The following is a 72089-nucleotide window of genomic DNA, read 5'->3' as shown; positions in this document are numbered from 1 at the left end:
TTAATCACTTGGCTAATTTACTAGGTTAATCCAATTGTTTTTAAGGGGTCTAAAACTAACAGTAATATTTATCACTATTCATTTATTTGGTGACAATACAATAATAGAACCCTGAAGAAAATGGAATGAAAGTATTTTAAATCAAACTTAAGATATATTTTATTCCAATTTAAAAAAAAAAAAATTTTGAAGGAGAGATTAATTATTTTTTTATGAATTTTCATTTTCATAATTGTTATGTCTAAAATAAACAAGAAAAATTTGCACAATGACAATAAAAGTGCTCTTAGATTGATTATTTGAGGGGTCTAACTTAGGTGAGAGAGGTGTTATTTATTTGTTTATTTTTGAAATAAAGGGAGGGGTTATTAAAAAAATAAAAAATAAAGGGCCTTGTAAATGGTAATCATGGTTTTATAATCGAATTGGACTAATTGAATCAATCGGGAAAACACCAATAAAAATTAGGAGCCAGACATATTTTCCGTTCTTTAACCGTTTAGGTTTTTAAAATCATGCTTGTAATTTACCTTTATTTAAAAGAATAAAATTATTTTTATCAAAAAAATTATATTTCTAAAAAAAAAAAGAAGTAAAAAGAATAAAATTATATTTCTAATAAACCTCTACCAGTTCAAAACTATGTGTTTTGTTGAAGAAAAAAGAAGAAGAAGAGAAGCAACAGAGAACAACGACAAAGAACAAACACAGATCGGCGAAACCACAGCGATTGTAATAGTGTAAGCTTTCTTCAGTTCTTTTATTTTTCTTTTACTTTTTGTTCATATATTATTGGTCGAAAATTATTATTATTTTTATTATCTTAGTCTTAGGGTTCTATTTGAAACAAAATTTGTTCGTTTGTTGCCATAAATTGTGTTCTTTGTTACTATATGCTTGAATTTATCAAGAAAGGAAAATAATGCTTTGTGAATGTGGTTTTGGACTTGTGAAAACCAAACACGGCCTTATCAGATTGATTGATTGATTGTTAATTGTTAAACTGGAGGTAAATAACTATAATTTTTTATAGTTATTTGGTGATAACACAATAATAGAACCTTGAAGACAATGGAATGAAAGTATTTTAAATCAAACTTAAGATATATTTTAGGAAATATCTTACTCATATAATCATATTTCCATTTTTTTTTTAATTTGAAGGAGAGATTAGTTATTTTTTTATGGTTTTTCATTTTTATAATTGTTTTGTGCATATGGAAAATTTGTTTATTTAGAAATATATTAATTATAGAAATTAATACATCCATTAAGGAATAGCTATTACATTACTTTTAAAAATGAATAGTTATTTCTCATTTTAAAGAATAGCTATTCATAAGGAATGACCATTCCCTATAATAAAAACGTAATCAAACTACTAAATAATTAAACCATAAGAATAACTATTACATTACAGTTCCTATTATAGTCTATCAAACATACTTTAAGTTCTTATAAAGTGTGAGGGGTAAGACTTGGGGTCAAGTCTCCCGAAAGGAGCTTCACACACATGCATATAGATTATGCTAAAGTAGAATTCTATTTCTGATCCAAAAAAATAAAAAATAAAAAATAACTTGGTCAGTTGTTACCTTCTTACATTTTGTTAGGATATATGTGTTTCACTTGTTAAGAACATATGTCATGATTTTATGTAATTGACTTATCTTTTGACAAAACGCACTTTACTTGTATTTGGGTAAATTTAGGATGTTTTAAATACTTCAAGAAACTTTGTTTCAAGATCAAGTATTGAAACTTTCAAGTCTGTTCAAGAAAACAAGTTCAGAGTGCAAAATCATTAAAGCTCGACAGCTAGTCGACAGCTGCATCTATCGAGCTTAAGGAAGCTATTCTTCATTCAATGTGCTCGACACCTGCTATCTGTCAAGGTCTAAGATTTTCAGAATTTCAATATGATTTTCTTGGGATCTGTGAATGCGTCTTTGGGCTTTCTTTTCTCCTAACCCTAGACATATAAAAGGATTAGTTTAAGGGCCGTCAAAGTGTTCACAAGTTGCACAAGCATCGAGTAAACTCTGTTGAAGCAAATTATGACCGGAGACAAAGTTCTTGCCCTAGTTCATCTCTTTCTTTGAAGAAGTTGCTGTGTATGTGCACCGTAGGGTTTTGTGACCAAGCATCTTCTTGATCTTTATCGTTTGGATGAACTGAAGAACTTTACAACCAACAACCTTCTTAGTTGGTGATTGAAGTCGCGTAGTAGGATCCGCGCAATTGGTTAGTCACGTACTGGGAGTCGTGCATCAGAAAGGGGAACTGTCATATAGAACAAGTCCAATTAGGTATTGGGGTAAGGGTTCAACTGTAGGTTGGTAAGGTACTTGGATTCCTATACTTGTAACTGCTTGTTGTGATAATAGTGGAGTTTCAGAAGTGGTGACCTGAAAATCACCCGATGCGTTTTTTGCCGTTAGGTTTTCCCTATTCGTAAACAAATCACTGTGTCTTTTATTTTTCGCTGCATATTTAGTTTATAAGTAATTTGTTTGTGCTATCACGCGTTTGCATGATAAATTGATTAATTAAGAACTTGGCTAATTAATTAATTAATTTCTATCACAAGGGGTCATTCAATTTGTGGCCTATCAAGTGGTATCAGAGTAGGCACACTCTGATTAGGGTTTAATCTTTGCTATATTGATCCATTGACCCCTGTTTGTCATGGATAGAGGACAGTCGTTAATCATACCTCCTTTATTTGATGGCACTAACTATGCATACTGGAAAGTACGCATGAGAGCTTTCTTGCAGTCTTTAGATGAGAAAGTGTGGCAAGCTATGGAGTTAGGCTGGACTAAGCCTACAGAAGCGCCAGCTGACTGGGATGATGCCAAGATTAAGGCGGCAAACTTCAATAGCAGAGCTTTGAATGCATTGTTCAGTGCTGTCACCAATGAGGAGTTCAAGAAGATATCCTCCACTGAAACTGCCAAGGAGGCTTGGACCATTCTCTAAACAACCTATAAGGGTACTAAGGCTGTCAAAGACTCAAAGTTTCAGAGGCTCACTACAAGCTTTGAAGAAATAAAGATGGAGGAGGATGAGTCTTTCGATGAGTTCTATGCCAAGCTAAAGGACATAATGAACTCAGCTTTCAATTTTGGGGAAACCATTCCTAAACCCAAGATTGTGAGGAAAGTGCTTAGATCTTTGCCCGAGAGATTTCATGCCAAGATTACGGCAATAGAGGAGTCAAAAGACATTGACAAGATTCCTCTGACTGAGTTGGTTGGAAACTTGCAGACCTATGAGCTAGGGTTGACTAGAATAGGCAAGTCGGGTAAAAGCAAGAGTATGGCACAGAAGGCCAAGAGTAGTGAAACAGATGAATCTTCTGATGATGAAGATTCCAAGATGAAGTCCTACATCACCAGGCAATTCAAGAAGTTTATAAAGAACGCCAATGGAAAGGGTTTCGACAAGGACCGCAGGCAATCTAGTTCTTCTCAATTTAAAGGCCAAGATAAAGGGAAGAAGGATGCTAAGGAAGGTGGTCAGTACACTGTTCCCTCAGGACCTAAGTGCTTTGGGTGTCAAGGCTTCGATCACATGAAGCATGAGTGTCCCATATACCTTAAGAGCATTGGGAAGAGCAAGGCACTTGCTGTTACCTTGAGCGACACTAAGCCTGAGGATGATTCCAACAATGAGGATGATGGAATCTTAAATGCCTTCACGACCACGGTCAATCCTACTGATGGGATTGTTGAAGATATAATTGAAGAAGAGGAACTGGTGGAATCTAAGTTTGAGAAGATGGATGACCAAGATGACATCCATACAGCCTATAAAAAGCTGTATAAGCTCTCTGAAAAGTATGAGAAATTATATAGGCTAACCACCAAGAAGCTCAGTGATGTGGAACTTAACTGTGAGGAGCTTTCCACAAAGTTTGATGAGGCTAATCAGACTATTGGAGCACTAAGATTTGAGAACAATTTCTTGACTGAAAAGACCAAGAAGCTTGAAGAGGAGCTGTTTCAAGTTAGAGCTCAATTGGAGAGGACTTCAAGCGCAAAGCTGGATGAGATGCTCAACCTTCAGAAATCTGCTTCAGATTGAACAGGCTTAAGGTATGGTCTTTCTTCCTCTAATACTACTTCTTCTAGTACTACTGTTTTTGTTCCTCCTGCTAATAATGTTAAAACTGAGAACAATGAGATTAAAACTGAATTAGCTAGTGAGAACTTAGACAAGGGTAAATCTATCTTAGGAGCACCCCCTAAGCTTGAGAAGAAAGATGTTAAAAATCCTAGGGCTAAGAAGGCTAACTCTCAAAAGCCTAAACAAAAGAAGCAGCATCTCTGTCATCATTATGGAGCTGCCGGTAATACTCAATCAAATTGCTATAAGTGGCTTGCCACTCAACAGAGCAATGGTTTGATAGCATCCGGGAACCAGAATCAGCTTCAATCCTTTCTCGCTCCCCTTGGTGATCTTCTTAAAGCCCTCATGTTCCTTTCGAACTTGAATGGTTTTAATTCTTCCCCTTCACCACCGGTTCAAGGGATTGCTAGATGGAAAGGTTCTTCCAAGGTGTGGAAGGAAAAGGGCTCCAAGTGATTCTATCACTTTTCTCTCTCTCTTCTTGTTTTTGTGTGTGCATTACTTATGTGTTTTGCTTTCATGTTTTGAGTCAGTCTAGTTTTATGCTTTGTTTGTTTAACATGTTTTTGTTTGGTTATTTTTCAGTTTTTTCTTTGTTTTTGTTTTCTTTATAAAAATAAAAAAAAAATTGAAAAATTAGAAAAATACGAAAACAGTGTGTGTTTTTTTGTACATTAGTACTTGTGTACCTTAGATGGCCATTGAAACAAAGTCTTCTAAACTTTGTATCATTTGTAACTTAGATGAGCATCTCTATGCACAACTAAGCAAGTGAGTTTTGTGGCTCGTGTTTGTGATGAGTACGATTAAATTGTCTCTTAAACTTAACATGCATTTCACTCTTTTTGACGGAAATGACTAAAAAATCATAAGAAAAAAGTATAAATAACCATCTTACCACTGTTACCCGCCAATCATAATAAGACACTTGTATGCTTCGACATAGTAAAAGTGCATTGTCAATGACATTTGTGTGCCTAGGCATGGAAAAATTTGAATGTCAATTATCATTGGGTATTTATTTTCTCTCTATAATAAGCCCATGCGTGATATGTTTAAAAGAAAATATGCAAAGAAAATTAAAAGCAAAAAGATCAAAAATACTTTAAATATGATTGCAAGCGTGTATTCTAGGAGATATGGGAGTTACAGGATGTACCTCAAAGGTGATAGTCCTCATCAAGCAGTTATGATTGTGTGTGAGTTAAAGTGATTTTCTCATATCTCAAATCATCATAACATGTGTACACTTATGCAATCTTGCGATGTTTTTCACACACAATACGCAATATTCTATGCTATTCTTGATACATGTGCAGGTACAATGTGATTTTGCCATCACGAGGTTTTACATGTATTAATGTATGCTCACTAAACTGTCTAGACTTGTTTTTGAAATATAAAATTGGTTAAACTTGTATAGTGTGTGTGTGTGTGTTTGTGGAGATCCATGTGCTTAAATTTTCATTTGAGAGATGATTTTAAGAGCTTAATATGTTAATTGGATCGTTGGTTGAGTTGCATGTTGGATTGCATTCATGTTTGTGTTTTTCACATCTTGAAAAACTGCTTTTAAAAGCTGGCTCGACACCTCCTTAATACCTCCTCGATAGCTGGCTATTTGTTGAGCTTCCTTATGCTTTTTCTTATCACAATCTTGCTTGCACCTTGATACCTAGTGGATCTATCGAGGTTGGATTTGTATGATCGAAAGCTTCTCGATACTTGGTGGATCGATCGAGCTTCTGTTCTATAAAAGTGGTGTGTTGATCCTCGATACCTCCTCGACACCTCGGTTGTCGACATGTATTTTCTCGACACCTCCTCGACAGATCCCTTGATACCTGTCGATACCTGCATCTGTCGAGAATTACTGTCTTTTCTATATAAAGCCCTTGTGCGATCCGATCCTCATTTCATTCGATCTCTCTCGACACTTCTCTGTTTCTCTCCCTAAAACTCTCCAATCTCACTCCTATCTTGGTTTTCAAGGATTTTCCAAGGTTTTTCAAGTTATTCTTCCCTTGGTAAGCTTCTAATCCTTTCTCATTCATACATTTCATGTTTTGAAACCTAGGATTTGGGGTTTTTGGAAATTTTTGGGGTTTTTCAAAATTGATGAGATTTCCTTAAAATTTTGGGTTGGGTTTTCACTTAAATGTGTTTAAAACCTCATACACTGCATCACATTAGCATTATAATGGTCTTGCCATGCATTTAGATGTGTGCTATATGATTGTGTGCTAGTAGGTTTGGATTGGGCTGAGCCCATGATGCAATTACCTTTGCATGTCACATGTTCATGCATTTCCCATCCATACGTACTTCTTTTCAATATATTTGAAAATGGTTGAGACTTTTCTAATTGTCTTTCTTTTTCTCCCTCTCTGTTGTTTATGTTAGTCGTGTCTATGGCACATATGCGTAAATCCACTCCAGCCCGGAACCCTCTTCGTTCTGGTGTTTCTTCTTCGTCTGATCCCACCTTATCTCATATCCGATTCCGTGGTGATGATGCCTTTAAGGCATTTTCGGAGAACTTTTCTAGACGAGGCATTCATTCGGAACGCCGAGTCATCTTGTCAGATTTTGCTGACACTGACCTTCCCTCTGTCATTCACAATAGGGGATGGGAGTCACTGTGTGATGCCCCGGTCACCTGTCCTCTCGTGCTGATCTAGGAGTTCTACTCCAACATGCATGGGATTGATTGGTTAGTACCTCTTTTCTTCACTCGCGTTTGAGGTACGCACATTCCTGTCACACCGCAGTTAGTTGCGGATGTGCTTCAGTTTCCTAGGATAGAGTTTCCTGACTATCTTGGTTGTGAGCGTTTGAGGACTGTGTCTAGGGATGAGCTCATGTCTGCTTTCTGTGAGCGCCCTACTTCTTGGAGTGAGCGTCTTTTTACACCATGTCGACCTTTTGCTAAAGGTCCTAGATTTATGAACATGGTGATGACTTTTTTTTTGCATCCCCTCTCTCACTATAACTCTATCACAGAGCCTCATGCTCGGTTTTTGTTGTCTCTTCTTGAGCATCTTACCATAGACTTCCCTTCTCATTTCATTCTGTCTATTATAGATGTTCATCTAGATTCGGCGACCCGTGATAAGCTCATCTTTCCTTCTACTATCACGAGGTTTCTACACCATTTTTCTGTTCTTTTTCCCCTCATCCGACCATTTTACTGTCATATGTGCCATAGATTACGCTACCGTTAAACGTAGCGAGGCCCAACTTCGGTCGCGGCAGTCGGATTCAGTAGCTCCTTCCTCTCGTTCCGCTTCATCCTGTTCAGCTCCATCCACATCGACTCCTCCTTCCTCTTCGAGAGATGTGTCTCTAGGAGATATTATGGCGCAGTTGTAGCGCATGGATGCTCACCTCGATACACTCTCTACAGAGTTGTATCAGGTGAACGTTTGTGTCGGTCATATTGCACGACGACAGGTGTCTATGGGTGGCTTTGCTCTTGAGGCTACTTCTTCACCACTTTCTCCTATGGCTTCTGCTTCTGAGGATGGGGATGATGATGATGGTGATGACAATGATGCTTAAGATGATGATGATGGAGATGCTAGCTCTGCCGATGAGATGTCTACTTGACACTCTTACCTTTTGTCATTCGTGACAAAAATGGTGAGTAGTTTTGGTATGAGAGTAGTCTATCTTAGGGGGAGAGTTAATATAGGATCATTTTGTTAGGGGGAGTGTTGATACATTTTTTGAGGTATGTAGTGGGGATAGTATGTATCTTTTCTTTTCTTTCTTTTTAGATACATTACTCTTGTACATGAGGTCTTGTGAACATTTATAGACATACTTTGTACTTATCTCTTTCTTTATATTGATGTATGTTTTTTTTTTTTCACCTACCCCTTCATGTGTTGTTTCTTTTCTTCCTTTATACACATGTTTCTTATACTTGTATGCAATCTATTTATTTCTGTTTCACACAAAGATGTCTTGATGTGTTTTGTTTAAAGTGTTTCAGAAATACAGGTTGTCAAAGTCTACTTGCCATAAACTCTCTTCTTGCAAGTTTTTCAAGAGTTTGTGTTAGGATAGATTTTATTGTATTCAACAAGTGAATATGAGTTGAGTGATTTATGACTTTTCTCATATGTTCATTTGTTTGTTGTAGTTTTGTCACGGATTGCCAGAGGGGGAGATTGTTAGGACATATGTGTTTCACTTGTTAAGAACATATGTCATGATTTTATGTAATCGGCTTATCCTTTGACAAAACACACTTTACTTGTATTTGGGTAGATTTAGGATGTTTTAAATACTTCAAGAAACTTTGTTTCAAGATCAAGTATTGAAACTTTCAAGTCTGTTCAAAAAAACAAGTTCAGAGTGCAAAATCATTAAAGCTCGACAGTTGGTCGACAGCTGCATCTATCGAGCTTAAGGAAGTTGTTCTTCATTTGGTGTGCTCGACACCTGCTCGACAGCTACTCAACATCTGCTATCTATCTAGGTTTAAGATTTTTAGAATTTCAATATGATTTTCTTGGGATCAGTGAATGTGTCTTTGGGCTTTCTTTTCTCCTAACCCTAGACATATAAAAGGATCAGTTTAAGGGCCGTCAAAATATTCACAAGTTGCACAAGCATTGAACAAACTCTGTTCAAACAAATTGTGACCGGAGACGAAGTTCTTGCCCTAGTTCATCTCTTTCTCTTGAAGAAGTTGCTGTGTATGTGCACTGTAGGGTTTTGTGACCAAGCATCTTCTTGATCTTTATCGTTTGGATGAACTGAAGAACTTTGCAACCAACAACCTTCTTTGTTGGTGATTGAAGTCGCGTACTAGGATCCGCGCAATTGGTTAGTCACGTATTGGGAGTCGTGCATCAGAAAGGGAAACTGTCACTACAGAACAAGTCCAATTGGGTATTGGGTATTGGGGTAAGGGTTCAACTGTAGGTTAGTAAGGTACTTGAATTCCTTTACTTGTAACTGCTTGTTGTGATAATAGTAGAGTTTCGGGAGTGGTGACCTGAAAATCACCTGGTGGGATTTTTGCCATTAGGTTTTCCCCATTCGTAAACAAATCACCGTGTCTTTTATTTTCTGCTGCATATTTAGTTTATAGGTGATTTGTTTGTGCTACCACGCGTTTGCATGATAAATTGATTAATTAAGAACTTGGCTAATTAATTAATTAATTTCTATCACAAGGGGTCATTCAATTTGTGGCCTATCACATTTTACCTTATGAATTTAACATACAAATAATGCTACAGTCACAAATTATTTTTCAACATTTTTACAAACTATATGGAGATAGTCCACACTCCACAGAGCCAGGAGTCCTTTTCAATCTTTCAAATATCATCAATTTTCTTTGATTATGGTGGGTGAGTTTGAAAAAATAAAATAAAAGAAATCTATTTCATATTTTTTATTAAATATCACAAATTAAAAAGTAAGTTCAGTATTATGTTATTTAAAATTTTAATAACGTGACATTATATAACCTAATATATATAAAAAGTTAAAATATATACTGGGATATAGACTCTAATCGAATATCTTAATTTGTGTCCACACTTATATATCATCTTAATAATTTGTGCACGTAATGTCTCCTCTCACACATTTTGCTATCAAGTATCAACTCTAACACAATATAAATATTCCATCGCCACCGCTTTGTTCTTTAATGCACTCTCACCAATCCATCACTAGGAGTGTCATAAGGCTAACTTAAAAAAAAATGAAAAAATTAAGATGAGAGAAATTTGTAATATGAGAGATTTAAAGATAAAATCTCCACTTTTACGAATGTAGTGGAGCAATTAGAGAAAGAGAAACATAGAGAAAGACAAATGGAAAGAGAAAGCAATATAATAAAATTTATTAAAAAATAAATGGTATGTTCATACTTTCTTAATTGAGTTTTGAGTGATTGTTTTCATTTGAAATTAGTGGGAACATGGGAATAGATGTGCAGGATTGAATTTAGTTTTTAGATTTTGAAGAAGAAAGAGAAAAGATGATAAAGATAGAGAAACATGTAAAATGAAGTAACTGCTTGTTATGGGGAGTATAAAATTGGTGGGAGTGTGGGAGTAGATATGTTCAACAATTCAAGACTCAAGAGAACAAAGGGGAAAAAATTGTATGTAAATTTTTATTTTTTAAAAAAGAAAAAACGTTTGATGGTAAATTGCATTTTTAAATTTATCTAAAATTTAGAAGTTTTAGAATTAGTAATTTTACATGTTTAACCCTATTATTGAAACTTTCTAAATAGGTCAATTTGAGAATATTTTGGATATCAAAAAGTAAGAATCCAAACAAGAGAAGCCTGTTAAATAATAGTATATAAAAGCATACTTGTTGCTTAATAATTGAATGGATGCTTCATCATCATGTTTTCTTCTAAGCGTTTCTCAAAAAAAAAAAAAAAAAAAAAACAGTATTCTTCTAAGCTAAGAAATACATATAGTCCAAAATTCCTGATCATGTCTATGTTAGACTAATAATTCTTTTATGCATAAGATAAATCTTCCATCTCACCCTACATGGTGAGATCTACTTGTGACTTGTGAGAGTGTAGAAATATATATATATATATATTCGATTAATAAGATACCTTTTTGTGTTGCACACATGTCAAACACAGACATGTCAAGAAAACTCCAACATTCATGTTAGGAGGAAAAAATATATATATAATTTCGTAATAAAAAAAAATTGTTTTGATTTTAGATATTTTTTGAAAGTTTTGAAATATTATATTTAATAGTTCCCCTTTTCTTTACAAGTACGAGGATATAATACAGGAATAGATCCATATAGTCTCTATTCCACCATTATCCAAATTCAATGTGCTGAACCCAAAGAAATTGTCCCTTGGGCCTACCAAAAATGGAAGTTGTTTCGGGTCATTGATCATTGCACTTTTATTTATTTATTTATTTATTTTTTTACACTCTCAAAAAAAAAGAAAAAAGAAAAAGAAAAAAAAAAAGCCCCTCCTAAATATACAGGCTAAGTTCTACTACAATAATATATAATAATATATATCTAATATATATCACAATTGGATTTTAACTAAGAGATTCCTATGCTCTTAAAATCTTTATATTAGTTATAATATCATATGTTGGAGATCTCCTTTGAGCTTACACTGACATGTTAGTCCTGGCTGTACTGCATGGGGTCTAAGTGTGGTTGCAATATTGTAGAGTAGTGATTTTTAACCATTTCAAAAATAAATAAAATTATGGACCCCGTGCGTTTGAAATAGTTTTCTTTTTAATTATCTTTTTTAGCTAATATATATATATATATATATATATATTTATATATATATATATATATATTTAAACTATAATTTATCTAGATATAATTGTATTGTTTCTTACTTTTAATAAATGAAGAAATTTATAAAAAAATTAATCCAACCACACACAAACAGATATTCCTTCATAACTTTTCCCTTAATTATTTTTATATTTATTATAATAGAAAATTATAAATGAAGATTCCATCATGTTAATTGCCCTTTTACAGAAGGAAAGGGTCTTTTTATTTATCAATCTGTTGGAACAGAATGAAATGTTTTGAAAAGTAATAATTAATTCATGAGATGGAGTGTGGTTGAAAGAAAAGTGGGGAAGATGATCCTTCATTTTTTTTTGGATTTGATTTAGTCCATTTTATGATATAAAATAATGTTAATTAACAAATCTAAAATAAACGTAGTGTTATTTTTTGATAATAGAACAAATTTTATATCTCTTCCTTCTCCAAGAATGGTTTATAGAAGAGACGAAATGGTGAATGAGAGTTTTTCCATTCATTAATTCCATAATTTTGAGAGGTTCTGTGTCTGAATTTTGAGTCAAATATTCCTTGCATTCTAACAAAATATTCTCTTATTTCATTTTTAAGGAAAAAAAAAAGATGTTTTATAATACTTAAAGATGAATCCTAACTTATTCTACTAGTTTTCGAATAATAGAAATCTATTCTAGTCACTATGGGCGCATTTGCCCAATTGACACGTCTGAAGGAATCAATGCTACACTTATTGGATCCTTAGCAATTCATGAGAGAATTCGTCATTGGGAGTTCCTAGAAAGTTGTCTTTCTATTGGATTGTGAGTCTCTTTATTATCTCTTTTTTTGTGGCGTACAATTTCATATTTATGCTCGTCATGTCCTTTATATGGAAATCAGAGGCCATGACACTATTCTTTTGACTCCTACTGAGGAGAATTTGACTCCACAAGAAATTGAGCAAAAAGCTGCTAAATTGGCTTATTTCTTGCGTGTACCAATTGAAAATATGTAACAACCAACCATTCTTATTGGATTAGTGAATCTTTTTTTAGTGAATGATAAATCACTACAAGTGAGGGAGATACAGGACTTAAATAATAGAAACAAGACTAAATATAATTTGATCATTATGAGCTAATGGGGGTGTTTATTTCTTTGTCTTCATATACTTGCTATAGTGCGGAATTAAGACAAATGTACCATTAATGAATTTTCAACTATTAAACAAAGACATTTAAGGTTTAAATTTCCCCTCTCTTAACTATTAAATTATTTTTTAAAAAAGTAAATTAGATAACAATGCGCACTTAAATTCATAAAGCTAAATTTGTACCATAAAATATATCATCTCAAGGGGAAGGAGAGAATTGAATGAGATTGATCATTTTAACTTTTCAAGTTGTTGGGGTAGGAATGGAACAGAAAAATTCAAGAAAACAATAATAAGAGCATTAGCATTGGAGGGGTGTAAAAACCCCCCTAGTTGTTATTTTACCTTCCAAACCCTTAAAACCATCCTCCATCCGAGTTTGTAAACCCAAAATTTTTTACCTCACTGTTCACAGGATGTAAACTTAAAATTAATATTTTATTCTCCCACCTCTCTCTCTCTCTCTCATATGACTCTCCCTATTTGTCTCTCTCTTCAATCACGCATGCCACAAACTCTTTCTCCCTTTCTCTTTCCCAATTGCAGAAATGCTACCATACTTCTCTCTCTTCTCCTTTATTGCCAATCTCTCTCGATGGTGGCGGTGCGGTGGTGGTGTGGTTGTGGCATTGGTGGCATGAGGGTTGTGGGTTGTGGATTAGGTGGGTTGTGGGTTTTGTGGCATGGGTTTTTGCTGGGTTCTAGGACATCTTCTTTTGATCCTACTCCTCTTCACATCCGGTTCCATGATGAGAAGGCTTGTAAGGACTTCTTGGAGAACTTCTCCAACCGTGGTATTCATTCGGAACGCCACGTGGTTCTATTGAACTTTTCCAATACTACTCTACCCACTGTCATTCACAGTCGGGGATGGGAATCTCTATATGAGATACCCGTGAGATGTCCTACCGTGATCATTCAGGAGTTCTACTCCAACATGCACGATTTCGATACCTCTATACCTCAGTTTGTTACGTAGATTCGAGGTACACGTATCGTAGTCACTCCAATGGAATACAGGAATAGACCCATATAGTCTCTATTCCACCATTATCCAAATTCAATGTGCTGAACCCAAAGAAATTGTCCCTTGGACCTACCAAAAATGGATGTTGTTTCGGGTCATTGATCATTGCACTTTTATTTATTTATTTATCTTAACAACTTCCTAAATAACTTTAACAGCTATTTGTTTGTCCCATGTTGTCTACTTTCTCTTCAACTTATTGAGTACTCTTCCTTTCTTCATCATTTTCCACTTTTCATCACAAATGATTCGATATTGCTTTTTTCTTCTTCTTTTTTTCCCCAGGGGGTGGGGGTGTAGAGACAACAAGGATGATTTTTTTTTTTTAATCGAAATATATGAATCTAAAATTTTATAATCTTACATGACTTATTTATTTCTCTTTGTTTTTAAAAATATTTTATGATATTTTATTATTATTTAAGGTTGTAGTATGTTTTTGTGTTAAAATCGCATTTTTATATATATAAACTATGACTGTAACTCACTGGTTAAACCAAAAAAGAGAAAAGAAAACAATGACTTGTATACGGGCCTATTTGATTCAAAATCACCAAACACATACGACACAGAACACATGGAATTTAATGATCGGATAAAGCTTACACGACAAACTAGGGGAGCTGAATCATGAATAGGTCATGGCCCCATTATTAATAATTTAACTGAATAGTTCCTCCTTTTCTTTACAAGTATGAGGATGGAACTTTCCAAATTTCAATGTAATGTATAGGCTGAATCCCAAAAGAAATTGTACCTCAAACCTACCAAATATGGAAGAATTGGTATAAGCCATATGGGGTCATTGCACTGTTAATAAAAGAAAAGAAAAATGGGTCCTTACTTTTTAGGTACATGCTGAGTCCTACGTGCTACGATAATGTATAATATGACCATTGGATTTTGACTAAGAGAATCGCATGCACTTATACAAATTTGATTGTAGGCGCCAATGCCTATAATTCTACTAAAAATATTTTTATTGGATATAAATTTTAATAAATTTATAATTAGATAATATTTACTTTTATATTAATCATGGTTGCAAGATTTCTAGAAAATCAAAGATCAATAACTATGTTATCAATCAAATATTTAAATTTCAAATTTTTGTAGTTTAAATTTATGCTTAATTAATAACTTTATTGATCGAATAATAAATAACATCTAATTGGCATGAAATTTGACATGTGTGTTAAGAATACATATACAATCCAAATGTTAGATTTTTAAAACATATAGTCATATTTATATTTTTAGTGGGGGTTGTAGTCTATAACTAAAATTGTATTATAATATTATATGTTGCAGCTGTCCTTTGAGCTTACACTAGGGTCATGGAAGCGTGATTGCATGCTTTGTTTTTTGGATTATTATTTGCATGCTTTGTTTTTTGGATTATTATTTAAAAAAATTTATAGACAAAGTTTGGATACAAACTTGATTATAGCCAATAACTATAATTTTACTAAAAATATTTTTATTGGATATGAATTTTGGCAAATTCATAATTAGATAACATTTTCTTCTTATATTAATCATGGTTGCAAAATTTCTAAAAGATCAAAGATTAATAACTATGTTATCAATCAAATGTTTAAATTTCAAATTTTTGTAGTCTAAATTTATGCTTAAAAAATGATTTTATGGATCGAATAGTAACTAACATCTAATTGACATAAAATTTGACATGTGTATTAAGAATATATATACAATCCAAATGTTAAAATTTTAAAATATATAGTCATGTTAATATTTTTAGTGGGGGTTGTAGTCACTGGCTACAATTAAGTTTGTATCTAAACTTTGTTTAAAATTATTTTCTTAATTATTTATATACAATTTTTTAAACCTCATTTTCTCCTAGTTATAATTATATTCTTACCCATTTTTAATAAATTAAACAAATTAAGAACAAAATCAATCCAAACAGACACGTAGAGATCTCCCTTCATATATTGGCCCTTAATTGTTTATATTTTTATTATAATAAAACATTATACACGAGGATTCCATCGTGGTATTTGTCCTTGTACAAAAGGTTAGGGGATAAATGTTGTCATGTAGTGATTAGTGAAGTTGAGCCATGAATGCAGCAAGCAAAACAGGTATTTTTAATTATCTACTTGTTGAAGCAATAATTAAATGTTTTGAGAAGAAATTGAAGGGGGAAAATTTAGCGCAATGGACCTTCACGACTTTGGGCTTGACGAGATCACTTATTTCGCCAACACCACACCGGCGCCCTCGGCGAGATCACTTATTTCTTCTTGCAGGTTGTTAGCTTGAGCGAGCATGAATCGTGGAGCTCACTAGTGAATTTACGACATCATCAGTTGGCGCCATCTGTGGGGAAGCGAAGAATTTGAGCCAGATTATCGCCTCCTGGACATAAGAGTCGCATGGTACTCATTCGCTCGATGGAAACCACCAACAACACTCAGGAAGACGAGCCACCGAGATCTACTGCATTAGAAAGGCAGGTCTAGACTCTCATGACAACAATAGAACGACTCACAAAGCAGAACCACGACCTAGAGGAGCAGCTACGCCAAAGGGATGTAGGACCTAACCTTCAGGAGCAAAACCAGGAAGGTAACAGTGCCGAGCGAAGGGAGCAGAAGAGGCTCGAGGGCAGCAATGCCCCAAGCCGACCAGAGCGGCAAAACGTAAGCCTTCCGTCTCTCATGGATTTTGCCCCACCGCCTATCATTACAGAGATGCAGGCGATGAAGGAGCAAATGAAGGTCATGATGAATGCCCTCAAGGGACGAGTATCTTTTGATCTCGACGATTTAGTGAACAGAACCGACTCACCATTCACCACATCCGTCAATTCATTCCCCCTGCCACCAAAGTTCCGAATGCCCCAGATCGAAAGCTACGACGGGGTCAAGGACCCCCTCGATCATCTAGAGACCTTCAAGACCCTGATGCAACTTCAAGGGGTACCAGACGAGATCATGTGTAGGGCGTTCCCGACCACGTTGAAGGGGCCTGCGAGGGTTTGGTTCAGTAGGTTGACACCAAACTCCATCAATACTTTCAAGGAGTTGAGCGCCCAGTTCACCTCGCACTTCATAGGTGGACATCGGTACAAAAAGTCCACCGCATGCTTAATGAGCATCAAGCAACGAGAAGACGAGACGCTGTGTGCCTACATAACTCATTTCAACAAAGAAGCCCTGTCGATTAATGAAGCAGACGATAAGATACTCGTAGCTGCATTTACTAGCGGGCTGCAGAAGGGTAAGTTCTTATTTTCCTTATACAAGAATGATCCAAAGACCATGACGGACGTTCTCTACAGGGCTACCAAGTACATGAATGCAGAGGATGTATTGCTGGCCCGCGAGGAAAAGCCTAAGAAGAGAGAGAGGCAGGAGGACACGTGACAGGATAGGGGGCAAAAGGTCACTAAAACCGGGGATAAACGTGATGAAAAGCGCTCCAGACCCACCACTGGAAGATTCACCAATTTCACCCCGTTAACCGCCCCGATCGACCAAGTATTGATGCAAATCAAAGATGAAGAAGCATTGACTTTCCCTGGAAAGTTGAAGGGAGACCCTAACAAAAGACCGAGAGACAAGTATTGTCACTTTCACCGAGACCACAGGCACGACACAGACAACTGCTACAACCTAAAGCAGCAGATTGAAGCCCTAATCAGGCAGGGGAAGTTACAGAGGTTCATCAGCAGGGAATGAACTGATACACCGGAGGAACAGGCCCCACGACGGGAGAACGAGCGCCCTAGACCATCCATAGGGGACATAAGAATGATCGTAGGGGGCACAGCTACATCTAGACCTTCTAAGAAAGCCCGCAAAACCTACCTCAGGATGGTCCATAGCGTCCAGCTCACAGGATCCGTACCAAATATGCCGCGAATAGATAACCCCGTCATAAAATTTTCAGAGGATGACGCTCGGAGACTTCACCATCCTCATGATGACGTGCTAGTGGTCAGTCTGCAGATAGGGGATTATAACATGCACCGAGTCCTCATCGACAACGGTAGCTCAGTAGACATCCTGTATTATCCAGCATTCCAACAAATGAGGATTGACAGGGAACGATTGTCCCCAACGAACGCCCCACTCATGGGATTTGGGGGTACGAAGATGTTCCCTTTGGGCACAATAACACTAGCTATGACGGCGGGTGACTATCCTCAGTAGATCACTAAGGAGATAATGTTTCTCGTAGTCGACTGCTCGTCCGCCTACAATGCCATCCTCGGGGGGCCCACTCTCAATTCCTGGAAGGCGGCAACTTCAACATACCACCTGATGATCAAATTCCCGACGGAACATGGGGTAAGAGAACTGCGAGGAAATCAAGTAGCAACACGAGAATGCTATATTGTCATGTTAGAGATGGATGATCAGCAGCAGACGATGTGTATCGGGAAGCAGTGAGCATTAGCAGAGCCAGTTTAAGAGCTGGAAGAAGTAAGACTTGACGACACGCGGCCTGAACGAACGACTAAAATTGGCACACTAGCTAGTTGGCGGGTACGCCAGACGATCACGACTTTCCTAAGAAATAACCAAGACATCTTCGCCTGGAGTCATGAAGACATGCCAGGAATTGACCCCTCGGTCATGGTCCACCGGCTGAATGTGTCGCCCTCCTTCCTTCCAATCCAGAAAAAGAAACGAGTCTTCACCCAAGAGCGGGATAAGGCCATAGCCGAGGAGGTTTGGAAGTTATTGGGGGCAGGTTTCATCCGGGAAGTATACTATCCCGACTGGTTGGCGAACGTCGTTATGGTTAAAAAGGCCAACGGAAACTGGAGAATGTGTGTAGATTTCACCGACCTCAACAAGGCTGGCCCCAAAGACAGCTACCCGCTCCCACGGATAGATACCCTGGTGGATTCGACTGCAAGACACCAGCTCCTAAGCTTCATGGACGCTTTCTCTGGCTATAACCAGATTAGGATGGAAGAATTTAATCAGGAGAAGACCTCTTTCGTCACAAGCCAAGGATTATTATGCTACAAAGTGATGCCTTTTGGACTCAAAAATGCTGGGGCAACGTACCAAAGGCTAATGAACAAGATGTTTGCACATCAGATCGGCAAGAACGTTCAGGTTTATGTTAAAGACATGTTGGTTAAAAGCATGAACGAAGAAGATCACTTAGACGACCTCAGAGAAACATTCGACACACTCTGATCGTTCAACATGAAGCTGAATCTGAACAAGTGCGCATTCGAAGTGACGGCGGGAAAATTCTTGGGTTTCATGGTATCCCAAAGAGGAATATAGGTCAACCCGGAGAAGTGCGGGCCATAATGGAGTTGGAACCACCAAGGACGGTTAAGGAGGTCCAAAGTCTAAATGGAAAGATCGCAGCTCTGAACAGGTTCGTCTCAAGGGCGATGGATAGGTGTTTGTCATTCTTCTGCACTCTAAGAAAATCATTTGAGTGGACGGATGAATGCCAAACAGCCTTCAACGACTTAAAGACGTATCTCTCATTTCCACCGCTGCTCAATCCGTCCGTGCAAGGTGAGGAACTCTACCTTTATTTGGCAGTCTCACATGCTGCAGTAAGCGCAACTTTGGTGAGGAAGGAGGACAGAATACAGAAACCTGTCTACTTTACCAGCCGTGCACTCCATGGAGCAGAAGAGAGGTACCCTCAGATGGAGAAGTTGGCTTTCGCGTTAGTAATTGCTGCGCGAAGACTTAAGCCATACTTCCAGGCACATATAATCATTTTCTTAACGGACAAGCCACTGAGAAAAGCCATGAATAGCCCAGAAGCAGCAGGAAGAATGGCTTTGTGGGCAATAGAGCTAAGCGAATTCGACATCCAATACCGCCCGCAAACGGCCGTAAAAGGGCAAGCAGTAGCTGACTTCATCGCTGAGTTCACACTCGGGGAAGACCAGTTGGTTGAAGAGAAGGAACAGTGGAATATCTATACAGACGGATCCTCAAACAGACGAGTCGGAGGAGCCGGAGTAGTGATCTAAACTCCGCAGGGTGACAAGATACAATTCATGATCCGACTGGATTTCCCAACAACCAACAACAAAGTAGAGTATGAAGTCTTGGTCACAGGGCTAGACCTTGCAAAGGTCACGGGAGCAGAAAACATAATTGTCCACTGCGATTCACAAGTGGTAACGAGTCAGATCAATGGCGACTACGAGTGCAAGAACGATAGAATGAAGAGGTATTTAGAAGAAGTGAAGTACCGAATCAGCAACCTCGAAGTCGAATTCATTCAGATCCCAAGAGAAGAGAACGAATGGGCTGACCACCTAGCAAAAGCTACATTTGCCGAATTCATGCTGGTTCCCGAACAGGTATTATCATTCGTCCAAATATCCTCACTTATCGATGACGAAGCAAATATACAGGTGGTGAACTCTGAATATAACTGGACCACACCCTTGATCTCCTACCTAAAGGCTGGGGTGTTACCAGAGGAGAAGGGCGCCGCGAGAAAGTTGAAAGTTCAGGCATCATAGTTCGTGCTGATAAAGGACGTCCTATATAAAAGGGGTTTCTCTCGACCGTACCTGAGGTGTTTGTGCCAAGAGGAAGCAGATTACATGATGAGAGAAGTATACGAAGGTATCTACGGGAATCACTCAGGCGCACGATCACTTGTACACAAGTTGATCCGAACAGGATACTACTGGCCTACAATGATGAAGGACGTGCAAGCCTATGTCTAGTTTTGCGACAAATGCCAGAGGTTCAGCAATCTCATCAGGCAGCCGTCCGAAGAACTGACACCTATGACAGCCCCCTGGCCGTTTGCACAATGGGGACTCGATATCATGGGACCATTCCCAACGGCGATCCGACAGCTGAAATTCTTGGTCGTCGGCATAGACTACTTCACTAAATGGGTCGAGGCAGAAACCTTAGCCACCATTACGGAGAAAAACATCCGGAGTTTTGTCTGGAGAAATATCGTATGCAGGTACGGTATACCCAGGGTACTGGTCTTTGACAACGGTAAGCAATTCGACAACAGCGCATTCAGAGACTTCTGCTCGGAGCTAGGGATCAAGAATCACTACTCGTCACCCGCACACCCACAGGCGAACGGGAAAGTTGAAGTCACGAACCGGTCCATGCTCAAAATAATCAAGACCCATCTGGAGGGGGCAAAGGGTATCTGGACAAACGAACTACCTAGCGTCCTATGGGCATACCGGACCACGGCAAGAACACCCACTGGAGAAATACCATTCCGACTTGCATATGGAACCGAAACTGTCATTCCCGCAGAAGTGGGGCTCACGAGTTACCGGATGGAGAGCTACGACGAAGATATGAACAAAGAGGCTATGCGCCTCCAACTTGATCTAGTGGACGAAGTCAGAACGACAGCAGAGCAGAGGTTGGCACGCTATCAGAATCTCATGGCGAAACACTACAACAACAAAGTGAGGCGTAGGGACTTCCAGGTCGGGGACCTTGTACTACGGAAAGTAATGGGTACCGCTAGAGACCCTTCACAAGGAAAACTCAGCCCCAACTAGGAAGGACCCTACAGGATCGGGTCATGGCAAAGGAAGGGCACTTACCACCTCGAGACAATGGAAGGACAAAATCTACAGCACCCTTAGAACACGGAGCATCTTCGGAAATACTACCCGTAGAGAGAAGAATATGAGGAACCAGCGATTTCCTAGTTTATTTTATTCTATTAGCTACAATTTACTAGTTTTTCTTAGACTTTTGCTACAATCTTTTTGTACCTTTTTAAGCCCAAGGGGGCAGGTACTTTTTCTACAAACACATTTTCTTTAAAGAAGAATATTCATAGACGACTTAATTTTCCACATGGGTGTGTATTACGAATGGATATGCTACAGACAACAAAGTCCACAAAGCGGACGGATCACCAAAACGATGTAATAATTTACAAGTCCATAGAATGGACGAATCACCCAAAGGGTGAAATAACTGTCCACAAAGTGGACGGATCACCATGATGGTGGAAAAATTATCCACAAAGTGTATGGATCACCAAAACGTTGTAATAATTTACAAGCCCACAGAATGGACGAATCACCCAAAGGGTGAAATAACTGTCCACAAAGTGGACGGATCACCATGATGGTGAAAAAACTGTCCACAAAGTGGACGGATCACCAAAACGGTGTAATAATTTACAAGTCCACAGAATGGACGGATCACCCAAAGGGTGAAATAACTGTCCACAAAGTGGACGGATCACCATGATGGTGGAAAAAACTATCCACAAAGTGGACAGATCACCAAAACGGTGTAATAATTTACAAGTCTACAAAATGGATGGATCACCCAAAGGGTGAAATAACTATCCACAAAGTGAACGGATCACCAAAACGGTGAACTAATTTACAAGTCCAAAAAACGGACAGATCACCTAAAGGGTGAAATAATCGCCCCCAAAGCGAACGGATCAGCATAATGGTAAAATAACTATCCACAAAGTGGACAGATCACACGAAGGATGGAATAATCCACAAAGTGGACGAACGACCCAAAGGATGACATACTTGTCCTCAAGGAGGACGGATCACCCAAGGGTGAAGACTTTTTACAGTCCACAGAGTGGACGGATCAATCAATATTGAAATTTAATCAAACTCCACGAAGTGGACGGATTAAGCGTTGGCTAGAAATACTCTCGGATAGACGAGTATTTTCTTAATCTCCCCTTCATGAGGAGGACGGATATTCAAGAAAGTTCCAAACAGTATTATAAAGCATAAAAATAAAATAAAGCATTAATAACGGATAAAAAGCCCAGGGGGTAACTGTTTAATACAAAAATAAAGGACAGATTGTTCTCAAAATAAAATACAAAAGAGATAGGTAATATCAATCTACTTTTTTGGGTCGGCATCTTGGACATCCTTCGATGGAACTGATTCTCCGTCACCCTGAATTGCATCATCACCAAAGAGGTCATTTGTATTCTCTGAAGCGATGGGCAAAGCAGACGTCTGATCTTGATCATTGATGTTTATCATTGATACATCCAGTTCAGGGTTGGCTTTCTTAAGTTGACGGAGTGCATCATCGAAGCCTTGAAGGAACGATCCCCCCAGCTCTCTCAACAAAGCGTTAGTGTCAAGGTATTCACGGACCGCATCCTCCTTGGCTTGACGAAGCTTTTCCTTCAAGTCCTGGACTTCCTTGTCTTTGGCTTCCAAGGCCTTCCCAGCTTCTTCCATCCTCTACTCAAGCTCTTTTCTCACCTGCTCTGACAGGTCAAACTTCTTCTCCATTATAGACTTCCACTTATGAAGTTGACCGACTTCACCCTCCGCCTGCTCTGCCTTTGCCTGTACACGTTCCAGAGCTGCCTCATGGTTTAGGCACCGGTCCATTAGGCCCTTCATCATAACCAAGGACTGAAGTAAACAAGTTAAAAGGTGTTAAATAGAAAGCTAAGCAAAATAGACGAACTCAAAATTGACGGATAAAGTTACCTGTGCAACGGCGAATAGATCCATCTCCCCCATTGCCTCCGTCGAATGGTTGCCCAGGTTCGATGAAATTATTGAAAAAAGTTTCTCCAAGGCAAATTTGGAGTCATCACGGAGAAGAGGAGAAGGCTTCTCCTGGCTGGTGGACGGGGCCTTCATTAAGCCCTTACCAGACCCTTGTTTTGCTGGGGTGATGGTCTTCGCACCCCAGCCATCAACCCTACAACGGGTTCCAAAGGGACCTTCTGCTGCTTATGTGGACGGTCAGACTTGGACGGCTACTTCCTCTTTGCCAACGACACCGTCCCTTTAGGAACCACAACCTCGCCCGTTTCCTTTTGCTTGGCGGCCTGTGATTTTATCAGTGCCCTCCTCTTTGCATCGTCCATCTGTAATACAGGACGGATGAAGTTATCTACATATATTAAAACTATTTACGCAAAGTAAAAAATGACGGACTTACGTCTATGCACTCTTTCGTCGTATCTGATGGCTTCACGGGTAGGTTCAGGACCGTCACAATACCAATGGATCGTTCTCGGATTTACTAACTTCGCCCAAGTCTGTTCCTCCGGCTTCGTCTTCTGGAAAATCCTTTCTAGGAAGCCAAACTCTTCAATGCTAACTTGAGGGCGCCGTCAACTTGCAGAGGAAATAGACGGTTAAAGAAAATGACTAAAGCTGACGAATGTAAGATATCAAGCAAAATGTGACGGATTCATACGAAATGAATGTAAAACCCCCCAAGTTGTGTCGACGGGCATAAACTCCATCTCTCCTGGACGGCTCATCCATCCGTCACCCTCTAGGAAGAAATAACGACTCTTCCAGTCTCTATTTGAGTCTGGCATTTCAAAAATGACCTTCAGCAACGGGCTCCTACTGGCAAAACTATAAATTCCCCTTGACCTATCAATCTCATCTGGACGGTAGCAATGAAGGAATTCATATATTGTCAGCCTCCGTGCACCGTCTGTCATTGCACTATAGAGTATCTCCATGGCTGTGAAGACTCTCCAAGCATTTGGGGATATCTAGTTGACGGACAGACCCAGGTATTTTAACAGCCCTCTATGCAATGTACTTAGCGGAAATCTAAGTCCTGCCTTCAGCATCTATTCATACACTCCGACACCTTCCACCCCGTTGTAATAGCACTTCTCTGATACGTAGGGTAGATGGATTGGAATGTAGTCGGGAATTTGAAAGTTGACCCTAAATGTGTTGAAGTGTTTCTCCTTAATGATGGAATTGAATTTATGCACCATCCACTCTGGTAGCATGATGAACTCCCTAAGTCCATCAGAACAGACGACGGGTCCCGACAGTAGATCCTCACCGTCATCAGACGATTCTTCTACTTCGACCATCTCCATATCCTCATTTATTGAGGACGAGGAAGAGGCGGACGGACTCCTCTCTTCGCCAGGACTCTCTTGGTCTTTATGACCGGACGGGTATACTTCCTCGTATTCTGTCCCGTCACGAACCATTGACTGATTACTTGGCGCACTAGACATTTCCTACAATGACGGCAAAACCTAAGACATACGGATCTAAGAGTATTGACGGTTGTATAGATCTAGCTAAATATAATTGCCAAATACAAAGACTTGTACATAAGAATAGCAATACTCACCGTTCTTTGAAGCAACTAGAAGACGACGGTTGTATGATCGACGGGTTTGTATGGGCGACGGATTGTTCTGACAAAGATGACGGTTGCGCTCTGACAATATGTTTTGGCTGTAAAATGAAGAAATGAGGATTGAGGAGTGCTATATATATACCCGAAGTGCACGGAAGATGAAGCGGCACTTCAATCTGATAGAAAAACCAATCAAAATGTGACACGTGGCATGCTCATATATGCTTGACAACTTGCCATCAAAATAGTCGCAATCCGTCTTCTCCTGGAGAACCGTCAACTTCAGTAATCATATGCCACCGTCCTAAATTTTCTTTGACCGTCAAATCCAAATAATATCAAACCGTCACCCTAAGGGTCCGTCCATATAAGAAGTGACGGACCCATAGGGTGAAGGGGGCAGCTAAAGGGGGAAAATTTAACGCAATGGACCTTCACGACTTTTGGCCTGACGGATCCGAGCCCATGGGCCGGCAACGGTACAGCCCAGTGGCCTAGAGCAGTTCCATACTCTTGGCGCACAAGTATGGTCTCTGAGAAAATCAGAAACCTAGCGCAAAAAGCATTCCGGAAGGTACGCGCGTTAATCCCCTCTACAAGGAAATGTCTTGTCCATCACGTTTGGGATTACTCAAGAGGATCCTTATAAGGAAAAGACTTCCATATCAAGGAGGAAAGGTCAACCTACTACTATAAAAGCCTCGATACCCTCACAAATCAAGGTACGCATAATTTACCCTCTCTAGCACTCTAGAGTTGAGAACAATTCTAACTTGACCGTTGGAGGGTATTTGGCCGACACCACACCGGTGCCTTCGGTGAGATCACTTATTTCTTCTTGCAGGTTGTTAGCTTGAGCGAGCGTGAATCGTGTAGCTCATTGGTGAATTTACGGCATCATCAGAAATTATTAATCATGAAATGGAGTTTGGGTGAAAGAAAAGTGAGGATGCTAACTGACTTGTGTACATGAGAGTCCACTTTGAAGTTGCCTGTACATTTTCCGCCGACAGAAAGAAGAAGAAAAAGAAAAAGAAAAAGAAGAAAAAGAAGAAGACATTTGATTAATGAAATATATAATTATTGGTCTTGAATCTTCTGAAATTTTGCAACTACTAAGAATATTAAAAAAAATATAATCCAATTATGAATTTATCAAAATTCTTATCCAGTAAATCAGTAAATCAATATTGAGTGAAATTGTAGCCAAATTTTGTCCAATTGAAATGGCATTTTTGTTATCAATCATCGAAAAAAATTTCCCATTACGAAACAGCCAACAAGAAGGCACTTAGTATGGTTGCAATGTCATTATCATTTGGAACATTTGAGAAAACGTTAAGAACTTAACTTTTAGTTTCAGAAATGACATTTTCTCCTTATAATTTGTGGTCCATAAACACAATTTAAATATCTATGTAATTTCATAAAAATAATCTATGTAATCCTTTTCTTTTTTAAGAAATATAGAATCTTAATAGCTCATCTATTATTATAAAAATATTAAACAAAGCAATATTTTTTTTTTTTTTTTTTTTTTTTTTTTTTTTTTTTTTTTATATAACAAATAAAGCAATACTTTATATTAATATTTAAGATTAGATGTATATGGTGGATATAAAAAATTGTGTATCATCATATATTTCAATAAAATAAGGCTACTTTTCAAATTAATTTATCGTGTAAATCAAGATTATCAAAGGATTAGACGATAAATAAAACAAGAATTAAACATAAATATAAAAACGTATTTTTTGAGTACTACTATTATTTTTGAAAATTGAATATAAGTCCATAATATTTTCTCTACCTTCATGGAAGACAGTTGTAATAACTTATTCATTTTCTTCCGTTGTATCATTGTTAACACAAAAAATAATTAGGTACTAAAAGAGGTTTAGATATTAACATTAGCAAAAAAAAAAAAAAAAATTATCTTATCCATTAAATATATGCATTCATACTTGTAAAAACCTACCTAGACGTTGTGAGAGAAATAACCAAATAAGTTTAAGAATGAAGACACATTTGTTACACACACACACACACATATTAATATATGAGAGATTGGTGTCTCATCCATTATATTTTGTTTCAAAAAAAAAATGTAGTCTCAGTCTTAGTCCACAGACATTCTGTTGGTGCAAACACAATAATAATGGAAACAACACAAAGAGAAACTGAATAATACGCTAAATATTATTAATTTAAAGAAAGAAATTACACAACACTATTTGGATTGAGGCGCAACACTCGCTCTCTTTAAGGAGATTCAAGCCCTTGGTTGGCTAAACTTTGTAATCAGTGCAGACCTTCTTTGACTTGTCTTCCCCAGGATATAACAGCCCAACAAATGTTGTATGGCTAGAACAACTTCTACACAAAGTGTTCAAGCCCAAATCTCCACCAGAAGAACACCTCTCTTTGGCCCGAAATTTCTCAAGTATTTAGGAATATCATTGAATTCACTCTCTCACACAATACACTTTGCTTTTAACTATTTTCTTCATTCACTCTTGATATGAAATTAGTCCATAGCATAGCAATATATATAGTCTTCCAACCCTTCACATAACCTACATGTTATTTATTAATTTAGAAAACTTCTCTTAATTTATTTAATCATACAAGTAACTCTTTCTTTAACAAATTATAACTCATCTCTTTATTCATTTTCAGTTATTTTGAGTTTCAACATATTTAATTTAAAATGTACCAACATGCCCCTACTCATTTTAATATTAAATTCGGAAAATGAGAGATTATCGGGCAAAGAGGGATTATTATGCATCATGAAGGTGTGCTCTGCATTGAACCTTCACTTAGTGAAACAACAATCTCTACTCCAGAGTCAGTAGTGGTCTCTGACTTGAACTATGACTGCTTAAGGGAAATAAAGTATTACTGCTCACACATAATGATCCAGGTGTTGACATGAGCTTTTATAGCTAACACTCTATGGTCGTGTGCTGATCCCAGTTTCATGAGTGTATTTGAGATTAAGTCCAAATCTCATAAGGAGTGGCCTCACCCCTGCACTCATATAGGTGAAATTTTGTCAAGGGTGCTCCTGTAATTCTAACACCCCACTCATACGAGCTACAAATTTCATTAAGACTTTTTTGCTCAACCTCATCACATTACAGGATAAATGCACTTACATCATAGGGATGAACAATTAAAAAATTATTTATAAAATAAATAATTTTAAAAAATGAATAGTGCATTTCTTATGACCATCATATGATTCGTTTTTCCCATTGAACCCAATTCTCAGGATCTCTGGTCCTTGGGTTGGGCATCCTCATACATGGCTCATGATTTTATGGACTTTAGTCCCATCCCTCTCGATGTATTCCAGACTTTATCTTTCGCCAAGGCCTTGGTAAATGGATCTGCAAGATTATCATTAGATTTGATATAATCCACAGTTATGATGCCATTACTCAAATAAGATCACATGGTACTATGCTTTCTTCTTATACGTCTGGATTTACCATTGTAATAATGGTTTTTAACTCTACCAATTGTGGCAATGCTATCACAATGAATTAATATAGGTGGAATTGGCTTTTCCCAAAATGGAATTTCATCTAACAAATCTCTAAGCCAATTTGCCTCTTCACTAGCTGAAGTTAATGCTATTAATTCAGCTTCCATTGTTGAATTAGCAATTATTGTTTGCTTTTTAGATTTCCAACAAATAGCACCACTACCTAAGGTAAAAATATAACCAATGGTATAAAGAAAATCACCTAACAAAGTATTTCAATCGGCATCACTAAAAGCTTCAATCACAGCAAGATACTTTTTTTATAAAATAAGCCATAATTTTTTGTACCAATTAAATATCTCATAACTCGCTGAATAGCTAGCCAATGATCTTTACTAGGCTTGCTTGTAAATCTGCTAAGTACTCCTACTGCGTATGCAATGTCAGGTCTAGTACAATCAATAGCATAACACAAACTACCAATGATACTAGCATAATCCTTTTGATTAAAAATCTCATCATCATTATTCACAGGAAATAAATGAACACTAGAATCAAAAGGAGTAGCTACACTTTTGTGAACATGAAAATAATCTGCTAAGCACTCCTACTGCATATGCAATGTCAGGTCTATTACAATCAGTAGCATAACGCAAACTACCAATGATACTAGCATAATCCTTTTGATTAAAAATCACATCATCATTATTCACAAGAAATAAATGAACACTAGAATCAAAAGGAGTAGCTACACTTTTGTGATCATGAAAATTATATTTTCTCAATATTTTCTCAACATAATGTGATTGATCAAGATATATTCCATCACATGTTTTTGTAATTTTCATGCCCAAAATAAAATTAGCCTCACCAAGATCCTTCATATCAAAATGGCTTTTAAGCATATTTTTTGTCTCATTTATAACATGCATATTTGAGCCAAAAATCAACATATCATCCACATAAAGGCTAATAATAACATGTAAATTATTCTAAGATTTAGAATAAATACATTTATCACATTCATTTGATTTATACCCATTCTCAATCATGCAAGAATCAAACTTTTCATGCCACTGCTTAGGTGCTTGTTTTAAGCCATATAGGGATTTAGTTAGCTTACATACCTTGCTTTCTTGTCCAGGCTCTACAAAGCTTTCGGGTTGATCCATATAAATCTCTTCCTCTAGGTCCCCATTTAGAAAAACAGTTTTTACATCCATTTGATGAATTTTCAAATAAAAAATTGTAGCAATAGCAATTAATAATCTAATAGATGTAATTCTTGTTACCAGAGAAAATGTATCAAAGAAATCAAGATCAGCTTGTTATTTAAAGTCTTTTGCAACAAGTCTAGCTTTAAACTTATCTATTGATCCATCCGGTTTCAACTTTTTTCTAAGGACCCATTTACAACCTATGGTCTTACAACCTCGTGGAAGATCTACTAATTTCCAAATTCTATTAGAAATTAGAGATTCCATCTCGTCATTTACAGCCTCTTTCCAAAATATAGCATCAGGTGATCTTAAAGCCTCTTTTAAATTTTGGGGATTTTCCTCAATGTTAAAAACGTAATAATCAGAACCAAAATCCTTTTCAACTCTAGCTCTTTTACTCCTTCTAGGTTCCATCTCAAAATTTTCTTGATTTTGTAAAGGTGAAGTAGGAGGACTAGATTGTGACAAAATATTTCCTTCACCCCCACTATTTTTCAATTTAAAAGGAAATTTTTCTTCATGAAAAATTGCATCACCATATTCAAAAATTATTTTGTTTTCAAGATCAAAAATCTATAGGCTGCACTATTAATCGCATAACCAAGAAAAGCACAAGTATTAGCTCCTATACCTAATTTAGGCATTTTAGGGTCAGTAAGCCTTACATAAGCAAGACAACCCCATACTCTCAGATATCCCAAATTTGGCTTATGTCCTTTCCATATCTCAAAAGGTGTGGTGTGTGACTTTTTATGTGGCACCCTATTCAAAACATGACATGCAGTTAAAATAGCTTCATCCCAAAAATGTAAAGATGCACCAGATTCAATTAACATGACATTTGTTAACTCAATTAAGGTTTTATTTTTTCTTTCAGCCACACCATTAGAAGCAGGTGAATATGGTGCAGTAGTTTCATGGATAATTCCCAAAGACTGAACAAATGAGTTGAATGCACTTGATTCATACTCACGGCCTCTATCACTTCTTATTCTTTTTATTTTCCTACCGTATTGATTTTTAACTTCTTTTAAAAAATCTTGAAATTTTTCAAAAGCATCACTTTTATTTTTCAATAAATAACTAGTTGTATACTTTGAGAAATCATCAATAAAAGTGATAATTGTAGGGGCTAATTGTCTAGAAGGTATTGTTAAAACTGTATGAATTGGGCCTATGACTCAATGGCCCAATCCGAGGACATTAATCAATCCAAGGATGGTCAGATAAGGTCATAATGGGAATGGTATGAGAAGATGAAATAAAGATTGTATATGATAGTCCAAACTATGTTCAAGGAGAAAGTCTATCTCGGAAACATAGGTCTGAGGTCAATGAAACTGTCTTATTACCCTGGACATTCCTTAAGGTTGCATTACAACTAGGAAACGAACATGGAACAAGGGATGAGCAAAGGGAGATAACAAATATCTTCAAAAAGCTGCTACCTCCACATTAAATGCTTTCCAACTAACTCTTTGGCCACATTAATGTGGAGGTGATACCTGAACAGTAGTCAAGCAGCCTTACAGCTACTAATTGAAGGTTCTAGGAGGTGTTAGATGGAACAGGAAGGAGTTCTCAGGATCTAACCTACACGTGTATGGTAGAGATGATGCCTAGATCGTGGTATATAACATGGAAAGGTGACCTAAAAAAAGGGGAGGATCGGAAAAACACCAAAAAAACTTTGGTGGCAAACTATGGAACACTTGTAATCTTGCTCATTAATAAAATATTACAACAAAATTCCTCAGGCCATGCCGAGGAAAGTTCTTTGATCTTACTAGTGTTTAATTCTCTTAAATCATCAATTGTTATTGTCTCTATTCTGGGATAGGATTAGTTCTTTCACCCATACTCTGCAAATTCATTGTTTGGGCCTATTGGGCTAACACCCAACCCTATACTAGGTCCAACCCAAATTAAGTCCTTACAATAATATATCTATTTCCTCCACAAGTTAAAATTCCCCTAAATTCACATAAATCGGAGTAAATTAACTCAAGCAATTTGGAATTTCTTACAACATTTTTATGAGGCCTTTTTGTAATCTTAGCTTGGCTACAAGTTTCACATTTTTCAAAATCTTTTGACAGTCTTGGAATTAATCCTAAATTACTCATGATTCCCACATATCTACTATTTATATGACACAAACGAGCATGCCAAAAATTAATAGAAGAAAACATATAAACTGAACTAATAGATGCTTTATTATTCTCAACATTCAATTTAAACATTCCATCACAAGCATAACCCTTGCCCACAAATAATCTTTTTTTAGTGATTACATAATTATCAGATTCCATAGTTTGCTTGAACCCAGCCTTGTTAAGCAAAAAACTTGACATCAAATTCTTCCTTATGGACGAAGTGTAAAGTATGTCTTTCAATGTTAGGACACGTACATAAGTGAATTTCAATTCAATCTCACCATTCCCAAGAACCTTGGTTTTGCTAGAATCACCAAGCATAACAGTTTTTTTTTTCTTCAAAAGGAGTGTACAACTTGAACCAATTTTTCTCATAGTAGACATGCCTATTAGCACCAGAATTTGCCCACCACCCTTCAACATATTGCACCATATTGATGTCTGTAATCATAGCCACTAAAGGCTTTTCGGTTACGTTAGCCTGCGGGACAAATTCACGTTTTCAAAATTTGCAAAATTGAGCAATATGTCCACTCTTGCCACAAACAAAACAGGATCTATTAAATTGATCTTATGAAGGGGGTCATTGGTTCTTATTATAATTTTTATTCGGGTTTTCCCTTCCTTGAGGTCTATTATTATTTTTAAAGGCTCTTTTTTTAGGCTTTGAATTGACCATTTCTAGGAAAATGATTTTTGGGCATATTATTATTGGCTGAAATAAGGTTTACCTTTGTGGTGGAATTACTATTACTCTCTTGTGTCATGAGTGCATCTTGTCCTCTAGCCTCCTCCTTCACATGGATGCGTGTGATCAAAGTCTCCAAAGATGTCTCATTTTGTTTGTGCCGCAAAGTCTTTTGGAACTCCCTCCAAGATTATGGTAGTTTATCAATTATGCCTGCTACCACCAAATTGTCTCCAATCTTTATGCCTTCGGATCTTAATTCTGCCACGATCATTTGGAAGTCTTGTGCTTGATCCACCACCAATTTTCCATCAACCATTTGGTAACGGAAAAATCTACTAGCAGCATACTTCTTTGCACTAGTCTCCTCGGTATCATACTTGCTTTGTAAAGCTTTCCAAATTTTCTTAGCAGAATTATAAGTTATATCATAAAAATCATAGAAATGATCGGCAAGACAATTCAGAAGATAAGAGTGACAATTATATTCATCTTTTGTATATTTATCTATTTTTTCTTGATGGAGACTATATTCTTCCTCACTCATCTCATTGATAGGAACTTTTGATGGATTCTTGTCAGTGAGGATGTAGGCAACTTTGAGAAGACTCAAGTAGAAGAGGACCTTTCCTTTCCACCTCTTGAAGTGGGCTCCCTTAAACCGAAAAGGCTTGTTGAGATCTCCAACAAGCTCATTTGGTTTCTCTTGTGTAGGCTCCATGTGTTGAATCTCCTTAAAATTGTTGGTGCAAACACAATAATAATGAAAACAACACAAAGAGAAACTGAATAATATGCTAAATATTATTAATTTAAAGAGACAAATTACACAACACTATTTGGACTGAGGCGCGGCACTCGCTCTCTTTAAGGAGATTCAAGCCTTTGGTTGGCTAAACTTTGTAACAGGTGCAAACCTTCTCTGACTTGTCTCCCCCAGGATACAATAGCCAAACAAATGTTGTATGGCTAGAACAACTTCTGCACAAAGTGTTCAAGCCCAAAACTCCACCAGAAGAACACCTTTCTTTGGCCCGAAATTTCTCAAGTATTTTGGAATATTATTGAATTCACTCTCTCACACAATAAACTTTGCTTTTAACTATTTTCTTCATTCATTCTTGATATGAAATTAGTCCATAGCATAGCAATATATATAGTCTTCCAACCCTTCACATAAACTACATGTTATTTATTAATTCAGAAAACTTCTCTTAATTTATTTAATCATACAAGTAACTCTTTCTTTAACAAATTATAACTCATCTCTTTATTCATCTTCAGTTATTTTGAGTTTCAACATATTTAATTTAAAATGTACTAACACATTCTTCATAGTTAATACCCTATGAACTGATAATGTGATATATTGAATTTAAATTCTACAACCTCCAAGTACATGTTACGCTTGACCAATAAACTCATCGCCTAGAGAGTCGCATGTGATGTGTGTATATGAGATAATCCATGATGATTCATAAGTCTCGAATTAGTTGATGATTTTCAAATTAATTTATCATGTAAATCAAGATTATCAAAGGATTAGATGATAAATAAAACAATAATTAAACATAAAAATCAAAATTCAAAGCGGTTTTATATAATTTTCTTGATATTTGTACAGTAAACCCTTAAGTGGAAGTAACCATATTTTACTTAAAATTAACAAAAAGGCATTAAAAAAAAAAGTACAGAAAGATATAATGCTGTAAAGTTTGAAGTTTCAATAAAATATGCCATTTTCTTTTAAACTCTTTGCGTGGAAGTAAGGGCTAACTGTCCAATTATTCCAAAGTCTTTGATTATATAGCTGAAAATGGCTGCAATGGCTCTAAGTCTTTAACAATAATCACTTGAATTGAAATGAACAATGGAGTCAATAGAAAACTGCTGGAAAGTAATTTACATAGGAATTTATATCCCAATTGCCAGCTTGCAACATTAATCTCTCCGTTATTTTCTCGAATGCATTTTTCTTCTTTTTTTCGCGGGCAAAATTGCCAAATGCCCATTTCGGGCAAACTAATCAGTCATTTGCTCTTCTTCCCAAACTAAATAGGGAAATGCCCCTCTTTTGAAAATCGAGTTTTTCAAAATCGAGTTAAACCCTATAGTGATGTTTTTAAGGACCTATAGTGACGTTTTTAAGGACCTATAGTGGCGTTTCGTAACTTGATATCCATAAAATCAAGTTATAGGCAATTTTATTGCCTATAACTCGATTTTGTGAATATCAAGTTATAAAACGTCACTATAGGTTCTTCAAACGTCACTATAGGTCCTTAAAAACGTCACTATAGGGCTTTAGAATTTTTTTTTTTTTTTAACTCGATTTTGAGAAAGTCGAGTTTCAAAAGAGGGGCATTTCCCTATTTAGTTTGGAAAGAAGGGCAAAAGGCTAATTAGTTTTGTGGAAAAGGGCAAAAGCCCATTTTGTCCTTTTTTCGCTGAATAGAAATGGATAGGGAGGGCGACTTGAGTTTTTTCCGATTGCTTTCATCATCCTCTCAATCAAGAAAAAATGCATTTGACTCTTTGAAATAAAAATTAATACATTTCATGGAAAATAAGTTTTATATTAGCAGTATTATTATCCACATAAAAAAAGAAAAAAAAAAAAAAAAAAGGTTCGTTTAACAGTGAAATTGGAATAGCACTTGCCTTATCATTCATCGCACGAAATTTCCCATTGTCAAACAGCTAGCAAGAAAGTTACTTAGTATGGTTGTAACTTGTAATGTCATTTACCAAAAAAAAGAGAAGTATGGTTGAAATATCAAAGTCATTTGCAGATTTGACAAAAAGTTAGGAATTTAATTTTTATTTTCAATAATGCCATTTTACCCTTAAAATTTGTGATTCATAAACACAGTGTAACATATTTATATTTTATACAATCTTGATTCTTAAAAGTTTATCTATTATTCACTGCAAAGAAAAGAAAAGTTTGTTTTTTATTTTCAAAAGTTTTCATATTGCCTCTTAATTTCCTTTATTTAGTTTGATGTGAAAAATAATCTCTAAAATATAAGTAATATTTTAATAGAATTTTTTGTTGACTAAAAAAAGTTTTTCTTTGAATTATTATTTTTTTAATACTACCAAACACAAGAAAACACAAAAAGTTATCTTCAGAAGAGGTTTCATCTAAACAAACAGATTAGGTCTATCTAATCCTAGCTAAAAATATTGAAGGTTTGTACTTTTCAATTCATAGAGGAAGACTTATTCTTCTTCTATTATTATTATTATTTTTGGTATAATATAGTTAACACCTCTGGGACTAATGTCAGCTAAGTCCAATTTTTTTTTTTAAATATTCCAAATTTTTTTTTCAAGGCTAGAATCATATGTTAGCATATGACGTGTAAGTATGTGACACAACATTGTACGTAGAGGTCTTTTATACATTTTTCCTCAACAAAATGAAAAATGTTAGGATCACAACTTTTGCTACAAGTTGTTTATATGTTAAGTTGTGAGTGATGGAGTAAAATTAATGGGTCCATTGGGATTTGTAATTTCACTACTCACAACTTGCCACATAAATAAGTTGTGACAAAGTTATGGTAAAAATTGTAGTCCTAACATCAAATTTTTTTTAGGCCCTATATAATTAAATTTTAAACAAAATTTAGCAACAAATTTAATTGTAGACTATAACTCTGTTAACGGTGGAAGACTTCTTGTTATTGCATCCTTCTTTCTTTCTTGAGCTTCTTCTCTACTTTTTCATTTTTCATTTTTTTATTTTTTTATTTTTTTTATTATTATTTATTTAAATTAACATTACGCTTTGTTCATATTCCACGCTTAAAAAAAAGAAAGCTGTCAAAAAAAAAAAAAAAAAAAAAAAAAACCCTATAAATATTATTTAGGGGGTGAGCGTAATGATGTTTCTTTGTTGTCCTCCTTTCTCCTGAGTGCCAGGCTAGTTTGTGTAGCACTGCGTTGTATCAGGAGCCTCTCTTACCTTTTGAACTTTTTGTCCATTTAATTAATACAATTTTACCTTTTGTTTTTTTTCAATTACAAAATATATTTTAAAGTTAGATAGTGATTTGATTTTATGCATTAATATTTTATAATATAGGTTTTATTCTATAATATTTGGAAGTGTGTAGATTTTATATTCAAAATTTAAATTTTACCCTTTATATTTTAAGGATGTTTGGATTTTAATTTTTATAGTTTTGGGTGTTTAAATTTTACATCCTAAAGTTTTATAATTTGAGGGTGTAAAATTGAAACACTCCTAAACTTTAAAGAGTAAAATCCAAATTTTGAAACGTTAACCTAAATATCAGGGGGTAAAATCCAAATTTTGAAACTTTAGAATACAAAATCCAAACAACCCAAAACTTTAGGGGTGCAATTTGCAATTTACTCATAAAAAAAATATTTTTTTGAGATAAGAGATATTGAAAAGAGATATTAAATAAGTTAATTTCCTAAATTAAGGATTAAGATTAAATAAATATGGTACATAAAAAAAATTAAAAATAAATTTATGTACCATATATATTTTAACAAAATATTATTACTTTTCAAATTAAAATCTCATGTAGAATTCTTCTAAAAAAAAATTCTCATGTAAGTTAAGGTAATCAAAGGATTAGATGATTAATAAAATAAGAATTAAAAATAAATAAATAAAAAGTGTTATATATTTCAAAAATGTAAGACAAGCACCAAGGGATTGACTAAGTGATTCCTAAGACCTCGTACCATTCCTAGCGTGAGTTTGGATACCAGCGTTTCCAGCGTTTATGTTTTTGGCTGAGTCTCACGACACTGTTCACTACCTAACGAAAAACACAAAAAACACACATAGCAATAAGTTTTCAATTTTCAGTAAATAAGCAGTATCCAAACACACCCCTAGTACAAAATCTCTTATCTCGTCTTGGAGCCACTCTCATAGGATTCTTCCACGTAATAACCTGGTGTTTGTGTTGTAAAAAAAAATTGAAACTCTAACATTTTCCAAGAATATTTGAATGTTTCTGTTATTCATCGAGGGCATCTCTAACTCTATGCAGAGTTAGGACTTAAGAGTTAGGGTGGTCACAGGACCACCCTAAACTGGAAAAAACAAATAATTATTGTGCACAAATTTTAAAATTTTTTTATTTTTAAAAAAGTTTTGTGATCATCCTAAATTTTTTTTAGGCCCTATATAATTAAATTTTAAACAAAATTTAACAACAAATTTAATTGTTGACTATAACTCTGTTAACGGTGGAAGACTTCTTGTTATTGCATCCTTCTTTCTTTCTTGAGCTTCTTCTCTCCTTTTTCATTTTTCTTTTTTTTATTTTTATTTTTTTTTATTATTATTATTTATTTAAATTAACATTACGCTTTGTTCATATTCCACGCTTAAAAAAAAGAAAGCTGTCAAAAAAAAAAAAAATTAACATTACGCTTTGTTCATGTTCCACGCTTAAAAAAAAGAAAGCTGTCAAAAAAAAAAAAAAAAAAAACCCTATAAATATTAAATACCCCAATTCTAACCTGCTTGACGGACTGACACTGCAATAACCAACCGCCATTATGGATTCAAATCAACCGAGAGCCGAAACTCCACAGCCTCGTCAAGGCCGCCGCGGTGGTGGTGGTGGTGGCGGTGGCAATGGTTTCTCTGCTATTCTCACAGTCTTCTTATCCTTTATCGCCATCGTCGTCATGGTATTATCAAACTATAAATATTCCACCGCCACTGCTTTGTTCTTTACTGCACCCTCACCACCATTACCAGTCCATCGCAATCTCTCTTTGATTTTATTTATTTCAATAGTGTTTGTTTCGCCATGGTATTATTCTTGTTGTTTAATAATTGAATAGATGCTTCGTCATATATTCTTCTAAGCTAAGAAACACATTTACTTCAAAATCTCTTCTTTGGATATATGTATCACCTACCTCACTGTGTGTGGTTCTTGCATGGTTGTAGGTGGGATTCACATTTTATGAGAGTGCACATGCATATATTCAGATACATGTCAAACTGAGTCAGGAGGAGGAAAAAATATAATTTGGTAATTAAAAAAAATGACAAAATTTAGTTACAAAATTGGTTGTAGTCTAAGACTACAACTTTACTCAATAAAATAAATATTACTGCATATTTTGAAAATTTAACCGTTAAATTGCATGTTCTTTATACTCTTAATACACATGTCAAATTTTGTGTTAATTAGATATTATTTACTATATGATCTATAAGCTCATATTTTATGTATAATTTTAAACTACAAAAACTTACAATTTAAATAATTTATTGATGATATAGCTATTGATTTTTAATTTTCTAGAAATTTTGCAAGCATGGAAAATATAAAAAGAAGATGTAATCCAATAGTGAATTTGTCAAAATTCACATTTAATAAAAATATATTGAATAAAGTTATAGTTGTAGCTGTAGGCTACAACCAATTTTGTAGCTAAATTTTGTCCTAAAAAATATTCTTTTGATATATTTTAGATATGTTTTTAAAGATCTTGATGGTTATTATTTAGTCTGGAAACTAGAAGTAAACATAACTATTCAAGAATTGTTGTGTACCATGTTATGTTAGTGGCCATGCTTCTTAGATTAATTTCCATTTTAGTTATAATCATAGTTAAAGGGAAGCGAAGTGTTGTGTGATTGTAGAATATTTATTAGGTCATAAAATAGAATAGAGGAAAATGACTTCATATAGAATAAAACAAAGAAAAATAATTCGTGTGGCCAAAGCAAACTAATATGTTGAGAATCCATAGCCTACCACAAAATTTGAGATTAAGACTTGTTGTTATTGTTGTTGTTAGTTTAAGTCATAGTTCAATTAAGCTTTTATTATTTTTCATAAAATCCGTGTTGCTATTGCTATTTTGTATCAATGTCTTGGCATTGTAAATTTCTTCAGTAGTATTTCAAGATCTGTACGTAATATGTGATTTAGAATTCATCAAATTGTTTTGGTATAAAAATGTGACCCAAGACTAATTCTAGTATTTGTTTCCCTTTATGGTGATGGTAGTATTTGTTCTGTGTGGACTTGCATTGTTGCAAGTCAGGTCTAACATGCATCAAGATTGTCAATAAATGATTATTACAGAAATGCTTATAGTGAATAATAGCTTATACCTTCCAGTAGAAATGCTTCAACAGTGTTGCATTGCAAAAAAAAAAATGCTCTATCCCATTCTTAGTCTTCCACTTTATGCTCTACTAATTGCAATATGTTATTGTAAGCTCTAAGGACGGGCTTGATGGGCCAAACCACTATTTGGGCTCACAATCTATTTATTTGGTGGGTCTGAGTATCCTACCTTGGGTTGTCCTAGGCTAAAGGACCCAATGCAAACACTTTTCTCCCTTTTTCTTAACGTTAACTCCTCTTTCTCTCTCTCTTTCTTACTCTCTTCTTTCCCTCAGAATTGGGATCCATTCATTTCTCCTATTTATAGCCTTCATTAATGGGGTGATCATCATTATCTTCTCCCTTAGTGCAAAGAATGGTCCAATGTCAATGGGCTTAAGTGGGTTTTTAGGTACGAATGGCCTTGGAAATAATTCCCACTTCAGTTAATGTGCTCGGTAGCGGAGTTTCCTAAGGTTCTGCCAGGCATGTAAACGGTGATGTGTTCGGGTGATGTGACCAAGCATGTGCATAGTTACTAGGAATGGTTTCCCAAGCATCCTGTGAGTAGGGCGTATGCGATCCGCTTTCTAAGTGTCTTGACAATACTCAGTCCACGTTGGTGGCTATTCATGGGTCTGGGCCGGGGCCATTGTCGATGTGAAGATTAGATCCTTGGCCCATATCATTGATTCATGGTCCAAGGCCCAATATGAACTTGGGCGTTTAGGTGTCATACAATAGCCCCCCCTTGATTCGTCCTCGGGCCTCGAGGACGAATCAAGGAGTCAGAGAGGCAGTGTTTTGCCTGAGAAGCCTAACAGATGTACTTGGGGGTTACAGTGGTCCATAAATGTGCTTCTCAAAAGACGCGATGCTTCAGATCCTGCGGTTTTACAGTCATTATTACCTGATGGTTCACAAATCGAGGCACGCGTGTGGACTACTCTGGGCATTTCTAAGGTCACACCTTTTTCTACTTCATCATTGCTAATTAATGTCACTCATTGCACACCAACTGATGCTTTCCCTGGCTCTTATAAATAACCCATCCTAATTCAGTTTCCTACTTTTCACTCTTTGTCACTTCGAAACTTCTCTCTGTCAAGCATTCCCCTGTGCTCCAGTCCACAAACCCAGAATCCTCTTCTCCCTTAAAGCCAGAAGTAAGTTTTCTTCCCCTTTCCTTTATTTTCATTTCCTTCCCCAGAGCCCTTTTTTAATTTCTAGTCATAGAATGGCTTTTGCTCACCTTTGGAACGCCGGAGCTCCCTTAGCCGCTTTTAGGCAGGCCTTTAGCATCCCTAATGATGTGGAGTTGGCTTATTGTCACGAAAGTGAAATGGCTCTCTATAGAGGGGCAGACATTGCCTTTTTCCCACTGATGTCTGTCTTAGAAGGCGGGGTTAGGTTTCCCATAGACCCCCTCCTACTTAATACCCTTAGATACTATGGGTTGAGTGCCGACCAACTTCCCCCCAACTTTTACCGGATAGTGAGTTATGTGGCCAAGCTGAACCAAACGTTCAGCTTGCAGTTAGACCACCACGACATAAACCACATGTACAGCCTTTGTGGAAAGAAGAAATCAAATTATTACTTAAAGACTAGAGATAATAGGGTGCAACTGATTTCTTGTTTGCCGGACTCTAATAGGAACTCCACCGGGGAATTTGTTCGGGTGCACGGCAATTGGTTTGCCGGCGACATCCCTCCCCCTTTGTCACGGCATGAAGTTGGTTCGTCCTAACCTTTAATTTCTCATGTTTCCCAAAATTGTAAATACATTATTTACTCTAACTTTGATTCATTTTCTTTTTGTTGCAGACGGTTCAATGTTCACTCAGGAAGTCAGAACAGTCCACGTCCGAGACCTAAATTTTGTGTTAAGGACTGAAATCTTCGTTCACCGGGACGGGCAACTTCGTGCTTCCCACCTCATTCTCAGCGTAGACCCGGTATACTCCACTTGGCAACCTTTCAGCCAAGCCCTCCTTGTAGATAGCCCACTCCTCTCTTACATAGATATTCGGCACGCAAACTTCCTCCCCCCTAACATCACTGTAGGGGAAGCCCGTGATCTTGGCCCACGGTATACTTGTTCGGATGAACTTGCGCCCATAAGGGACAAATTGACCGAAGTAACATCCAGGCATCTCCGGGAACATGCTCACGAGGCCGTTTAGCACAAAGCCATACAAGCCGAACCTGCAAATCCGGTTCAAGTAGTCGCGCAAGAAGCCATGGAGTCCAGTGACTCTTCCAGGACCCACTCCGCTCCTGAAGACATGGTGACTAGAAGGACTTTGACTGTCAGCCGTTTCATCCCTGGTGCAAGCCAGGCCATTCAGCAGCAGCAGCCTCCACCTCAAGGGCGCGTCCCGGCTCCTCCCGCTCATCCTCCACCTCCCTCTGCTCCCAGGCGGCAACGCAAGAGGCAAAGGCTTGCCAATCAATCCTCAACCGGCTTGGGAGAGGGCCAAGTCCAATCTCCACTTCAACCTTCCCGGGGTATCACCATCCGAGAGCCGTCAGCCCAGGTCGAAACAAATGTGGCCTCATCCTCCAAACCGGGGCCTCTGTGGCATCCAACATACGAGCTGGATGGCACGCCCCTTCCGGCTAATGCAAGCGTTCGGGGCTGGGAGAAGGGTGAAGGGGGCCGGGTTGCCCAAAGCTTAGCTCACGGCCTCCTCCTACCCGCGGACATAAGCGCATTTGCAAATGCGACCGATGAGTCCATGGGGAGAAGGCTCCAATGGCACACCATTGCGGTTAGTCCTTTTCCTTCGCACTCTCTTTATTATCATTTTCCTTCCGTGCACGTCCTTATATATATATATATATATAATTTTTTTTTTTTTTTTTTTTTTTTTTGTATTCGGCGTAAATTTAAATTGCCATGCGTTAATAACATTGTCTTTAATAGGCCGCCCAACTAGCCCATATACTAAATGAAAGGGTGAAGGATCTTTCCGAGGAGGTTGGTCGGGAGAGAGCCGGTAAGGAAAAGGCTGTGGAAGCAATAAAGGAGAAAATGAAAATTGGCTGAGATACTCGGCTGCACGTCACAAACAGGACTCCAAACTCTTGAATCAACTTGGAGAAATTTTGTATGGATCCTTTCCGTAACCCATTAAACCATCTCAATGTAGTCAATCCCAAACTCGAGGGAAATACCTTGCACATGAGCGCATTGTTATGAGTATGCAAAGACATCATCTGAATATAATGGCTGACTTGTTCTACCGGATCAGTCTTCCCGTCATAGCAATTGAACGGTGGGCGGGAAAACCTGTCCGGCATTTCGACTCGCTCAATTTCGCTCGAAAACGGGGACCGAGCTGCTTTTTGCAGAGCGCGGCTCATGACGTCCATGGCAGTATTTCGAGGTTGCCCTTCTTCCGGGGAGAGCAAATCCCTTACTTGATTTTCCTGAGAATGTGAATGGCCTTGGCGTTGCCCCGTTTCCCAAGAGGGAAACTGGTTCCTATTTCATCGAAACTCTCTCGAGTGCGAACAATCTCGATACCGATATGATTCCCGGGAATGTGAATGACTCTGTTTCAGTCGAGGTCCAGACTGATTGGATCCCTCTTCATATCTATTTCCCCCAATCTCGTCCTCCTACTACCGGTCATTTCTGTCTCCTCCCCGGCGCCTACCTCTCACCTCCAGCTCTAAACCCCTGACTAATTTTTGGAGTCATTCGACCTCTTCGTCCCGTTCCTCCCTCCGACTACGTGCTGTGGCACCAAAAACCGTCCGTTGGGTTTGGTATGACCCCTCTCCCATGCCGAACATCACTTCTAGTTGGTTATGCCTCCTATCTTCTCATTCTTTCTATCTACAGTCTCGCCAACTTGACCCTCGAGAAGACCCTTTGAATCCGGTTCCTGCGCGGTCCCCCGAACGCCTTTCAGACATTGTCTCCGAGCTCGAGTCCCTCTAGAACTACATCGTCGTAGGAGAGCCCCACGGTGGGCACCAATTGTAAGCTCCAAGGACAGGCTTAATGGGCCAAACCACTATTTGGGCTCACAATCTATTTATTTGGTGGGTCTGAGTATCCCACCTTGGGTTGTCCTATGCCAAGGGACTCAATGCAAACACTTTTCTCCCTTTTTCTCAACGTTAACTTCTCTCTCTCTCTCTCTCTCTCTCTCTCTCTCTCTCTCTCTCTCTCTCTCTTCTTTCCCTCAGAATTGCATCCCCCAACTATCCATTCATTTCTCCTATTTATAGCCTTCATTAATGGGGTGATCATCATTATCTTCTCCCTTAGTGCAAAGAAAGGTCCAATGTCAATGGGCTTAAGTGGGTTTTTAGGTACGAGTGGCCTTGGAAATGGTTCCCACTTCAGTTAATGTGTTCGGCAACGGAGTTTCCTAAGGTTCTGTTGGGCACGTAAACAGTGATGTGTCCAGGCGATGTGACCGAGCATGTGCATAGTTACCGGGAATGGTTTCCCGAGCATCCTGTGAGTAGGGCATATGCGATCCACTTTCTAAGTGTCCTGACAATACTCAGTCCACGTTGGTGGCTATTCGTGGGTCTGGGCCGGGGCCATTGTCGATGTGAAGATTAGATCCTTGGCCCATATCATTGATTCATGGTCCAAGGCCCAATATGAGCTTGGGCGTTTAGGCGACGTACAGTTATACATCTAATTTTTTTTTTTCCCCATTTTAAACGTTGATCACTTTATAAGAATAAAAAGGGACATGTACCGATTACAAATGGTGGAGCATAAAATAGAACATAGTAAGAGTAAAAAAGAGGACTTTTACTCTATCCATTTCACCTTGCATCACAAGCTGTGGTTCTAAAGCTCATTGTCATTTAATTATTAACATTAAAAAAAAATAAATAAATAAATAAAAGGAATTTACATTGTGGCATTGAGTATGCACTTGGGGTTGTAGGGTTATCTCTAAATTACTCTATTTGTAATTGTGTTGCCGGAATGTTTTTAGGGATGTTTGGCAAATTACAAAACTTGTTTGGTTTGATACAAATTGAACTGAAAATGAGACTATTAATCCAATTTGTCTAGAATCAAAATCAGTTTTAGTTAACATGCAGCTTATGAAAATGTCAAATTTGTATGCATGTGAAAACACCAAAATTTAAAAATTTAATTTGGAGGGCAATATTTTTAAAGAACCACTTTGAAGATATGGGAATGTATTTAGTTCCCACTTTGAATAAGTTTTATGAACAAAAGAGTTACCAAACTAAGAACAATTAAGTGTGCGTTTGGATACAGATTGTTTTGCTGAAAACTGAAAACAATAAAAAAAAAATTTTTTTATTGTTTATTACTATTTGGCACTGTTCATGACCAATGAACAGTGCATAACATGTTGGTTTAAAAAAAAAAAAAAAAACGCCCAAACACAAACGTGGACGTGAATCCAAACTGACCTTAAAATTAGTTATGTTGTTCTTGCTGCCTGGCCTAGTTTTGTGATTTGCTACATTCCTTTACTTATTAGTAAATGTTGCTGCCAGGGAGGCATACCTGAAAAAAGAAAACAGTAGAATTGTTTTGAATCTCAGCCACTGGAATAAGTGTTTATATCATTTTATTTGAGTTTGAAAATCTCTGACATGAATATAAATGTTACAGATGGTAGATCATTCACCATCAACTATTAGGAATGGTTTGTCCATTTTGCACCAAGTTCCAAAAGGCCATGTTGGGGTTTACTGGAGAGGAGGTGCCCTTCAAAAGACGGTTACAGATCCAGGTTTGACTATGACCCTTTCTATAAGATTTTCATTCAGTAGTTTCTTTCCTAGAACTTATGAAATTTCTGCATGCACTTAATTTTCAGGTTTTCATCTGAAGCTGCCTTTTATAACCCATTATGAGCCTGTTCAAGTAACCTTTCAAATAGATTAGGTAAATTCGATGTAATGAAAATTGAGGAATTTCATCTTGTCAGTCTAATGCTCAAATCCTTCCTGTGAGTATAATTGTAGGTTAGGGATATTCCTTGTGGTACAAAAGGAGGTGTCATGATCAACTTTGAGAAGATAGAGGTACAGCCAGAAATATTTTCTTTTTGCCACAATTAACCCAAACTATATATATATATATATATATATATGTCTCTATTTTGAAGCTTTTTTATATTTTTATTTTATAGAGAGTTTCAACCCCTAACGTCTGCTCCTTATGATAACTCTTTATCATCAAACTAAGACATTAATCAATTTTTGGTGTAAGCAGGTAAGCGGAGATTAAATCTCAAATCTCTTATTACCCATCAGAGATTTATTTCTCAAAAAATGCTAACTGGAACCCATATTTTGAATTATTTTTTAGATGTACTATATCATTGTATATTATGTACTCTTATCATTTATAAGTTACCTGAATATTAAATGAAACATAGTTTTTTTTAACAACTTACTGGCAGCCAAAAATTATAATTAAATCAATTATAAATTATAGATATGTGGTTAAAATGATTGAAAATTACATGAAATAAGAAGAAGAAAAAAGTATTACACTTGGAAAGATATTATTATATTTTACGTACACATCCAAAAAAAATAAAAAGTATTAATGCTATTTACAACCTAATATATATATCATCAATGTTGACATATATTATAAGAGGATTATTACTTAATTTATTTGTTTATTATATTTACACAAAAAAAGAATTTAGACGTTTAATAACAAATTGAAGGGGCCAAGTTTTATTTTTCCAATGAGCTACTTGTAAGTATAGTTACATCATATGGTAAAATAGATATTTTGCAAAATGTTTGGGGGGCCTTGGCCACCTCTAGTAGATGTTGCTAGGTACAACTACTAGATATTGCTCTTTTTTAACATTATGGTTTACAAGTGGTCTAAGGTTTGAAATGCTCAGCTTCTTTGCACTGATTATTATGTCTTTTCAGGTTGTTAACCGGCTTCACAAGGACTATGTGCATGACACTTTGCTGAACTATGGGGTACAGTATGACAATTTATGGATATATGACAAAATTCGTCACGAGATCAATAAGTTCTGCAGCTCTCATTCTCTTCAGCAAGTTTACATTGATGTTTTCGATCAAGTATTTTGGGGATGATATACAAAGTAATCAAAAAAGAACAAAGTGAACACAAAAGACAAACAGAAAATTAAATAACTTGGAGGCACAAAATTATTATTTTTAGACAATATTTGCCCTCACACTATTGTTGCTAAAGGGTTATCAGAAATTTGTCCCCAAGATACAATCAAGTTTGGTGGGTTCTACAAATAGCAATTTTTGGAGAATACTTACAGGATTTCTTGTGTTTCTTAAAAATTGATTTTTGGAAGAGAAAAGAATTGGTTATCAAGTGAACATGAACCACTATTTATACCCATTGGGTTATAACCCATCAAAAGGCACCAATGGAGAGTTAAAATGTTTCATAAAACCATCCATAATGCTTAAAATATTTTCAAACGTTTAGAATAGCTACCAAAATATTCTGTAGAAATTTAGTTTTTACGAATTTCGATCGATCCAAACGAATCGAACATCAATCAAAGGTTCTTTTTGAATGATCAAACATGACTCAAACATCAATTGAGAGAGGCAGAAGCTCTAGATCAAATCCCTTGATTACTTCTATCAATTGAGCAATTCTTCAACCAATTGAAAAACCTGAATTTAGAATTTTCACTTTATCATTTAACACAAATGAATACTCTTCATACTTATATATTATTATTACAACCTATCTATGTATATACCTATATATGCAAAAATCTCCCACTAGGTTGTAATAATATATGTGTCAATTGATTGACATTCTATCATGCATAAAAGAAGGTGTCTTTCAACTTAAACCTCCGTTTAGTGTAATTGTCTCAAGACTCCAACAAAATTTATGGTGGTTTGGTGCTTAAAACAAAAATCTTATGTGTTGAAATCGAAAACAACACACACATGAGAATATTCACAACAAATTTAGAAATACACTGTTGTTAGCACTATTATGGCCTTGTGCTCTTCTCAATTTAGTGAACTTTTACAAGAGAAAACTCTTTTACTCTTGCTAGAAGTAGCCTCACTTCTACATTCACAAAGGTGAAGTTCCTTCTTATGCCTCTGTTACACAGACATTTATACTTTATGAACTTCATTAAGACTTCAAAACTCATTTTTTATAATATCATAATAGACTGCACTAATCCACCTGAATGAGACACAAATTTAGTACTCTTACTAATCATGTATTAATAGTTTATTGTTACCTTTTAAACTCTTAAATTAAATCAGTTCAAGGTTAAGTTCCCATTATTGGTGATTCTTTTTAAAAGAAGGGTTTTGGTCTCATTCCAATGGATATTACCCTAATCAAATCTTGAGACAGCTTTTGTAAAAGGTCTTCCAAATTATTATTTGACCTTACATAGACAATTGATATGGTACTAGCTTCAATTAATTGTCTTATGTAACATATCTTAGACCTTTATGTCTAGACTTTCCATTATATATTTTGTTTTATGCTCTACCCAATATGGTTTCACTATCACTTTACACCGAAATGGTTGTTATTGGTTGTGGCCACAACTTTATGTCTAATAACATATTTCTTAGTTATTGTGCTTCTTTACCTACTACCACCAAGGCTATAAACTTTGATTCCATGGTGGAGTGGAAAATACAAGTTTGTATCTTAGATGCCTATGAGATATCACCCCCACCAAGAGTAAATATCAAACCAGACGTGGACTTATTATCACTCACACTAGTAATCCAATTAGCATCCAAATAACCTTCCAACACAACTGAAAATTAGGAATAAAAGAGTCCCAAACTTATAGTTTTTTTTAAATGACCAAGAACTCTAGCAATTTCTTTCCAATGATCCACATTTGGATTACTTGTAGATCTAGAAAGTTTTCCCACTAAAAAAGATATGACTGGTCTTGTACAATGCATAGTATACATCATGCTACTTATGGCGCTAGCATACTCCATATTCCTTTGTAAGTTTGGAATACATATATTTGTTGGCACAATTGTGCACAAAGCCATTTGACAAAATCAAGGAGTCAATTTCTCATATTGTTTTGGAGCTTGTTTCAAACCTTACAAAGATTTGATTAATTTGCAAACTTTCTTTTCATTTCTAGGAAGTACTAAACTCTTAAGTTGTTCCATGTAAACTTCCTTATAGAGATCACAATTTAGGAAAGTTGTCTTTACATCCATTTGCTATACAATCAACTTGTATATGGATACAAGTGCTAACAACACTCAAATAGATGCAATCCTAGTCATTGGTGCATAGGTATTAAAGTAGTTTATTACTTCCCTTTGTTTAAAGCCTTTTGCCACCAACCTTGCTTTAAAGGTTTGAATTGACCCATCGGTATTGAATTTTCTCCTAAATACCCATTTACAACCAATTGGTCTTGAACCAGGGGGTAGATCCACTAAGACCCAAGTATTATTAGATAATACTGAGTCTATCTCATCATTCACAACTTCTTTCCAATAAGCTAAATTTTTAGAAGCCATAGCTTCCTCAAATGTTATAGGATAATCCTCTGTATTAATTACTATGAGTATTTTATTTAGGACCACTTGTCTCCTTCAACAAGGTACACTTGAGCTTAATAAGAAATGAAATCTAGACCAAAGTCCTTTTCTTTTCTTACTCTTTGACTCTTTCTTTGTTCACTTGGTGAACCACTTTCAATCCTTTTAGTACTACACAAAATATTATGAGGATTAGAGTCATCTTCTTGTGTTTGAGTGGGTATCTTGGCATCCATGGAAATCTTTACTGAATTTATCCACAATAAATTCAACATCTCTTGATTCCACTACTTTGGTCCTAACTTTGTTCTTTTTGGGTCAATCACTCTATTAAAGGCTAAACACCTCCACAATTTGATATAATCAAGGCTTGGTTTCCTTCCATTCCATAACTCATATTGAGATACTTTACTCTTCTTGGAAGGTACTTTATTATGCACATGACATGCAGTAAGCAATGCCTCTCCTTACAAATTATATGGGAGCGTTGCACTTAAGATCATGGCATTTTCCATTTCTACAAGAGTTCTATTTTTAATTTTAGCCAAACCATTTTGTTAGGGTGTATAAGGGATGAACTTTGTCGTATTATGTCATGTTCCTTACAAAATGAAGAAAAATCATTTGGAAAATATTCACCACCTCTATCACTTCGTAGGATCATTATTTTCCTATCCTTTTGATTTTTCTACTTTAATTTTATAACGTTTGAACATGTCAAATGATTCATCTTTATTTCTCTTCAAGTGTACATACGTAAACCTAGAGAAATTATCAATGAATGTAATGAAGTATCTTTTACCTCCTCTAGTTAACACACCATTCAGTTCACATTCATCTAAATGTACAAGTTCAAGCATATTAGGATCTCTATTTGACTTAGAAAAAGGTTTTTTTGTCATCTTTGCTTGAATACAAATTTCACACTTCTTTTCATCATCATACATATATGAAATTATACCATGCTTAGATATAAACTTCAGGTATTTGAAATTTAAAAGCCCTAGTCTAGTATAACCACTGTTTTAAAAACCGGACCGGACCGGCCGGTCCGACCGGTTCAACCGGGAACCGGAAGCCAATCCGGTCCGGTTAAAACCCCCAAAACCGGTCAAGAACCGGTCAACAACCGGAAAACCGGCCAAAAACCGGTCAAAAACCGGGGTTGAACCGGAAATTCTAAAAAAAACGGTTCTTTGTCCGGTTCGGTTTTTAAAACCATGAGTATAACACAAATGAGAAGAATCAACAATATAAGCACAACTAGAACTTTATTACCAATACTTAGTTTGTACATCCCTTGCCTACAAATATCTCATTCTTGGACAAGATTAACTTGTCCGATTCAAGTTCAGCTTTTACGCCATTCTTAAATAACAAATTGGTAGATACAAGATTTTTCTTAATATCATGTACATGAAAAACATTGGTCAAGATCAACATCTTACCGGAACTCATTTTCACTTCAACAATGCCTTTTCCATGAAGCTTTGCTTTATTGTGGTTATTTATTAGCACTTTTTACTCTATGGAAGACTCCTTAAAAGTCTTGAATTGTTCCTTGCTTTTGCACACATGCACCATTGCACCCGAATCAAACCACCAATCAAAAGGATTTGCAATTACAGCCATATGAACTTTAGTGATCATATCAACATATATGTCACTTACCATAACAATAATGTCTTCAATGAAATTTGTTTCATTGGCATTGCCATTTTCATCTTTTTTCTTGTTCGTTAAGACATTCGTGAATGTAATGGCATTTCTTTCCAAAATGGAAACAAGCCCGATACTTCTTGTCTTTGTTAGGATACTTGGAATTGTTCTTTTTCAAACCACTACCCCCTTTATTCAATTTCAAGTGCTTATTGGCTTTACTTGAACTCCCATTTTGAACATTATTCATATTTTCTTTAGAATCGATGTTAGTCCCATCTCTAACCCGACTTTCCTCTTCAATTCAGAGATGTCATCCGAATTATTCTAAAGTGAGATCTTCCAACATATGCAGAAGCTTCTTCTTAATATTATTCCAACTTGGTGGGAGTTTTGCAATAATTGCACTCACTTGGAATGATTCAGGAATATTGATTGACAAATCATGGAGTTTATTGACCAAAATCTGTAACTCATGCCCTTGATCCAAAAACTGAGATATTATCAATCATTTTATAATCAAAGTACTTTTGAATAATAAATTTATTCATACCTATCTTCTTAGTTTTGTACTTTTCCTCTGAAGCATTCCAAATCTCCTTCAGTGACTTCATTGATGTGTAGAGATCATAGAGTTGATCCAAAAGTGTGTTGAGAATGCGTCCTCTACAAATCAGTTCATCTTCCTTCCGTTTCTTTCTTTGTGCCTTGATCTCATCACTGTCTTCATCACTTGCAATAGGAAAAGGCATCAAATTTAGGTCCAAGACATCGAACTCTTCTATTAGTCAGATAGATGCGATCATTAGAGATTCAAGATTCTTGATTGGACTAATTCAAAAGTTTCAGTGCAATGAGTAGAAATTTCATCTTATCTTTCCACTGAGAGAAATTGGTTCCATCAAAGTGATCCAATTTTACCAATTCATGATTCAACATCTCCAATGTTATAACATCACTTGCTCCTTCCATTGCAACAAATATTGTCTAAGATTGTTAAGAATAATACACTAAATAATTAAGAAAGAACAAAGTGAACACAAGATAAACAGAAAATTAGATAACTTGGAGGCACAAAATTGTTATCCTTAGATAATATTTGCCTCACACTATTGTTGCTAAAGGATTATCACAAATTTTTCCCCATGATACAACCAAGTTTGTTGGGTTTTACAAATAGCAATTTTTGGAGAATACATACAAGATTTCTTGTGTTTCTTAGATACTGATTTTCGAGAGAGAGAGAGAATTGGTTCTCAGTGAACATAAACCACTATTTATACTCATAGGGTTATAACCCTTCAAAAGGCACCAATGAAGAGCTAAAAAAATGTTTCATAAAACTGCCACAATGCTTAAAATCTTTTCAAATGTTTAGAACAGTTACCAAAAAATTCTACAAAAATTCAGTTTTTACTAGTTTCTATCGATCAAAAAGAATTGAACATTAATCAAAGGTTCTTTTCGACCAATTGAACAAGAATCGAACATCAATCGAGAGAGGCAAAAGCTTCAAATCAAATTCCTTGATCACTTTGATTGATCGAGCAAATCTTTGCCCGATTGAAAATTTTGAATTTGGAATTTTCACTTTATCGTTTTACACAAATGAATATTCTCCAAATTTATATATTGTCATTACAACCTATCCAAGTATATATCTATATCTACAACAGTATGGATGCTAAAGAAAACATACCCTTTAAAGCCATAAATGAACATATTTTGGGAGCTTGTAGTTTAGCTTTATACTATAAGAAGTCTTCCATGTGCTATTTCAGTACTGTGCTTTTCTTCTTTTGCTTTAGTATTTTAATTTCAAAGATTTTTTAGTATATTGAAATCTTAAGGACAAAATGGGCTTCTGCCCTTTTTGGGTAAAGTAATTAGCCTTTTGCCCTTCTTCCCAAACTAAATAAGGAAATGCCCCTCTTTTGAAAATCGAGTTTCTCAAAATCGATTTAAGCCCTATAGTGACGTTTTCAAGGACCTATAGTGACGTTTATAAAGACCTATAGTGGCGTTTTCATGGATATCAAGTTATAAAACGCCACTATAGGTTTTTAAAATGTCATTATAGATCCTTAAAAACGTTACTATAGGGCTCCAGGAAATTTTTTTTTTTTTAACTCGATTTTGAGAAACTCAATTTTCAAAAGAGGGGCATTTCCCTATTTAGTTTGGGAATAAGGGCAAAAAGCTAATTACTTTGCCCAAAAAGGGCAGAAGCCCATTTTGTCCGAAATCTTAAACTTAAAGTTGTGCGATGTTCACTTCCAAGGATTATTTCTCTACGGGAATCTATGTTGGTGTTAAGTTGCCAACATTATTAAAGAGCTGCTTACTATACTTCATATAGTTGTGTAACATTTTGGTACCACGTGCAGTGCATTATCAAATCCTTTTCTATTTGTTTATTGGCCAAATTACAACTTATTCACATGTAGTTTAACCAAAATTTAAGTTGACTATCCATAATTTGAAATTTGACATTTTACCCACTGAGATTTGACCAAAATTTAAGTTTGTCACCTGTAGTTTGAAATCCCATAATATAAGTTTTCCGCTGGATTCTTTTTATTTATTTTTTTATTTTTTTATGTTGTATTATTATATATTTTGTGTTTTTGAAGGAGAGAGACATAAAAGTTTAGCAAAATTACATACTTAGCATTGTTTTTAAGAGAAGTGAGTTAAAAGACTCTAGCTAAGCTAACCACATGTGGGTAAAGTGTTAAATTTTAAACTACAAGCAAATTTAAATTTTGACCAAAACACATGTGAGTAAATTGTAATTTACCATTATTTATTTCATGTTATATTGATAAAGCATGTAACTCTCACAGATTGCTGAAAAGATGAAAGATGCTCTCCAAGGAGACTGCACACGTTATGCTCCAGGTATTGAAATCATGAGTGTTCGCGTTACAAAGCCAATCATCCCAGAAAGCATAAGACGCAATTTTGAACAGATGGCAGAGGAACGCACTAAGGTTCAGTTTCTTTTCCTGAATACTAGAGAATGTCCTTTACTTTCTTTTTTTTTTAAATTCCTCTTTTAGTTAAGCAAAGGAAATAGACACACACGCAAAATATGATTCTAGATATGCCGATTCTATACAAATTAAATGCGTTTTTAATGTCCTTTAAACAATTTAAACCAGTTAGCCTTGGTCCAACGAGCACTAACATCACAAGCTTTTTTCCTTATACCCAATTGCTGCACATGCATGTGCTTGCACCCAAAACCAGTCAGTGACAAACAGATTGGATAATTTATTACGTACAAAGCCTCAGAAGTTAATAGAGTGCATCATTCTATGTTTTATGTTGATATTACCTTGTTAGGTCGTAATTGCTATTGAGAGACTGAAAGTGGTTGAGAAAGAGGTAGAGATAAACATAAAAAAGGCTATCAGTGAAGCTGAGAAGAGTGCGAACGTGAGCAAAATACTTATGAAGCAGCAAGAAATTGAGAACCAGATGTACATGGCTCGGGAAAAAAGTTTAGCTGATACAGATTTCTACCGGTGAATGTTCCGTCCACTTTTCAGTTTAAAAGACATGAATATGGTACCTTAGAAATGACTAATGTTGTTGCTTTCTCTACGTTTCTAGTTTATCGAAGGAAGCTGAAGCAAACAAGTTGAAGCTTACACCGCAATTTCTTGAGCTTAAATTCATCGAGTCCATAGTTGCAGATAAAAAAATTTCATTCGAGGAAAAGGTCTTCGCTTTCTCTCTTATGCGTATATGTATGTGTGTGCGCAAGCTGCTTGGGTTCATCCTGTTCCTGCAACAGCTGAATGTCTAATGCAGTGAATAATTATCATGCAGATAATATTGGGATGAGTGCTCTAAAATCGTATTGTTTTATATTATGTGTAACATTATGTTTTGATATTATGTATGATATTATGTTTGCATGACATTATGTACAACATTATGTATTAAATTAATAAAAGTTATTTTATTATCTAAAATAATGGTAACATAAATATTTTGATATTATCATATAGATCTTAAGATGCATTGTATGTAATTTTATACGATTTAGTTACAGAATATATAAATCAAAACTTTCTTGCAAACTAAATATTTTGATTTTGTAGTCAGTAATCAAATTGGGCATTTTATCTGTAAATACTATAACATATCAACTAAAGTGATTTGTCTAGATCATAAAATAGAGACTTCTAGTTGATATGTTGATGTATCTTAAGTGTGTAAGATATATTGAATTGAATTGTGTGAGATTAATTATTCTATTTACTATTGTAAATAGAATATTAAATCTCACAACTTTCATTTACATAAACTCTCAATCCTGAGGGAATTGTGAACCTGAATATGAAATGGTTTTTTTTTTGTTTTTTCTTTGATGTATTAGGAGTGAAATTTATTTTAACGATCAAGACCTTAGTACTTTGGGAAATCACACATAGTAATAAGAGAACACATATTCTCAAAATGGAATTCATAGTCTCTTATTAAAAATATAAAATATTCCTTTGAAATAAATTTAATGAGTTTAGTTATTTAGAGTACTAGTTCTAACCATTTTAGTAAAGTGTTATTAAAGTATACATATATTTTTTAAATTTGATTTCATAAATATAAGAATAACGCAAGGAATTAAACCAAGAACTCAAGAATCCAAAGAGTAATTTTCAAAGTGATAGTTATATTTTATGACTTTGTGTTACTAACTCACTATGAATATTTTTATGGAGGAGTTAATTGATTAGATAAAAAGGTATTGGCCTAAAGTGGAATTATATTTATGAATTATACTAAAGAGAAAATTATATGGGCAAATTACAACTTATTTACTTGTGGTTTGACCGAAATTTAAGCTGTCATATGTGATTTAAAATTTGATACTTTATCCACCTAAGATTTGATCGAAATTTAAATTGTCTACTTGTGATTTGAAATCTCATGATGCAAGTTTTTTATTGGATTTTTTTTTTTATCTTATTTGATTTTATATTTTTATTTTTTGTGTTTTTAGATGAAAGAGACATAAAATTGGAGGAAAATTGCATATTTAACCCTGTTTTTAACGTAATTGGGTTACAAAATTCTAACTGAGCTAACCTTAGATGGATAAAATGTCAAATTTTAAACTACAAGTAGACAATTTAAATTTCGACCAAATTACAGATAAGTAATATTTTACTGTAGCAAAGCTAAATGCACATGAGACGCGTCAATCAGAAATAGTCTTTGTGAAAAAAAGGCCAAATGCATGAATTGCGAATAGTAAACTAAAAGCTTCTTTTTTATATTTTTTTAATGATAAACTGCTGAAGGCAGATAACTGAAAGCTAGTTGAAAACAAAAATGTGGGATCCCCAAACAGTGTTGTGGGAACTACAACCAGTAAAGACAAAAGACTCAGGGTCCATTTGGTAAGAGATTGTTAGTAACATTATTGTTATTTTGTGAAAATATATGTGAGTGAAAAAATGTGTAAAAATACGTATAATATTGTTTAAACACTTAAAACTGTTGTTTAAACAACAGTACCAAACACCCCCTCACTTTCCTTAAATTGTATTTTCAAACCTTTTATTATTGACATCTAAATGGTATTTCTGAACAAGGTTTTGCTTGATTTAGCAATGGTAGCTAGTATTAGACTCACTTTCCAAGGTGGATTACATAATTTTCTGGGAGGTGACTCAGAAAAGTAGATCTAGCGCCTCACAACTTCATATCTTTACATTGATATCATTAAAATCCTGACCATGTTTTTGTACCACCATTAATGCTAGCTACTCACACTACAAAATCCCTACCATTAACTAAAGTTGTATAGACCGCTTTTCCGAGTACAGCTTCTATTGCTGATCCGCATTGCATTCTTATTCATCTGCTCATAAAAGGAAAAGAAAAGCATTTGTATGTGTTTTGGTCTTATTTGTTCCTGTGAAAAGAGAAATTTTTTGACAAGAGTTTTGGTCCCAAGCTTCATCATCAGCATATCTTGCAAGAATTTTGCTAAGCATATCACATATTCAAACACTAGTAGATGTTTGAATTAAATCTTGCCATTCCTTTCAATGAAAATGATTCCTGGTCAGCTGCAGCCCAAGATTTTGAAAGGCCCTACTTTTATAGATAACATGCAATATCATATACATAAAGTTTGAATTCCAACAACAATTTTAGGGTCGGCTTCAACAGACAACTGATCAAAGTTGCCACATAAATAAAGTGTAAATTAAGTTTTGGAAAAACTCTTACAAGATAAGGTTATTGTGCTAATAATTCCCATCGAAAGTAATACTTTGATTACTATAACAGGATACATAACAATGATAAGGGGAGTCCTCTAAATCTTGAAAAGCACTAAATCATTTCAATACTGAAGCATCAGTATTGTTCTTCTATCCAACTTCCTCATCAATTTGTAGAAAGAAGCAAGAAATTTACAATAGGATGCAGATTCCATTCTGGTAAGCAAACAATCGGATGCAAATATAGGAAATTAAGCAATTCCTGAATGGGTAATTGAAGCATCACATGGATGTGAAATTGATTATAATAGTTTTCTACCCAAGGTGCTGTTAATAAGTTATATATTTAATTCAATTTTAATGCATATTATGATACAAATAAAATGACTGGCAGCATCTATGTCAATTACGAGTAAGTTTGTTGCCTAACAAATAATAAAAAGATGGCTTGTCATCTTCAAGCAAAATGGAATGCAAATTGTGAGTCTTTTACATTTACAAAAATTCCCTTGAACTAGTGGAAAGTGGACTTCAATATTGGGAAACACATTCAGCCTCTTTAAAGCAATCTTCATGAACAAAATCCACAATCAATTTGGCAACTGAGTTTGGCCTCTCAACATGAGGAAGATGACCACAATCTGGTATTTGACGTATAGTTGCATTTGGCAGTTCACAGTGCAGTCTCTGCATAATGGACCAAAGAATTAAGCAAATCTGTTATTCCAACTGAATCCTGAGCATGTTTCCCATTACTTATCTGTTGCATTCTATCTATGTTTTATATCCATAAAATAAACTAACCACTGCAAGCTTATTAATAATGATCTGGTCTTCCTCACCCCATATGATAAGTGTCTTCTTCTTTATCTGGTAAACAAAATTGAAAACAGCATTTTCAGAGACAGTAAAATTTTGTGGCATTCAATTGAGATATGAAATTTTCATTAAAAGGGGATAGAGAGGTGGGGGGTGAAGAGGTAAAAACACGAACGCAACTAAGTATATGCCAATAAACCTTCTTCTGGAACTAAAGGCAGATTCATTCCCACACAAAAGTTAAGGAACACCCTTATCAAGACCCTCTCTCTCTCTCTCTCTCTCTCTCTCTCTCTCTCTCTCTCTCATACACACACAAATAGTACATCTTCAATTAATCTTGTTATGGATAATTTATTTAACAACTTTGAGCTCAAAATGGCAACTCCAATGATATGTGAGGAAGACAAGCGACTTGTAGTAAATTTCATGCTTAGATCCCCCAAACTTATGTTATGCATGGACCCCTGCCACGTGTTCTACACCAGCAAAAGAGGGGGGAGAGAGGGGAGGGGGGGGGGGGGGGGGGGAGGAGGGAAGGGGTTAGAAAACTTCCTCTAATAAAAAATATTATTGTTGTTGTTATTTTTTAAAAATTCTCAAAGAACTTTAAGGATCCAGAAAAGAGATTGGGAAGAGCAGCACAAATTAATGAGCACGATAAAAAAACCAAGGCAGTTGCATCTGCCAACTAAATTTCCCATGTTGGAGATCATTCAGAAGTTGCTGCAGGGCTTTATTGACCATCATTTGGGGCACCAGAAAGTTAAAAAGATCAAGCAATAAGAGAAATGAAGTGCCTGAAAATGAATGAAGGATCTATGAGCTCTTGGACACAATGTCCTTTTCCATGAACCATCAAATGTTCTCCTTGACATGCACCATAGTCCATGAATATCTGTTATATGCAAACTTAAGTTTCCCCTTCTCTAAGCATTGTTCCCGCTCCGTTTGTTTTATAACAAGGGTCCTCTGGACAAAACGACACAATAACATTTGTTGATTTAAATGGCAAAGCAATTTGGCATATACCTGTTGTATTTGTGCGCTAACATTATAACCCCCACTAATCATAAAATCCACAGTTGCATCTTCCCACCAAGGATATAGACAATGCAAGCGGCCCACCTATATAAGATAACAGGAAAAAAATATCATTAGATCCAAGATCAAATGCAGCACCCCATATTTTTAAAGATATTATGATACAGTAAGACTAATGACATAAAAACTAGAACTTTTTCTGAGTATACACTCACATTAGTCCAATCTAAGCTAGTACCAAATGAAATGCCAGTGAAGGTCAAAACATTTACATATAAGCGCAGCGGGATGCTCTTCAATAAATAAACCTGATCCAAAAAGAGTGCCCACAGTCATTGTTAATCAATGTATAACACAACCTCCCCACCCCCCCCCCCCCCCCAAAAAAAAAGGGTTATGCATAACTAAAGAAGGCTTATTTTGCTTTGCTTTTAAATTTTAAAGAAGAAAACACAATCAACAGTTTTTATAATGTTAGGTGATGAATAAAAGGATAGCATACCAAAACCAGAAAATATCATTTGCATTAGTTGATCTTTGATGTTTAATGGTTAATTTTGAGACACTTTCACATGTAATTAAAATGTTAGAATTACAGATTGTACGAGGTGAACCATGAATAAAAAATGCAAAATGCAAGATGCTGAGGCAATTATAAGGCTTGCTCCTCCTCTCTCACTTTTTTGTAGGCAAGTCCAAAAAGAAAGAGGCAACAGTTGTTCGTTTGGTTGGAAAACCTGTAAATATCCCTAAATTGAAGGTAACAACTCACTACATATATTATCCACTATCAACTCTTATAAACCTGATGGACCTCAGAAACTAGAAAGTTTCAATTTTTGGTAATTTTCCTTCAGTTCAATAAATAAGAATAGCATGATGCGAAATTCATATCTGATCAAAATTATTTGAGAATTCTTTGTCCTGTTTCTGAAGCCTCTTATAGAAAAGCCTGAAGTATTACTTACATATTGACATTTGAGAATCAAGTATACAAGCTTTTTTTATAAAGAAGTGAGTCCATATTAACAGCTAAACACAAGCATCATAATCAATGACTAACAAAACAATCATGGCTGGCTAAGCACTCACACAGAGGGTGTTGAGATGGACTGGCAAAATGAGGGAAAGTTGTTAAGGTGGTTTATTTAAAGGAATAATATAATTCATTTGAAGAAGAAGAAGCCACAATCTCACCTCCACCTTATTCCTATAAGGAGGAGAGATGACATTTGAGCAGTGCATGGGTACTTACAAATAAAAATAAATAAATTGATTGAAGGCATCACTAATTGAAAGGAAACCTCTAAATTAAACAATATAAACATAAGTTAAGGCTCAGGCAATGAGCAAAGAAAAGACATGACTTTTATGACATGATGGCCTTATATAAATTTTGATAGCATAAATAATTTAAAATTTTTAGTAGTCTGGACTTATAGTTTTATGGTAAGACTCACCCCAGCATATGCTGCAATTCTGGGCAAAGTTGCTAGATTTCCTGTGCCTTCTGCATACACACTTGCATCAATTAAAACCAGCTTTTCAACCTGAAAACGGTGAACTAGAAACAATGATGTTTCATAGAACGTTAGAGGGTGGATTGATGGTGCATAATCATAAAGTTCGATTATTTAATATACTCACGGCTCTGGATGGTTAACTACAAAGTCAATTGCAACAGCAGCACTAAGGCTTGGTCCAACCAATATAATTGGCCTTTTGATGTGTGATTTCCAAAGCTGTTGTCGAGATTAGACAAGTCCATTTAAGGATAAAACACGATGTATGTAAACAAGGTGCTATCATTATGTACTGGAAATAAGGTTCTTCCGCCAATGATATGCCCACAAAACTCAAACATGCAATGGATTCTGAATTTTATTTATACTGATAAAAAGAATATATTGAATCAAAGCTTTATAACAATGCCAGCAAAACTTAGCCACATCACTAACTTATAAAGGACGTGCAAATAAGCTGTCAAAGTGTCATGTGTTATTATTGGCCTTTTGATGTGTGATTTTCAAAGCTGTTGTCAAAACGAGACAAATCCAATTAAGGATAAAACATGATGTATGTAAACGAAGTGCTATAATTTTGTACTGGAGATAGGTTCTTCTGCCAATGACGTGATGATATGCCCACAAAACTCAAACATGCAATTGACTGTTGATTTTATTTAGACTAATAAAAAGAATATATTGAATCAAAGCTTCATAACAATGACAGAAAAACTTAGCCATATCACTTATAGAGGACATGCAAATAAGCTGTCAAAGTGTCAAAGTTATTTTTTAGGCTTCCTATTATATTTATAGCTTCCATCACAAAACGAAATTTGGTGATAAGATTTCCTTCATATACACAAGGATAAAAGACACTCATGAACCAATAAGAAGTACCTGATAAAAGTGTTCACGCTTAGATGCCACATTACATGGTGGAAGCCTTTCTGACACGTGAAACAAGAAACAAAGCATTAAAAATAAACAAACAAAAAAATGAGTAAACTGGCAACAACAACAAAGCTTCAGTCAAGCAGATAAAACAAACCTAAATCAGAGAAACCCCAACCAAGTATGTCCACAGCCCAAGTCTCAAAACCAGCCTCCTCAAGCAACGGATACGTGTACCTCCATTCTAAACAGGAGCTGAATAATAAGATATAGTAGTAAACTCCAAAGTCAAATTAAGTAAATGACATCTCTCAAAACAGTAAAGCTAAAGACCTGTCAAAACCATGGAGAAGAACTACTGGACTTGTCTTGCTCTGTATTAATGGCCTCACACAACTACTCATGATACTATTATCTGCGAAGCTAACCTGCAATTTGTATTGAAAAGGATATATGCTGTCACAATAGGAATTATTATATCTTGGTAGTCAAGTAGGCTCAAGTAGAAGCTGTGGAAAGTATGTTATGATTGAAGAAAATCCTCTGTCCCACTAAGAGTGTTCCACTTTATACTCTACCAACTACAATATAACATGTTAGATACATATTTTTCCTTTTATATTTCGATTACTTTGAGAAAAAACAGGACATGTAGTGAGTTGCAATTGGTGGAGTACAAAATGAAGCACCCACGTTGGGACAAAGGATTTTTATTCATTATGTATTGTTATTCTGGCTAATGCATAATGTATGGCTAATAGATTATAAAACCACTGTACTTTTAGAGTTAAATTGTTAACATACCTTAAGGTTAGATGGACAATAAGTCTCCTAAAAATCAATAATAATTAGAAAATGTCTAGGAAATAAGTAAATGCATGAATAGTTTTGGTAAAATGAGGAATGCAAGGCTTGGCCGATGTTAAAATAATAGCTAATAGTTAAATATTCTCTTAATTCCATTCATCCCACTTATTTTTTGTTAATTCTCTATTCCATTTTGGAATGTTCCAAATAAACATGCCCAATAATGGTAATATGATTAAACATAATATTGATAATAGAGCGAAATTACACATAATATTGATTATTTTCCTAACTTACCCTTTAGTTTATTTGAAGAGAAATGCTATGTCTAAAATGTTTTCAAAACACTTTCACAACAAATAATAAGTAACAAGTTGTTACGGGTTATAATTGGTGGGCAAAAAAGAAATTTCAGTAATAGGTTTAAAGTTTGTTTGGCATCAGTTTCAGCCTTTAGCTATTAGTTTTTATGTACAACTTTTTAAAACCTCATTTTTTCCACATTTTTCTCACATTTTCAAATTATTTTAGGGTACAAGTATATTTTAGCACACTTTTAGTAAAAAACTAAATAAGCTATTTCTAAATAGACACTTAAATTTGAACCAATAACAACTTAATTCGTTGTGTACAATAGCACTTCTATTATTCTCTTATTTGAAAGTTTAATAGTATCTCTTGTTGACTACCTTCATAATTTGAATTCAAGTTATGAAAACCAATTTTGAAAAACTCTACTCCTATCCGTTTTGTTTGTCTATCATTCCATTTTTTTATGCCCAAAAACACTAGTCCATTTCAACTTTTATTTAAATTGCAATCCATGTTAGGTCTCTCTTTTATTTAAAATAAAAATCTTATCCGCGAAATGGACAAAATGAAACACATGCACACATATATCCCTTTACCTATTGATTGACTAATGGTTTACCGTGTATCCGATATATGTGACCACTTTCTCAATGAAAAGGCTTGTGGGGTCTATCTCATGCGAGACGGTAATTATATGGAGTAATTATTAAGTTACTGTCGGAGTACAATAATGTAATACTCACTCTTCTCACGTTAAATGTGGTTTCTATCAATTAAATTTTCACACACATATATATGCACAAAGTATAAAATAATTCTAGTGTTTGGAAATTCTAAGCACGAGCAACAAAATAAAAAAGTAGTAGCATATTTTAGCATTATTTTACACAGGACACTAAAATATTAAACAATGCTACAAAATTCAAGTGCAAATAAAAATAAGTAAGCAAATTATAATGGAAGATGCCTTTGGTGAATATTTTAAAGAAGAGTGAGAGAGTTTACGTACAGGTACAGGAAGTCTGTCAATCCTCGTGGCGAGCTTACGAGCGAAAGAGTCCTTGATATTCTCCACTTGCTTTGGGAGAAACGAAGGGAACGACAACTCGGCGAAACACACTGTCCCACCACTGCGTTTCTTCATCGGCATTGTAATTGTTGCTGTTGCTGGTGCGAAGCTAGCTGTGACGGCCACCATCGTTCCCAGCTCCAGCTCCAACTCCAACGCACTTTGTTCTCTTCTCTATTTATCTGCAAATAAAAAATATGCGGTGGAGTGCTTTCCTATAAAAAAAAAAAAAAAAAAAATTCATTTATCAAATTGTAGTGTGAGGTGTTGGGCCAGGCAAAGAGGCCCAGAAACACTGAGAGGCTTTTTAAAGAAGATCTATGTGTCCAAGTTTTTTTTCCTTTTGAAAAAAAAAAAAAAAAAAAAAAATTCTCTTTACCTAGTGATTGCTTAATGGTTTACCATGTATCCGAGACATGTAAAAGGTGGTTTCTATTAATTAAATTCATAGCAAAATTTACTATGAATATTAGAAGAGAGGGAGTATCACATTACCGTATTCTGAGAACATTTAATAATTTTTGGATTATATGTATTGAGTACATAGAATTATTTTTCCATGGTTGCTAATTATGGGAGTTAGCATACTCATTGCAATTTTTGTGATAACTTTGATATTATGCTAATGATAATGCTAAAGGTGTAAATTTTTCCACAAATTGTTAATGTGGTAAGCTGTAATTAAAATAATATTACTTTCACATGTATTCACCATTAACACTACTCACAATAAATCATATCAACGATTATTAAATAAATTAATTAAAAAATTGAAAAAACATATAAGTTGTAGATTTTTTTATCATATTATTTTTTATTTTTAGATGGGTAGATAGTGTAGAGGAGGAGGAGGAGGAGGAGGAGGAGGAGGAGGGGCTTGAGTGGGGTTCAAATCACAGATAAGGGCATCACAAAAGAATACATTACCACTAGAATATGATTTGAATCTCAACATGTTAGTTGTGTTGAGGATTTCATTTACTAGCATGAAATTTTTATATAATAATTACAATTTGTCAGATTGGTAAGTTGCAACAATAACACCAGTTACACCATCACTTTTATGCTTCAAGCCAAAACCCCATCTGCCGAGTTGTTGAGACAGCCTCGCGCGTTAATGCAGCCAACAATCAAAACACAAGCATTACTGACCTGAGAATTCAACCATGCTTTATGCTCTTATGTATGATCGGTAAATTTTTTTCTTCTACAATGTAGATCATTTAATAGGCTAAGAATCTCCTATATCTATATGATAGACAACTGAGTAGAAAATGAATAAATTAACCGTTGATACAACATATAGACAAATGTTCTTGTAGTACAAATACAATAGATGCTAAAATACAAGAGAATAATAATAATGGCTATTCAGTAAATAATAATAATAATGACTATTTATTCTCTTTTGACTATTTACAATACTTGTTTGTGTACTTTGTTACTTGTTGATTATAAGAGTCAGTCTATCATGCACAACTATCCCTTTACTATTTATAAAGGGGTCAAATACTTATTTACACTAGAAAAATAAGGGTATCATCTTAAATTGATATTATTTACCATCAAATATACCAAATTTGCAATAGTAAGAAAGAAATTATGCAATCTTGTGTGAACTAATTAGGTTTTAGATGTTATTTTTTCTATCCCCAAATAATTGAGTTTTTTTTTTTTTTCAAAGGAATGATAATGTGTTAGATTCGGGACGAAATCAAGCTAAGATCCCAAATCCTTTAACTATTTTACATACCAATCCCTATTAAATTCTAGGAATTACTTCATAAACTCATCCCATCTATATATTTCTAAAAGCTAAAGCGTAGTATTTATTGTTGCTACGCTCTTGTTAAGTCACATTAGTGACCACATCATCGACCTATTTCTAACATTCTCTCTCATCTTTTTTTTTAACTTTTTTTTTCTCTTATTAATTTCCCAACTTAATGTTATACTTTCACTAACTTTCCCATCCTTTTTATCTTTTTATCTCTCCACTACTATCTATCTTAATATCACTTTTCCTCAATCCCTTTATCTTCCTTTATTTTTGGCTTTTCTTATTGCCCCTCTTACTATAAATTTACAATTCTCATTTTCATTCTATACATAGTTTTCCCACACACATAAGATTATTTCTCTCTCTCAAATTTTTTTTTTTTCATTTTTTGGTGGATTTTTTTTATTATTTTCCTTGCATTTCTACTTTTAGTTGATAAGCTTTTGTATTATTTGAAACTCTACTTTGTGTTGGTGTGATTAAGTTATGTTTTTAAGTAGTTATCATTTTTCTTCTCTTTGATTTCATAGATGTTATCCTATTGCATTATATATAAAGATAGTATATAAGAATATAATATTATTTTATTACATAACATAACATGACTTGGATAATTTGGTATTTATAACAATATTTTTTATTTTTACTTTTTTTCTTCTAATATTAGTTTATATAAATTTCTTATTATTCTCTCACATTCTCTCTTGAAACATGGTTATTCTCTCTCTCTCTCTCTCTCTTCATTTTTTTTATTCTTTCTTACAACTCTTCCTTATATTGATGAATCATTGTAATTTTTAAAACTCTATTTTAGGTTCACGTTTTGGTGTTGTATGTTTTAGTTTTCCATTATAAGTAGAATCTTTTTCTTTCTTATAGTTTTAGTTTGATTTTTGTTTGAGTTAATATATACTTGATTATTTTGGAAGGATTTGGATTTATATCAAAACACAATCTTGGCTATGCTAATAACAGATCGACATTCAGTCCACTTCATCAACTCAATCCGAATCGGTCTATTTCAGTCCACTTTGGTCAGTTGTGGTCCAATTCAGTCTACTTCAATCCACCTCAGTTCAATTAGGTCCATTCAGTCTACTTCGGTCAATTCAAGATTGTAGTGGACTGAGAATGACCAAATCAGATTGAATGGACAAAATAAGCCCAATGTGGATTGATTATGACCGAATAAGACCAAAGTGGATAGAATGGACCGAATAAGACCAAAGAGAACCGAATTGAACATAATGGACCAAATAGGACCAAAGTGGACTGAATGGAACCTAGTAAGACCAAATGGACCGATATGGATCGAATAAGACCAAATGGATCAAATAAGACCATAGTAGACTGAAAATGAACAAAGTGAACCGAATAAGACCAAATGGACCGAATTAAACATAGTGGACCAAATAGGACCAAAGTGGACCGAATAAGACCAAATGGACTGAATAAGACGAAAAGAACCAAAGTGGACCGAATCAGACCAAATGGCCTGACGAGGACCGAATTGAACATAATGGACCGAGATGAGCTAATTGGACTGAATGGACCAAAGTAAACTGAATAAGAGCAAATGGACTGAAGAGGACCAAATTGAACATAATGGACCAAGAATGACCAAATTAGACCGAATAGACCAAATAAGACCAAATGGACCGAAGTTGACCGAATTCAACATAATGGACCAAATAGAACCAAAGTGGACTGAATAGGAACGAATGAGACCAAATGGACCGATGTGGACCGAATAAGACCTAATGGATCGAAGTGAACCGAATAAGACCAAAGGACCGAAGTGGACCGTATTGAACATAATGGTACAAATATGACCAAAGTGGATTGAATAGGACCAAATAAGACTAAATGGACAGAAATGGACCTAATAAGACCAAATGGACCGAATAGGAACATAGTTGACTGAGAATGACAAATTTGACCGAATGGATTGAAGTGGACCGAATAAGACCAAATGGACTGAAGTGGACCAAATTGTATGTAATGAACCAAATAGGACCAAAGTAGACTGAATAGGACCAAATAAGACCTAATGGACCGATGTGGACTGAATAAGACCAAAGTAGACCAAATAAGACCAAAGATGCCGAATTTAACATATTGGACCAAATAGGACCAAAGTGGACTGAATAGAACAGAATAAGACCAAATGGACCGAATAGGACCGTATTGGACCGAGAATGACCAAATTGGACCAAATGGGACTAAAAGAGACCAAAGGGACTGAAGTGGACTGAGAATGACCAAATTGGACCGAATGGATAGAAGTGGACCGAATAAGACCAAGTGGACCAAAGTAGACCGAATAAGACCAAATGGACCGACTAGGACCGTAGTTGACCGAGAATGACCATTCGGTCTACTTTAGTCAATTTGATCTTGTTCGGTCCATTCGGTGCAATCCGATCCATACAGTCTATTTAGTCTACTTAGATCTATTCGGTCCAATTAGGTCTATTCGGTCCAATTTGGTCCATAGGTCCACTTAGGTTTTTTCGGTCTAATTTGGTCCATACGGTCCACTTAGGTTTATTCAGTCTAATTTGGTTTATTCGGTCCATTCGGTCAATTTCAAATCACTTCGGTCCAATTTGGTGTACTTACTTAAGCATGGCAAAATACAAGCTTAGACTAAACAAGCCTCCAGGTCATGGCAAACGCATGAACAGTGGGCAAGCCATGGACACACATGGAAGTGGAGCACGCACAAGGCTCAAGCACCACCCATTTGTATCTAGTCAATACAGGAGTGATGGGCCATGGGTCAGAGATAAAAGATGATATGGTCTAGCAGTAAAGAGAAGGGGGAAGCCTATTCTGGGGTTTCCGCTCAAGCTCTTTTGGGGGAAATATTCTGCTAGAATCACTAGGTGCATGCCATAGGGATTAGTAATAGAGAATATCCACCCTTATCTGGATGGGAATGCCACGAAAAGCAAGAAAACAAAATAAAACTCTTTTGTCTAGGAATGGAATGTGGCACGGCCAGCGCAGGTAAGTGATGATGACTGGGCAGCCGACAAACCAGTAGGTGGTCTAGGAAGGACACCTATACCAGGACAAAAGCAGTTGAGGGGTAAAACAGTAAAAACCCGTCACAGTAGGTAGTATAAAAGAGGCCTTAGCTATGCATAGTGAGGGGTAACAGAGGAGAACAAAGAAAAGGGAAAGAGAACACGAGAGATAAAAACAAGAGAAAAACAAGTAAGAAAAAGGAGTGAAAGATAAGAGAGAAAACAGAAAACCTAGAAAGGAAAAATAGAGAGGGAGTAAGAGTGTGATGGTGGGCATGCACCAATAGGCCATTCCCTTCTCTCCCTCTAATAGCCTACTCTCTAGTGAGGATCTCTCAAAGTGGGCAATTTCTGTGGCAAGACGTCCTTGTGAGATTACCCACATTGAAGAGTGGTTCCCTTCCTGGACTTGACTCCGTTGAGAAATCAAGCACGGCAGACTAAACTTTCTTCCTTTTGTTGATCAAGCATTAATATTATTTCCTTTTCTTTTTATTGTTGTTATTAACTCATTTATGCTGCATTTATATCACTGCACTATTTCCTCCTTTACCAAGAAAATGATTTAGTATTTTTTGTTTCTGTTTTTTGGCTGACAGTAAGCATATTCTTCTTATTTTTGTCATATTACACCTGCCTGACATAACTTTTTTTGTAATAGCATCCTCTACCGTGGGCACGTGTCCAAGGTTCCAACAAAGGGGTTCTAGCTTGTGCACAAGCTGGCTTAGGATGTGTTGCAGTCAAACCAGTCCCGACTCTCTTACCCCAGAACCATTGGGTCGTAATGTGGCAAGAGACAATCCAGCCTAGAGTTGCAAAAAAGGCCCACCACAAGTTTATTATAAGTTTTGATTATCATAATAATCTCTTTTAAGAGAATGAAGAATTTGAATAATTTATTTAAATAAAAATCACTCACACACACACATGTTTTTTTATTTAATCAGCAGAGCTTGGGTTTTGTTTTATTAGCAATTGCAACCCCAAATTTTGAAAAGGCTTTTAAAGCCTTTGTATTAAAGATACTTTCTCTTTTGCCTCTTTTGATTATGTTAGCTGTTTTTTTTTCACAATTTTTGATTCAAATTGCAATGAAGTTTTTGGATTTAGACTACACATGATTGTTGGTGAATGAAAAATAGTTATTTCACATGTTGCTCATTGGAGTAGCGAAGATTGGTGAGATTTCTTTCATTCAATTGTGGTTCCATCAAGTGCTTATCTATCTATTTAATGACTAATGGTAAGCATTTGAACTAGTCTATTATGAAGCTTTCGATTGCAACGAGAAAGTTAAGGTGCCAATTTAACATTTTATTTATTTTACACAAATTATGATCTAGAAGAATGGGGAGTTTTGTTGCCAATTTGTGATGGTTGAGGTCCCTCAATTATTATCTTGGGTAGTCCTTGTGACTGGTGTTTTGGTTTCCTTATGAATAAGAAACGCATCTCTGTATTGCCAGAAACAAAAATATACCACTGTATTTACCTAAAAATTAAAACCCAATTCTAATTCTATGTTCTATTTTGTGATGTTTGTCTACCTATGGCAAGGTCCAAGATCTCTCCCACTCATTGACTGTTTTTCAGGCAGCAACCATAAGTGACCTTTTTTTTTTTCCTATCTTTTTATCTCTCTTCTATTTCTTTCAATATATTGATATGTTGTTTGGGTGTGTGCCTTCGGCTGCTTTCAACAATATTTGATTTTCTTTTTTCTAGATGGACTGACCAACCAAATGTAACTTTTTTTGAGAAGGAACCAAACATAACTCATATTTCTTTTGCACCATCTTAAAAGTTTATAGCCTTAAATCTTTCTCTCCACAATTAAAGCCCCAAACAATTGAAGCCCACACATCCTACCAAATCCTTGCTAATTTTTTTTTTCTCTTTTTCTTAAGTTACTTTTTTATTATATTTTTCTCTCTCATGTCATTCCCACTATATATATATATATATATATATATATCAATGAAAATGAAAAGGCCCTTTTATCTTACTTTCCTAATATTGATTTCCCATACATAGAGCTTAAATTCTTCTAAGCAAAACTAACCATGTTTTGTGTTATTTCTATATTGCTTAGAGTGGGGGTAAGTTTTTCTAATTCCATTATTAGTCCAAAATTTTACGGAGACTTTGTGGTTGAATAAGTTTTCAAGGTTCAAATTTTAATAGGCTGGTGGTTGTTTTTCTGTGTTTTAAATTAAGTTCTGACCAAAAGATAATTGAAAAAAAAAATTTCCCAATTTTAACAGTTTGGTTTTAGGAAAAATGAGCGCATTGCATTTATGCTTCGATCTAGCACAAGCATCATATTCTGCTAATCATAAACCTAGGTGGATTTTGTTCCATCTTCTCTTTGGTGCAAGAATTGGCAGGATTAGTAAAATACTAATGTTTTGGCATATCATATAAACTTCAATTTTCTATTTCTTTTTGACATAAATATTGATATTAGGGAAAAAAAAGGAGATGCAAAATCAAAAAAAAAAAAAAAAATCCTTCTTTGTTCATAAACGTCCCACAATTCTTTTGTTGACAATTATATTTGTTTCCCCAATATGCTATCATTCTATCATTTTGATTTTTTGTCATTTTTTTTAGAAACAATCACACATACAAGCAAAGGAGAGAGAATGACTCTAAACACAAAAGCATACCAAAACACACTCTCTAAGACAATGTGGAACAATTATCTTTATATATTTATTTTGAATCAAACACACACACTCACACATGAGGGATTGTGCCTTTGTGTTTGATTCTCTTCTTAATCTATCTCAAATCATAAATAACTTTTAATTTTTGTGATTCTTAAAAAAAAAAATGTTCATAATAATACGGGGAACCTATATAATATCATTTGAGTTTGGGAAAAGTCTAACACACCCTCTCTTGGCTCCATCTCTCTACATCACCAACACCAAGTGAGCCTCTCATATAATGTAACTGATTATCTAATGTCACGGGTATATTAAACAATTCTAATTGAAAACTTAACCAAAATTGTTTTTTGGAATTGCAAAAAATGTGTATTTTTTCTATACTACTATTTAAAGGGCTTCCCCTGTTTGGATTCCACATTTTTCATGCCTAAAATACCCTCATCATACCCACTTACAAGTTTTCAACTACCGGAGATAGATATGTAAATTAAAACTCCTACATTTTAAAACCACAAACTCACGTACGCTTTGCAGTTTCTATCTCACTTTCTCTCTCTCATTTTTCTTCAGATTGCAGACATTTAGTTTAGCTCTACATCCTCCTTTCTTTTTCTTCAGATTAAAGACATTTACTGTCAAAGGCTTCAACAAATTTTCAGGTTTTATTTTTTGCAAGTTCCTCTTTATTTTATTTTATTTTGTTTATGATTGACTTTCTTTGAGTTCTACTTTTTTTTTTCTTATATGTATCACGTTAACTCTTTTTTTTTTTTTTTTTTTTTTTTTAAATGTAATTTTGAAATAAATGGCTCCTTCATATACTCTACCATTGTACTTCTTAATGAATTGTCATTTCATATTGTAGGTATTGTGATCCAAGAGACAGGGCTGCCTTATGCTACAAAAGAAGCATTCAAAATCATTCGTAAACAGTTAAACAGTATGGCTTCCCTTACCTCCTTTAATAGCCTTTGTTTACATTTTATTTAAAAAATTTGAATTGAAATAAAAATAGTTTCATATAAATGATCAATTACTATTTCCTTCTCCTTCCTCACTTCACTTCTTTTTTTTTTTTTTTCCTTCTTCATATATATATATATATATATATATTTTACCATCATTGTATATGTTTTTGGCGTTAAATTTTTTTATTTAGGTATGTAGCAACCTTGAGTTCTACTTTTTTTTTATTTTTTTATTTTTTTATTTTTTTTATATAGATGTATCACGTTAACTCTCTTTTTTTTTTCTTTTCTTTTTTTTTAAAAATTTAATTTTGAAA

At 35.4% G+C, this 72089-nt stretch overlaps 1 protein-coding gene and 1 pseudogene across 3 annotated transcripts; one reads left to right on the top strand and one right to left on the bottom strand.

Moving 5' to 3' along the window:
• Window positions 1-37831: 37831 nt before the first annotated feature.
• On the top strand, window positions 37832-54433 carry LOC115981409 (annotated as a pseudogene).
• Window positions 54434-57192: 2759 nt separating this feature from the next.
• Window positions 57193-63516, bottom strand: LOC115978911. 3 transcript variants are annotated; one of them, XM_031100824.1, is made up of 9 exons: window positions 63255-63516; window positions 61460-61554; window positions 61284-61381; window positions 61133-61182; window positions 60188-60277; window positions 58943-59035; window positions 58716-58811; window positions 57669-57734; window positions 57193-57551 (listed from the first exon to the last, which is right to left on the bottom strand). In XM_031100824.1, the coding sequence occupies exons 1-9, from the start codon at window positions 63441-63443 to the stop codon at window positions 57396-57398; spliced, it is 933 nt and encodes a 310-aa protein (XP_030956684.1). In that variant the 5' UTR covers window positions 63444-63516; the 3' UTR covers window positions 57193-57395. The 3 variants fall into 3 exon arrangements, with proteins under 3 accessions (XP_030956684.1, XP_030956685.1, XP_030956686.1); XM_031100825.1 differs by having other exon boundaries at window positions 59000-59035; XM_031100826.1 differs by lacking the exon at window positions 58943-59035.
• Between the last annotated feature and the right edge of the window lie 8573 nt (window positions 63517-72089).

The sequence above is a fragment of the Quercus lobata genome, chromosome 3 (genome assembly GCF_001633185.2).
Source record: "Quercus lobata isolate SW786 chromosome 3, ValleyOak3.0 Primary Assembly, whole genome shotgun sequence".
Lineage (NCBI taxonomy): Eukaryota > Viridiplantae > Streptophyta > Magnoliopsida > Fagales > Fagaceae > Quercus > Quercus lobata.
Note: the sequence above shows the minus strand (reverse complement) of the source record. Positions and strands in the feature narration are given on the sequence as shown.

Excerpts from the sequence above, each read along its gene's own strand:
- LOC115978911 (XM_031100824.1), bottom strand. The coding sequence starts at position 63,443 with ATGGTGGCCGTCACAGCTAGCTTCGCACCAGCAACAGCAACAATTACA. Across the intron at positions 61,382-61,459 it reads CTTCTCCATGGTTTTGACAG|CTCCTGTTTAGAATGGAGGT; the intron begins GTCTTTAGCTTT and ends CTTATTATTCAG. Across the intron at positions 60,278-61,132 it reads AGCGTGAACACTTTTATCAG|GTTGAAAAGCTGGTTTTAAT; the intron begins GTACTTCTTATT and ends CACCGTTTTCAG.